The sequence below is a fragment of the Bufo gargarizans genome, chromosome 3 (assembly GCF_014858855.1).
Source record: "Bufo gargarizans isolate SCDJY-AF-19 chromosome 3, ASM1485885v1, whole genome shotgun sequence".
Taxonomy (NCBI): Eukaryota; Metazoa; Chordata; class Amphibia; order Anura; family Bufonidae; genus Bufo; species Bufo gargarizans.
In genome coordinates, this window is record NC_058082.1 from 442,384,152 (window position 1) to 442,456,240 (window position 72,089).

The window sequence follows — 72,089 nt, forward strand, 5'->3', positions numbered from 1 at the left end:
ATAGAATTTTAGAACTTTTTACAAATTTATTAAAAAAAGGAAAAACTAAATTTTTGCATGGAGATATGCATTCAGACCCTTTGCTATGACAATTGAAATTTAGATCTGGGGGCTTCCTATTTCTCGTGATCATCTTTGAGATGTTTCAACACCTTGATTGGAGTCCATCTGTGGTAAATTCAGTTGACTGGACATGATTTGGAAATACACACTCCTGTCTATATAAGGTCTTGCAGCTGACAATTCATATCAGAACAAAAACAAAGACATGAGGAGGAAAGAACTGCCTGTAGAGCTCAGAGATAAGAGTGCCACAGATCTGGAGAAGGGTACAAAAAACTCTTCTGCATTAAAAGTTTCCAAGAGCACAGTGGTTTCCATAATTCTTAAATAGAAGAAGTTTAGAACAACCAGGACTCTTGCTAGAGCTGGCCACCTTGCCTAAATAATGGATTAGGGGAGAAGGGCCTTGGTAAGAGAGGTGACCAAGAACCCAATAGTCACTGTGGCTAAAGATCAACTCTGGCTAAAGATCCTGTGTGTATATGGCAGAGACTTCTAGAAGGTCAACCATCACTGCAGCACTCCACCAATCTGGACTTTATTTAGAGTAGTGATGAGCGGGAGGTGCCATATTCGATTTTGCGATATTTCGCGAATATTCGATTGAATATTCGTGTTATATTAGTCGAAATCGAATATTCGTAATTGTTCCAATGATCGCGAATAATATGCGATTTAATTAATCGCGTATTGCGATTTTTTCTTTGATAGTATAAGGCAACGTTCCTATGACTAATTGACTATGGCTAGGCTAATATGTGTATTTTACGAAATTTCGTAATATTGCTCTAACTTCGTCTTTTAGAATATTACGAATATTCTAAAAGACGAAGTTAGAGCAATATTACGAAATTTCGTAAAATACACATATAGATTGTAATTTAGCTAATATAGTGCTATAATCCTTTTTTTTCTCAAATTTTTTTTGCCTCTTCTGAACTTAAGTTTTGTCAAATATGTACACTATTAAAAAAATTACTATAGCAGTATATTAGCTAAATTACAATCTAAATGTGTATTTTACAAATATTCTTAATGTTGCTCTAACTTCATCTTTTAGAATATTCGTAATATTGCTCTAACTTCGTCTTTTAGAATATTCGTTATATTGCTCTAACTTCGTCTTTTAGAATATTACGAATATTCTAAAAGACGAAGTTAGAGCAATATTAAGAATATACGTAAAAAGTTGAAATCGCAATGCGATTATTATAACCCAAAGTAATCGCATGGCGATTTCAACTTAGCACTGCTATATTCCATATTAGGCTAGAATTAACAAATATGGAATATAGCAGTGTTAAGTTGAAATCGCAATTCGATTATTATAACTTGAATTAATCGAAGTGCGATTTCAACGCAATTCTCAAATCCGACAGTACATTCTAGTTTATGGAGACGTTCCCATGGTGATGGGGACGCTCCATGAGCACGGAAGTCGGCAGAAGCGGCAACGGGCACTGACTGGAGCAGCCAGGAAGCCAGGAATCCAAAGGACAGGTAAGAACAACTTTAGGGAAGTGGGAAAGAAAAAAATATAACAATAAAAAAAAACAAAAAAAAACTGAATATTCGATTTCGCGAATATATAGAACTATATTCTAAATATTTGCGAAATCTCAAAATTGCAATATTCGAGAAAAAAATTAGCAATTCGAATATTCGCGATCAACACTAATTTAGAGTAGCCAGAAAGACACGTGAAAGCTCACCTGGAGATTTAAATAAAGCACGTAAAGGACCTCAGACTGTGAGAAACAAAATTCTCTGGTCTGATAATGAAACAAAAATTTACCTTTTGTTTCTCAATTCTAAGTAACATGTCTAGAGGAAACCAGGCACTGCTCATCATCTAACATCAATAATGGCTGGACTTGGAGCAAGAAGTCCTGATTACTTGAAAGTAAAGTCTAGTTAAATATTAATATTAAAGTAGGCATATGAAGTGTCTAGATCTCACCAAATTGGGTGCTAAAGTAAGTTTCCAGTAAGACATGTGCAGCCCAAGCAGCTAGCTATACAGTAGAGGATCATTCCTCTATTATTCCACCTGGCTGGTGTGTCTGCAAGTGCTGCAATGAAACTCCACTGCAGATACCAGGTTTCTTTGTGTAGTATGGTATTCAGCATATAAAACTCATAGTGCCCGACCAGTTTAGCTTTGCAGCTTTCTCAAGGGCATTAACAAAAAATACCTCCCCACTTGTATTTAAAAGGTTACACCCCATCCGAGGTCTGATATCATCAAAGTCCAAAACATTTTTTTTTTAAACATAAATATAAAATTATTTTAATCCAACTCCACATTTAGACCATTAGGAACCAATGTATTTAATAGGAAAAGAAATTGAGTTTCTTTTTGGGATATTCTTTTTATAATTTCCCCTCCTCTCCAGTGAAGCTCACACTACATTATCCCCCTGGCCCTATGGCCCTCCAGATTCTTGTTGTGTTTCTCAGCGAAAGGACCTGGTATCTGCGGTGGAGCTTCATTGCAGCACTTGCAGACAAACCAGCTAGGAGGAATAATAATCGAAGAATCCCGTATTGTATAGCTGGCTGTTTGGATTGCACATGGCTTACTGGAAACGTACTACAACAGCCGATTTGGTGAGATCTGGATAATTAAAATGCCTTTTTTAATATCAATATTTAAATAGACTTCACCTGTCAGGTATTCAGGACTTCTTGCTCCAAGTCCAGCTATTATTGATGCTTGTTGTTTCTTGGTCCATCTCACAAGGACTTACTGGGACTTGTTTAAGATCACCTTTTATGGTTCTACACGTACTAATTTTGCTCTACTGCTCATCACCTGCCTAATACCATCTCTACAGTGAAGCATGGTGGTGGCAGCATCATGCTATGGGGGTGTTTTTAAGTGGCTGGGAGCCTGGGACAGGGACACTGGTTAGGGTCAAGGGAAGGCTGAGTGGTTCAATGTACAGAGATAATCTTAACAAAAACCTGATCCAAAGTGCTCTGGACCTGAGATTGATCCAAAGGTTTTCCTTCCAACAAAACAATGACACTAAGCACATAGACAAAACATCACAGGAGTGGCTTAGGGACAACTCTGTGAATGTCCTTGAGTGGTCCAGATAGAGCCCTGATGAACCCATTTAAATATCTCTGTAGAGTCCTGAAATGGCTGTCCTCCAACGGTCCCCATTCAATCAGACAGAGATTGAGAGGATCTGCAAAAAAGACACAAAATCCCCAAATTAAGATGTACAAACCTTGTGGCATCTTACCCAAAAAAGACTGGAGGTTGTATTCGCTGATAAAGGTGCTTTAACTAAGTACTGAGTAAAGGGTCTGAATACTTATGTCAATGTAAGAGTTTAGTTTTTCCTTTTCAATAAATTAGAAAAGATTTTAATCGTTTTGTTTTCACTTTGTCATTATGAGATATTGATTGCAGAGTTATAGGGATTTTTTTTTTACATTTTAGCACAAGGCCGCAACATAACAAAATGTGATAAAACGTAAAAGGCTCTCAAGATTTTCTGAATGCCCTGCATACTGCATACAGTAAAGGGTTCAAGTATACAGTATGATACAAAAATAAGAAAAATCCTAAGCATGAGCTCAAAGCAACTCTCTGGTCCAGGGTGTGAATCTGCTGATAGAGGGCCCCCTATGTGTCACAAAGTGACCAAACCACTGCTGACAGGATACTTAATTTTTGGTTACACCCAGATATTTCATGCAGATGTTTTTTCAGAACAACAAAGTCTCATTGTTGCTCATGTTGGACAATTAGGCTCATCTTCTGGTGCATGTTCTATGAGGGGAGTCTTCAGATCTCATAAGGCTCCATGGCAGAACTTAGTATGCTGCCTCACCCAGTTTCCCAGTTTATATACAGTCATGGCCCAAAGTATTGAGACTCACACAAATTTTGGTTTTCATGAAGTTTGCAGCTTTCAGGGTTTTTTTGTGGCAATTTGCATTAACTTTAGATTGATATGAACAGTGATCTGACAAATTACAATTTATTGCACAGTCATTCCTTTGCATAAAAAGGAATGACTGTGCCACAAAATGGCCTGCTATTATCAGGAGAATGTGTTAATGAGGGCAAGGCAGCTGATATCACTCTGTCATGCTGATTGAATTAGAAGACTGGTTGCTTTAAAAGAGAGGAGGTTGCATGAAATATTTGTCTTCTTCTGTTAACTATGGTTACCTTCAAGGAAACACGTGCAGGCATCATTGCTTTTTAAAAGGGCTTCACAGACAAGGACATTGCTACTTGTAAGATGGCACCTAAATCAACCATATATTGAATCGTCAAGAACTTCAAGGAGAAAGGTTTTATTGCTGTGAAGAAGGCTTTAGGAAACTTAAAAAGTCCAGAAAGTGCCAGGACCATCTGTTAAAAAGGATTTAACTATGGGATAAGTTCACCACCAGTTCAGAGCTTGCTCAGGAATGGCAGAAGGCAGGTATGAGTGCAAATAGTAAGGTGAAGGCTTTTGGAGGATGGCCTGGTGTCAATAAGGGCAGCAAAGAAGCCACTTTTCTCCTTCTATTTCACTGGTCCTAGTCGATTTATAGCACTAGAGCTGAAAAAGTACCAGAATGGTGTTTTCCACCATCTATGATTTAAATCTAAACTTGAGGTTTGTTATAAATTCCAATGTGTAGTAATATATTTATGAAAAACACTGAATATTTTATTATTTTATTTTTGGGACTTTCCACCTCTCCCTGAAATGTCATCTGCAGACATAAATATAATAAATATATATGGTAGTTTAAAGTTAATGTTTCACTTGTAATTTTTCTGGCAGTTAAAACCAGATAGTACAGATAATGTAGTAGATATCACCTACAGTCCTATGTAAAACCACAGATAACACAGTAATCTCTCCGAGTATAGACAATGTAGTAGATGTCACCTGCAGTCCTATGTAACACCACATATAACACTCTGATCTCTCTGAGTACAGATAATGTAGTAGATGTTACCTGCAGTCCTATGTAGCACCACAGATAACACAGTGATCTCTCCGAGTACAGATAATGTAGTAGATGTTACCTGCAGTCCTATGTAACACCACAGATAACACAGTGATCTCTCCGAGTACAGAGGTTAGTAGATGTCACCTACAGTCCTATGTAACATCACAGATAACACAGTGATCTCTTTGAGTACAGATAATGTAGTAGATGTCACCTGCAGTCTTATGTAACACCACAGATAACACAGTGATAACTCTCTGAGTACAGGTAATGTAGTAGATGTCACCTGCAGTCCTATGTAGCACAACAGATAACACAGTGATAACTCTCTGAGTACAGGTAGTGTAGTAAATATCACCTGCAGTCTGATGTAACACCACAGATAACAAAATGATCTCTCCGAGTACAGATAATGTAGTAGATGTCACCTGCAGTCCTATGTAACACCACAGATAACAAAGTGATCTCTCCGAGTACAGATAATGTAGTAGATGTCACCTGCAGTCCTATGTAACACCACAGATAACACACTGATCTCTCCGAGTACAGATAATGTAGTAGATGTCACCTGCAGTCTGATGTAACACCACAGATAACACAGTGATCTCTCCGAGTACAGATAATGTAGTAGATGTTGCTTGCAGTCCAATGTAACACCACAGATAACAAAGTGATCTCTCTGAGTACAGATAATGTAGTAGATGTTGCCTGCAGTCCTATGTAAAACCACAGATAACACAGTGATAACTCTCTGAGTACAGATAATGTAGTAGATGTCACCTGCAGTCCTATGTAACATCACAGATAACACAGTGATTTCTCAGAGCACAGATAATGTAGTAGATGTCACCTTCAGTCCTATGTAACACCACAGATAAAACAGTGATAACTCTCTGAGTACAGGTAATATAGTAGATGCCACCTGGAGTCCTATGTAGCACAACAGATAACACAGTGATAACTCTCTGAGTACAGGTAATGTAGTAGATGTCACCTGCAGTCCTATGTAACACCACAGATAACACAGTGATAACTCTCTGAGTACACATAATATAGTAGATGTCACCTGAAGTCCTATGTAACACCACAGATAACACAGTGATAACTCTCTGAGTACAGATAATATAGTAGACACATTAACATCTATGGGAGAATTTTCTATCCATGTTCTGTGACCTATGCAGTGGCAATTCCATAAGGAAGGAGTAGATAAGAAGTGACAATCACATTTAATGAATTATGTATCCTACGTTGCCTACATATAGGAGATGTTTGTCATTGCAGTCTTTTCTGTGATGATAATGATATGACTACTGAAAAAAGATATGGATCAAGAAGTGATGTCTATTTATAGGCTTAGTCGCCAGTGCAAAAACTGAAGGAGTTTAGGATTTTTAAAGATATAGATACCAACATGGAAAATTAAAAATAAAATCACTAAAAAAGCTTGATTTAAAGACTAGGTCATTTTCTGATGACATATTCCCTTTATACATAAAGAAAAAAATAATATTGCTGTAGTAATGAAAAGAGCTTACTGGATCCAACTCCAGCACCATCTTATAGGGTCCGGACATGTACCGGTAGATAATACATATAGATTTTCAAGCTTTAAAAGAGACCCAGCCTTATATCAATCTGTTTTTCTGTTTTACCCAAGGGCATACACACCATAGAGACAGATCATGCAGCTGCCATGTGGCCCTTTGAGTAAAGGCCCAGCCATGGTTGGCATGGCGCCATCAGGGCAGGATATCCGTACTGCTGTCTGGGGCACAGCCACAAAAGGGAATATTGCTGTATATGGTCATGACCATGATCCTCAGTTGGCAAGTGTGACCACCTTTGCTCTACAAGTAATTTGGGGTTCTGAAATAATTTTGGTATAGAGCTATGCAGGTGATATGGGTGCCACATATAAGGACGAAAAATAGAATTTGTCCAGGCATGCAGAGGGGGTGGGAAATCATGGAGCTTACATATCCCCCCCCCCCCCCACAACCTCCCTCCCACCCCTGCCACTTTCCATTACCCTGGATTGTTTTGCGATTCTGGGGTCACGGTCACAGGACCCATGTGTTGCACTGCAATTCCATTAATTTGTATGGCTGCAGTGTGATCCTAGGTTGCGCAACAGCTGTCATGCCCAAGATCGCCGTGTAACCCCTCCTATCACATATGAAACTTGCACCAAACAGAACTGTATTGAGCTGCTGTGGAGTAGTGTTGAGCATGAAAATTCAATTCGCGAATATTAATCGCGAATATTGGCACTTTGAGAATTCGTGAATATTTAGAATATAGTGATATATATTCGTAATTTTGAATATTCTATATTTTTTTTCACAGTACACATGATCCCTCCCTGGTTCTTGCTTGTAGGCCAATGAGAAGGCTGCAATGTCTTTGTCCAAGTTTAGCAACATCCCTAGCAACCAATAGGAAAGTTGCCTACCCCTTACTATATAAGAACCTCCCCAGCAGCCATTTTGTGCTGTTTCATGCAGTTTTGAGAGAGAGAGAGAGAGAGAGAGAGAGAGAGAGGAGTGTGCTAATTGTGCTGTGCTGAATTGCTGTTTTATAATACTTCTTATACCTCATATATAATCCAGATATTTAATGGTAGATAGTGTATGGTAGTTAGGGAATAGGTTAGCTGATTAAGTTCAAGTGTAGGGTGCTAGGTACATCAGTTAGTTAGCTCAATCATATATATAATCCAGATAGTTAGTGTGAGATAGTGTAGGTTAGTTAGTTAATAGTGTAGCTGATAGGGTTTAGTGCAGGGTGTAGTGTAGGTTAGATAGAGATATAGTATAGTGTAGCCTTTTGCTGTCTGTTTAGCCTGTGGAAAAAAAAAGTATTTTGCTGTGGTTTAGGTTTTTGTGTGCTAGGATTGTCTGCGTCTTTTGTCTGTGAAAAAACAAACAAAAAAGTATTTTTGTTTTAGTGTTGCAGTTTTAGGTTTTTGTTTGTTAGGGAGGGATTATTGCCTGTGTCTTTTGTCTGTGAAAAAAAAAAAAAAAAAAAAAGGAACCAAAAAAATGTATTTGCTGGTGTTTTAGTGTTACTGTTTTAGGGTTTCGTTTACTAGGTATGGATTATTGTCTGCTTTTTTGTCTGTGGAAAAAAACAAAAAAAATGTCTTTGCCTGTGTTTTAGTGTTACAGTTTTAGGGTTTTGTGTCGATTTTTTATCTTTTTTGCCCCAACCCAATAAAGTTTGCCCAAACTCCCTCATTATTTTCTTTGTATATTTTTTTTCTGTTGTTTAAAAACATTGTGGTCATTTACTCCTTTGGTGAAATAATAAGTGGACATGGTCGTGCCGGCAGCTGTGATCGTGGTAGGGGAGTTGGTTCTGGTGCTGGACCGCTGCAAGCACGGGGCCGCTCCTCTTACGACAGAGGGGCGGGCGCAGGTGGCAGGGGCATCCACCTGACCAATGATTTTTTTGGGCGTGGCAGCCACCCCATTTCATCTCAGGACGCTGAGGCATTGGTGTGATTCGTGACCCAAGCCAGTGGCACAGAGTACTCTGCCCCAGCTCTGAGCAGCAGCTGGTCTCCACCTCCTGCAGGACCAGCCCCCAAGAATCAACCCTGTGTCACAACCAGACAGCTGAGAAGCTCTGACAGAAGCCTTTCAGAACCTCCTCCTTGAGTTTTCTTTGTTTTTGGTTTTCAGTTCCTCATCTCGTTAGCCTCTCTCAGCTGTCATGTAGTTGGACTGATTGCATCCCTTTAAATTCCTCCCCATAATGCATTAGTGTGTGGTTTATACAGCTTCCTGGAGTGTGTGTGCATGCTGATCTATTTCCCAGTTCTTCTACAAGTTAAGTGTTGTACATTCATTTGTGATTTTCTGTCTGCTGGATCCCAGGTGACCCTGACTCCCTCCGTGTCTAGTGTAGGGAGCCGGTGGTCGTGTCCCTTCACTATTGTAGGGTGTTCAGGTGTTATATAGTCGAGGTACGAGGATATGCGATCATCCACCATTGGGATTATCGCATAGGCTGATCAGTAAGGGAGAGAGCCAGGTCTGATGCAGGGGTCTCCCTTTTTGTTCCTTAGTTTTGGATCCAGTGAGTCATATATTCATTTTGCATTGTCTTGTTTCCTGTACACCTTCCGTGACACCCTGATGCTGTTTGACAGTGAGAGGGACATCTTGGGGGTGGTAATGCAGGAGAGTAAGCTAAAGCTTGCTCCGGATGGTCAGGACCTTTTGGAAGGGATGGAGGAGGAGGAGGAAGAGAAGGGGGCACCGCCCGTCAGTACCCCAGTGACATCCCTTCCAACTGGCGCGGGTTGTTTCAGCCACAGAACCCCAACACCTAGTCAGACCCAGGCATCAGCGAGGGGATAGAGGAGCCAGGTCAGGGGCTCCATGTCTGCTGTTTCCCTCAGTCAACCACTGTTCGACCTTGGGTCTGACATAAAAGGCAATGAAGAGGAGGGTGATTTTGAATAGGTGCCACCTCCCTTGTCAGGTGACAGCAGCACTGATGAGGAAAGTAGGTACCCGAGGCAAACGGTGCACCAGGTCACCAGGGAGCCCTATGGCAGGGGGTTTAATTGGTAATGGCAACAGGAGGCGGCAGCAGCAGCAGGTGCCGGCTCCACCTGTGCGCACTGAGCCTGAACAGGTGCAAGCCAGAACCACCCAATCTGAGGTCGGTGCGTAAGTCGCCTGTTTGGGCTTACTTTACCCTGGCAGTAGACAATCTGACAGTTTCTATCTGTCATCTATGCCATGCCAGGGTAAGGAGAGGGGGGTCTGTTGCTCGGCTGGGTACCACTGCCCTTACTTAGCACCTGAGAGTCAACCATTGAAGGGAGTGGGAATAGATGAAGGGTGGTTGTATCAGCGCCAGCAGCAGTGCGCAGGGGACAGCAGCTCCTGCCACTGCCTTGCAGACACCCCAACAATGCATTCCCACTCCACCACTCCCTCTCCTAGAGGTATTGGTATCGGCAGCCAGACCTCTGCCTCCTATGCACCCTCCTCTATCGCCTCCACTGCCGTCCGGCACCAGCCGTCAGTTGCTGACGCATTTGAACGCATCCTATGCTCCCGGGGACCGACGCTTGCGTTCACTCAATGGGCTTCTGGCAAGGGTTATCTCCCAACCCAGATGGCGTGTCCCCAGCTGCCATTTCTTTGCCAGGACAGCCGTCCCTGCCCTAGACCAGCACATTGTGCATAGTGTTGAGCGCAAATATTCGTATCACAAATTTTTATCGCAAATATTTAGAATATAGTGCTATATATATATGTATATGCTATACACATCAGGTGATCATCCCTCCCTTCTTCTAGCTTGTGGGCCAATGAGAAGGCTTTGTCACAGCTTAGCAACATCCCTAGCAACTAATAGAAAAGTTGCCTACCCCTTACTATAATAGGACCTCCCCAGCAGCTATTTTCTAAAATGTATTGCAGTTATGAAAGAGACAGCAGTGTCATTGCGGTGCTATGCGCTTTGTTGTATTACATTAGACAGTTAAAGGGGGTCATCAAATGTGACATGGCAACTTAAAATTATCCCTAGTGAAATCTGATCTCCAAAAACCATATGGTGTTCCTTTCCTTCTGCGCCCTGCCGTGTGCCCGTACAGCAGTTTCTGACCACATATGGGGTGTCTCTGTAAACTACAGGATTAGGGTAATAAATATTGAGTTTTTTTGGCTGTTAACTCTTGCTTTGTTAGCAGAAAAAAATGATTAAAATGAAAAAACTGCCAAAAAAGTGAAATTTTGAAATTTCATCTCCATTTTCCATTAATTCTTGTGGAACATCTAAAGGGTTAACAAAGTATGTAAAATCTGTTTAGAATACCTTGAGTGGTTTAGTTTCTAAAATGGGGCCATTTATGGGTGGTTTCTATTATGTAATGACGTCAGACCAGAACTGGTCCTTAAAAATTGGGTTTTGAAACTTTTCTTAAAATATTTTAAGAATTGCTTCTAAACTTCTAAGCCTTCTAACGTCCCCAAAAAAGAAAATGTAATTTACAAAATGATTCAAACATAAAGTAGATATATGGGAAATGTAAAGTAATAACTATTATTTGAGGTATCATTATCTATTTTAAAGTCAGATAAATGGAAATTTAGAAAATTGCTAATTTTTTGTACATTTGGTATTTTTTTTATAAATAAAAATGAAATATTTTTACTCAAATGTAATGCTCTGCTGGATGACAGTGTAGTTGCTCCCCGTTGCCTGTCAGCCCCTTCCTGGTGAAGTCTGCCACGGGCTGTGTGACACTACCCCCATGTGTAGCCAAGCCTCGCAGCTAAAGGCTTATTCTACAGCATGACCTGCGATCGATGATCTGGCCTGCGCACTGGAGGCAGCCGCTGAGGACCCCGATAGCAGCCGGGAAACATGACTGAGTCATCAACGAGGGGAGGGGAACTGATCCCGGCGGCAAAGCCGGGGACATTTCCACACCCGGGCCGAGGCAAGCTGGTTCCTCACTGACTTCTGTGCTCTGACTGTCAGAGGACCGCTGGGTGCTGCCGATGGCTGGAGCACGGCGTGTGTGTGGCACTGATCATGTATGGGTCGTGCGATCTGCGGTAACTATGCATCTTCACAGACAAAAGAAGGATGACAGAGCCGCTGCTAAACCACGCCAATCCTGCTGCTCTGTGGCCTAGAGGAATCAGCACACGGCAGGCTGCATTACAGCAGTGTTCTTCCAGCAGTGTTGTGCCTGATATGGAAACTGAGAGCAGACTGGTGCAGGCAGTGTGTGTAGCTAATGTTGTACTAATTTATTGTGGGCTGTACAAACGTAAAATACAATCGATAAACTATTTTTTCAAATAAAAATATTGCATTTTGTATGCATGGGAACACAGTCCTGCTGCTAACAAAGAACCTGCTGCTGCTTTCAGCGGTGTCTAAGTTTGTTTTGGTTGTTGCCCACGTCTGGTGGGGGCCCATTCCTGGGAACACATTCCTGCTGCAAACAAAGAACCTGCTGCTGCTTTCAGAGGTGTCTAAGTTTATTTTGGTTGTTGCCCAGGTCTGGTGGGGGCCCATTCCTGGGAACACATTCCTGCTACAAACAAAGAACCAGCTGCTGTCAGAGGTGTCTAAGTTTATTTTTGTTCTTACCAGGTCTGGGGGCAGGGGGCATTCCTGGGAACACATTCCTGCTGCAAACAAAGAACTGCTGCTGTATGTTTCTGCTGAGTTAGGCCGAGCTATGTGTAGGCCTTAGACTCGACCATTACCATGTGCCTGCTGCTGACTGTCCTGATCATGTAGAGTTGTGTGATGGCCTTATACTCCACCATTGTCGTTATGTGCTACTGCTGCCTGTCCTCATCTTGATGAGTTATGTGTCGGCCTTGTCCTACAGCATTACCATTTCCCTGATGCTGTCTGTTCTGTTCCTGCTGAGTAAGGGCCAGGCTTAGATTATAGTGTTACCATTTCCCTGCTGCTGTCTGTTCTGTTTCTGCTGAGTTAGGCCCAGCTATGTGTACTCCTGACACGACAGTGTTAGCATTTTCCAGCTGCTGCTATCTGTCCTGATATTACATAGTTAGGCCCAGCTATGTGTATGCCATATACTACAGCTTTACAATTTACCAGCTGCCGCTGTCTGTCCTGATATTGCTGCATTAGGCCCAGCTATGTGTATGCCCTATACTACAGCATTACAATTTACCTGCTGCAGTCTGACCTGTTCCTGCTGAGTTTGGTCCAGCTAGGTGTAGGCCTTATACTATACCGTTAACAATTATATGCTGCTGCTTTTTGTCCTGATCCTGCTAAGGACTACCAGCATGGACCACTTATTTGCCCTTGGACTTTATCAACTATTGAGTATTAGAATTCTCTTAAACTGTTTTGCATGCTTAATTTTGTTGTCACGGCCTATGGTGTATGCTGTGACACTGTTGCCACACTTGCGGTTCCCCGAGGCAACGTGTTTCTGTGAGAGCATGTGGTGGCAGTGTCTCGGCCTTCTGGGTGATTGCTGCGACATGGTTGCCATGCATGCTGTTGCCGGTAGTAACGTGTGGTTTGCTATGCTTGTGTGTGCACTTCCCCTTTAAGTGTGTCTGTGGCAGGTAAGTGTGTTTTTGGTTTCGCTTACCTGCCATCTCCATATGCTGGGAGGAACAGGTCCTCTCTCCCCTGCTCCTAAGTGAGGGATTTACAGGGCGACTCAGGATATTAGGTATCCAGGGTATGAGCCGCCCCACCATCGGGGTCCGCTCATACGGTGAGGAGTCAGGGAGAGGATTAGGGATGTTGTAGGAGGTGACCTGCTCCCTTATTACTACTTTTTGGCCTGGCTGATCCCCTTTACCCTTTGACACTGCACGGTGGGGCTTTCCCTCACTCCCCACCATGACAGTATGACCACAAAGGCTCCTTGCTTGGAGCCTTCGGAAGAGGGCCCAGCATGTGTTGCCTGCCATTTTCTGGTGCACATGCTTATCCTCCGGAGGGAGGGGGAAAGGTGAGACGCTATTAACAGTGCGGTTCCCTGTGACAGTTGGTTACAGTTGGTGTGAACCGTCACTAGTGTTTGCGTCTCTCCTCGTCCATTTCTCAGTGGTTCAGGTGCTTGTGTTGTGTGCTGGATGCTTTCCTTAGGTGTACTGGCTGTGGGCTGGTTGGGGATGCATGCTGGCAGCGATCTGGTGTGAACCGTGTCTGAGGTGGACGCAGTGTTCAGTGCGGTTTCTCTGGGCTGTTTGGTGGCTGGTGCACTGGTTCCTGTCTGTTGCTCCGGGGGCTGGCGGCAGTCTTGGAGAGACAGCCTGGCTCTGACGCTGAATCTTCTTACTTCCCCTTGTCCATGTCTCAGTGGTTTTGTCACTTGTGTTGTGTGCTGGCTGCATTCCTGTGGTGTACTGGCTGTGTGCTGGTTGGGAATGCTTACTTGCAGCGACCTTGTGTGAACTGGGTCTGAGGTGGACTCAGTGTTCAGTGCGGTCTCTCCGAGCTGTATTGTGGTTTCTAGGTGGTTCCGGGGGCTGGCAGAAGTCTTTTAGAGACTTGCTTGCACTGATCCTGTGACTTTCCCCACCCCACCGACCTTTTTTTTGGGGTGTTCTGTTTAGTCTATGGTGTACGCTGTGACACTGTTGCCACACTTGCACATGCATGTGAGCATGTGGTGGCAGTGTCTTGGCCTTCTAGGTGATTGCCGTGACATGGTTGCCACGCATGCTGTTGCCGGTGGTAACGTGTGGTTTGTTATGCTTGTGTGTGCACTGCCCCTTTAAGTGGCTCCCTTCCTCTGTCTGGTGTTGGAAGGGTTAAATCCCTTCCTAGTGTTTTGTGAACACTGGGTTTATGTGTGTGTGGGTTTGGCTGCTTGGGCTATTTAGCCTCTGCTGGATGCCTGAAGCTCATAGTTCCTCCAGCCTTGGTGTATGCTGGTGGTTCTCTGTTCCTGGCTTTTACCATCTGTCCAGTGAGGGCCACCCTTGTGGTTATACTGTCACGGCGGGGAGTGGGGGAAACCCCCCACCGTGCGGTGTCAAAGGGTAAAGGGGATCAGCCTGGCCAAAAAAGAGTAATAAGGGAGCAGGTCACCTCCTACAACATCCCTAATCATCTCCCTGACTCCTCACCGTATGAGTGGACCCCGATGGTGGGACTGCTTATGCGGTGAGGAGTCAGGGAGAGGATTAGGGATGTTGTAGGAGGCGACCTGCTCCCTTATTACTCCTTTTTGGCCAAGCTAATCCCCTTTGCCCCCCACACCCTCCGTGACATTTGTGCTCTGTTCATCATAGATTGTTAATATTTATATATATATATATATATATATATATGTTAAGATTCATTTGAATAAAATATAATCATGCAGTGTTACGTTTAATTCACCAAAAACCTTTTTTTATTTTTTATTTTATTTCATATGTTATAATTTTGCTTTACTGGTTCTTACTAAAATTAGGTGGGGACCGCATGTGGGCTTCACTTGTCAAAAGGTCTTGTGCAGTTAACATTGTACAGGACTGATTGAGGACCCTAATTAAATTGTATTATTTTCTTGTTTGCTTTAATCAGGATATAGGTTCGAACATGGTGTTTGTCCTGAACAGGATGCCTGACTTCCATGTTGACCTCTCCACGTGGTTGGGTGTGACTGGCGTTATACTCATCGGTTATTGCCACATGTATATATCTATATATACATTTTTATTTGATGTTACTTCTTGACAACTATGTAATGACAATGTACACATGCGATTTTTTATAGAATCAAAGCTTTTCACTTTACAATATAAAATGTGGTATATATAATATTCTTGCAGCCATGTCACCATTTTGGGAGCTATTTTTATCATTTCCAAGGTTTGCTATCATGTGACCGCATAGACTGGATGCGTTTGTGGCTCAGCTTGCGTTCACTTTCTGGTGGGAACACGTGATCTGTCATCATTTGAACGGGCGACTCAGGATATTAGGTATCATTTGTCTTGGACACTCGTGCCCTGTGTGTGTTCCTCCTTCCAGTGCGATCACATTATTGCATCACATTTTTCTTTATGTAATGCGGCAGCAATGCGCCAACATGTGCAGTTAACCAAAGGGGACGCTATATTGGATCCATGCTGGTTCTTGGCCCCCTCCGTTATGTTTTTAATTAGTATACCTGATATTTTAGTGCCAAATTGCAAAATTAATAGTTTTCATTAAATAATAACCTGAGTTAGTATTTTTACTTGGCACCATTTACTTTTGTCACTGCTTGAGAAAGGACCTTTGTGGGACCCATTTTGTGGACTGCAAAGTCACTTTTGGTTGAATAAACGCACATTTTCTTGAGGCTGTGCCGTGGCATGTGTGTGTGTGTGTGTATATATATATATATATATATATATATAAAATTTAATTTTTTTAAATTTCTTGTTGGCTTTACAATCTGAAAAATGCTTTAAAATAAATTGTCAAAGTAATATATTGAAATTTGTATGCATGGGAACACATTCCTGCCAACAAAGAACATGCTGCTGTCAGAGGTGTATAAGTTTAATTTTGGTGTTGTTCCGGTCAGGTAGGGTCCCATTCGTGGGAACATATTCATACTACAAAAAAAGCACCGAGTCCTCTCTGTTCTGACTGAGTTTGGCCCAGCTATGTGTAGGGCCTTATACTACACCCTTACCATTTACCTGCTGCTGTCTGTCCTGATGTGTTTGGCTGAGCTATGTGTAGGCCTTTTACTACACCATTACCATTTACCTGCTTATGTTTGTCCTGGTGAGTGTGGTGGAGTTATGTGCAGGCCTTATCCTACGATGTTACCATTTACCTGATGCTGCTGCCTGTCCTGATCCTGATAAGTTTTACCCAGGACTAAAGGGTCCTTACTGCAACCTTATCGGTTTAAATTACATGAAAACATAAGGAAAACAATATTAATTTACAAACAGGCCGCTAAGGCAACTTTTTCAACACTTCATGGAGGTCTGACATTTCCTTCATTTTTTTTTTTCGTGCAGCACCCCCATCTTGCGCAGCTGTCTCCGCATGTCCTGCAGCTGCCTCCGCATGTTCTGCATGCTTTCATCTTGTTGGGCTTTTTTTGCAATTGAATAAGTACTGTTAGGATTGAAAAAAAATTGAAAATTAAGTGCAATTCAGATTAAGATGCAAGGATACGGAATGATATCGCTGTGTGAACATATTTACCCTCCTGGCTGGGGCTGTTGACAACCTCCTGCTCTTCATCAGGAGCCGGGTGTGTGTAATTTGGCTTCTGGGAGGGACCAGACTCTGCAACCTCCACCTCCACACCCACTTAAGGTGGTGTTGTTGGTGCCTCAGGCTCTTGCTGTAAGGGTCCGGCCTGGTCTCACTCCCCCTCCTCGCTGGACACCACCACCACCTCCATCTTGTCTGTCGACGACCTGCGACGAACTGAGGGAAGTAGAACCCCTGTAATCAAACAATATTTAGAATTTAAACAATCAACTCAGAACTCATAACATAATAATAATGACCGGGCCATTTTTCACCATTCTGGCCAGGCCATTTTTAGCAAATTTGACTTGTGTCACTTTATGTGGTAGTAACTTTAAAACGCTTTTACTTATACAGGCCATTCTGATATTGTTTATTTCATGACAGTGGTAAAATTCTCAAAATGTAATTTTTTCTATATATAAAAAAAAAAAATTTTTTTTACACAGTTTTTACACAGTTTTTACTTTCTTTTTTTTACGGTGTTCACCTTAGGGGTTAGGTCATGTGATATTTTGTTACAGCAGGTTATTACTGATGTGGCAATACCTAATATGTATACTTTTTGGGGGGATTTTAGTATTACATAAAGATAGCATTTTGGAACTAAAAAAAATTATGTTTTAGTGTCTCCATATTTGTTTTATTCTTTGTGCGATTGTCTTAGGTAGGGGCTCATGTTTTGTGTGATGAGGTGAGATTGCTACTATTTTGGGGGTCATACACCTTTTTGATCGCTTGGTGCTGCACTTTTAGTGATGTAATGTGCCCCAAAAAAATTAACGGTGTTCCCTGAGGTTAGGTCATGTTATATTTTTATAGAGCCGTTCGATACGGACGCGTCGATACATAATATGTCACTTTTTTTTTTATTCATTAACTTTATTTTGGGAAAAGGACGCTTTATTTTTCTAATTGAAAATATATATATATTTTGGGAAAACCTTTCATTTTTTTTACTTTTTTTTTCAGTTTATTTTTCGTCCCCCTCTGGGACTTCAACTTTTGGGGGTCTGATCCCCTTTACAATGCATTACAATACTTCTTGATTTTTAATGCATTGGCTGTACGTGTGTTACCAGTGTAATACAGGGGGCTGGATCTCACAGGCCCTCCCGGAAGGCAGCCATGATGCCTAAGGAAGGCATCGGGCTACCTTCCGTGCCATCAGGTCCCCATCACAGCAGCACATGTTTGAAGCTCGCACGTGCCGTGGTCAGCGGCCGTGCAGGGGTTAATTCGCCGGCATCTGTGATTTCACCAATGCCGGCGCATACAGCAGTGGTCCAACTATCAGTGACTGCAAGACCCCTGCCGCCGATCGGGCGGGCACAGCTCCTGCACCCTCTCGATCACCATGCACTGGGAATTAAGTCACGTCCAGATCTGACGTAAATGTACGTCATCGGGCGTTAAGGAGTAAAGTGTGTGATGTATCTAATGTAATGATGTTCGGGGCCTTTTACTGGAATACAGAATGATGATTGCAGTTTATGTATATATATATATATTTCTATGTGTGTAAAATGCACAAAATCAGCTGGTTACATCATATTTGTACCTCGCTGTGTGTATAAATATATACACTCACCTAAAGAATTATTAGGAACACCATACTAATACGGTGTTGGACCCCCTTTTGCCTTCAGAACTGCCTTAATTCTACATGGCATTGATTCAACAAGGTGCTGATAGCATTCTTTAGAAATGTTGGCCCATATTGATAGGATAGCATCTTGCAGTTGATGGAGATTTGAGGGATGCACAATCAGGGCACGAAGCTCCCGTTCCACCACATCCCAAAGATGCTCTATTGGGTTGAGATCTGGTGACTGTGGGGGCCATTTTAGTACAGTGAACTCATTGTCATGTTCAAGAAACCAATTTGAAATGATTCGAGCTTTGTTACATGGTGCATTATATCCTGCTGGAAGTAGCCATCAGAGGATGGGTACATGGTGGTCATGAAGGGATGGACATGGTCAGAAACAATGCTCAGGTAGCCTGTGGCATTTAAACGATGGCCAATTGGCACTAAGGGGCCTAAAGTGTGCCCAGAAAACATCCCCCACACCATTACACCACCACCACCAGCCTGCACAGTGGTAACAAGGCATGATGGATACATGTTTTCATTCTGTTTTTGCCAAATTCGGACTCTACCATTTGAATCTCTCAACAGAAATCGAGACTCATCAGACCAGGCAACATTTTTCAGTCTTCAACAGACCAATTTTGGTAAGCTCGTGCAAATTGTAGCCTCTTTTTCCTATTTGTAGTGGAGATGAGTGGTACCCGGTGGGGTCTTCTGCTGTTGTAACCCATATGCCTCAAGGTTGTGCGTGTTGTGGCTTCACAAATGCTTTGCTGCATGCCTCGGTTGTAACGAGTGGTTATTTCCGTCAATGTTGCTCTTCTATCAGCTTGAATCAGTCGGCCCATTCTCCTCTGACCTCTAGCATCCACAAGGCATTTTCGCCCACAGGACTGCTGCATACTGGATGTTTTTCCCTTTTCACACCCTTCTTTGTAAACCCTAGAAATGGTTGTGCGTGAAAATCCCAGTAACTGAGCAGATTGTGAAATACTCAGACCAGCCCGTCTGGCACCAACAACCATGCCATGCTCAAAATTTCTTAAATCACCTTTCTTTCCGATTCTGACATTCAGTGTGGAGTTCAGGAGATTTTCTTGACCAGGACCACAACCCTACATGCATTGAAGCAACTGCCATGTGATTGGTTGACTAGATAATCGCATTAATGAGAAATAGAACAGGTGTTCCTAAAAATTCTTTAGGTGAGTGTATACACTCATGGCGAGGTAGAGATGTATGTATGATGTAACCGGCTGATTTGCTACATTTCACACCAGTTAATAAGTAATCATTTGTAAAGGGATGAAATACTTATTTTTATAACTGTATATATACATTACAGAGTGTTGAAGAGAGATACAAAAGTAATGTTAGTATTGTACCTGGGCATTTTCTGTCACGGATCTCTCTGATCCAGTCCGAGTTCCGCTGCTTCAAATTGGACACCGAGGGTGATTGCCCTTAAATTTCCTTTTCAGCTCGGAACGGATCTTACTCACAATGGCTTGCTTCTCTGCGTGGACCCGGGTGCGGTCGTAGCACCGCTCCACCATGAGCTGCAGGATAAAGACGCAAGCATATAATCCCAATTTGTTTAAATACAAGTATTGAAAATAATGTCCTCAACAAAACATCAAAAAGTATTTAAGTCTTTGAACGGATATATTAGATTTAATGTTACCGTTATAAGATCGGATTGTATTGCGATTGTATGTGTGTGGGGTCTGAGCAATCGGATATTGGCCAGCTGAGCAGAGATGTACCTGTCTAGTGAAGTGACTGTACGGTATGGGGTGTAAAGCTGGTTCGCCTCCCCGTGGTGCACCCTGGGTAATGCTAAATGAACTAGCAAATACTGGCAGTAAGACAAAGAAAGCTTCTCCTGAGTCCTGACCAAAAGGAGACAAACGCTAATCTATAGACTGTTTTTGTGTGTGTGTGTGTGTGTGGTATAAAGTGTGCGGCAGGAAAATGGATGTGCAATGTGCATGTGAGAGATATTTCTCTGCTGTCCATACATACATGCTACTGACATAGTTCTGTCATGTCACAACAATACTTAGCGCACCAATCAGTAATATCTATTGAGACCTGTTAAAAAGTGAAGTTATATGTATTGAGAGAAAAAAATTCGGATCATAAGCCTGGATGAGAACAGAAAAGTCCTAGGAAAGCATGGAAAGGGGGTGTTGTTTGCACTAGGAGTGTGTCACCAAGGGGCCCGGCCTTGGTGGAGTGAAGACCATAGATATAGGTGGCCACTAAGCTAGTTGGTGGACACCAAGCTACTTAGCTTAGCTGGCTCCAGCTAGAACAGGCAATGTGTTGGGTGGGTGCCCGTTCCCCATGCTCCACTCTGGGATTTAAGAATATGCCCATGTCCAGGGATATTATTTAATCCTGTTGCTGGGCTTGGTGGGGCTCTTAGTCTGAGGAAGGAGCAGGCTGTGCTAAAGGCTGTGGGAGCCGGGACCCTTTGACCCTGTGTGGGGTAAGCACTGCTGTATTTTGGGGAGCTGGGTGGCAGACCCGGATCCTGCTAGAGAGGGACTATACTGTTTAGTTAGTGGCCAGACGGCTGAGGATTTGTTTTGAATTATGTTTTGGTTGCTGTTTGTGCATGAAGACTGCCAAATAAATGCACTGTTTGGACACTAAAGCCTTTGGGCCAGATTTATCATTACTCTGACAGCTCACTCCACTTTTACATATGGCTAAAGTCAGTTTTAGCTAAGTCAGATTTATGATCGGCCCTTTAAGACTGTAATAAATGTGGTTTGACGGTAGCAGTTTATCCGTCAGTAACCAGCTTTACAAAAGTTGCACATCTTCACGAAAAAGTCGCTTGTTTTTATGAAAAAGTCGCATGTTCTATTAAAAAGTCTCATAAGATAAGCATGGTCCTCACTGGAGTGAAATTGCGACTTTTTTGCGACTTTTTAAATAGTCCCAATAGTAAATCTGTCTAGAGATTCATTTACATGAGAAAACACGCCCACTTTCAGAAAACTGGCGAGCATAGTGCAGAGCAGAAAAAAGTCGCAAATTTGTGCGCAGTTTTAGCGTTTGGGACTTTTTGGGGACTTTTTCACTCCATTATTCTGACCTGAGCTAATGATAAATCTGGCCCTTTGTCTGGAAGAAGTCTGTGAGAATAAAAAAAAGATCCCTTACAGCATATAAAGCGATTGTACTGATATGCATGTGAAAAGTAATCAAACACACTGGTGTAATGTCAAATTACTTACAGTGATCATTAGTTCTTCCTCACTGTCGTGAAAATTGCTTCCCACCATCTTTTCCTATCTTCTCAAACTTCTGGTATTTTGAAAACAGTTCAGGAATTAGACCATGCCCCTTGCACATGCGCATTTACGCAAATTTTATGGTACGAAGATAGCGAATTCGCGAATTAGCAAATATATTGCAAAATCAAATATTGCCCCTGCCATTCATCACTACTGTGAAACTACAACTCCCAGCATGCACACATACTGTCCTTGTAACTCCCACAGAAGTGAGAGGAGGTGTTGTAGCTGAGTAACAGCTAGAGTGCTGGAGGTTGCTGATCCCTGTTGTATGCCGTCATACTGATCATGGGCATCTGAACTTCAGGTCCCCCACCAATCATCACAGTGAAAGGAGCTCCACGTTCCTGCAAGTCATGCACCTTGTTTTTTAGTTTACAAATGTTACCTGTAGTCCCATATAACACCACAGATAACACAGTGATCTCTCAGAGCACAGATAATGTAGTAGATGTCACCTGTAGTCCTATGTAACACAATAGATAACACAGTGATCTCTCAGAGCACAGATAATGTAGTAGATGTCACCTGCAGCCCTATGTAACACCACAGATAACACAGTGATCTCTCCGAGTACAGATAATTTAGTAGATGTCACCTGCAGTCCTATGTAACACTACAGATAACACAGTAATAACTCTCCGAGTACAGATAATGTAGTAGATGTCACCTGCAGTTCTATGTAACTCTGAGTACATATAGTAGACGTTATCTGTAGTCCTATGTCCTTATATAATATTTGGGGAGGAAGTGACATTATGCGTTCCACCTTGGAACGCACGCCGACAAATTGAATGTGGAACATGTGGACCCAAGTTGAGGTATTTATCTCCATCTGAATTTACTTTTTGGTCATTTACAGGGTATAAATAGGTTTGTAGTCAGGAGCAGGGCATCCCCTGAGGAAGCTTAAGGCGAAACGTACGTCAGGATTGAAGCTACACTGGTTGGTATCATTACTTATCCCCCTGCAGGGCTATCTTTATATATTGCACTACTTATTGTTATATGGATTTATCTTGAGAAGTTGTATCTTACCTATTTATTCGTATCTACCTAATTACCTCCACTATATGATTGCATTAAGCATTTACGGTAACTTGCTTAGTGTATCTTCTTTTTTCTGTAAATGTATGCCGCTGTTATATGATTGATTTAATATTATGTTATATATATTAATAAAGTTGATGACTATTTTGGAATTTGATTGTGTTATAGTTGTTTTTTTAATCGGGGTGCTGTAGTCCTATGTAACACCACAGATAACACAGTAATAACTCTCTGAGTACAGATGGTAAATGTTGCCTGTAGTCCTATGTAACACCACAGTGATAACTCTCTGAGTACTGGGGCGATCAGCTCAAATGGCAACTCCAGAAATAGTCTAAGTAACAGGTTTTTTTATGGTCCAAAAACAGTATAAACAGCAAACTCTCTGTTGAAGCAACTCCACCAAGCTGTACACTCAGTCTAACACACTTCCAGATGAGGAACCACACCCCCAGCTCTCCTGGGCTTCCTGGCTAATATAGGCCAGTCAACACCTGGCCTGGATATGTGGGAGTAGTCATCCCACCCTGCTCTTTGACTATTCCAATGAAAATGCGGCACGGATGAGCTGCTGCCAACTAGCTAAACTATCACGGGTGATGCTAGGGATGCTCGTCCCTGCCTGCCATTGGCTGCCCCCCTAACACTGGATGTTTTGCAACGCCCCCGGGGAGAAGCATCAGCGGCAGTGCAGGGACCAGGAGTGGCGCAGGGAGCGGGGAGTCAGGTAAGTATATTCATTGTGAGGGGCGCGGCATATATCAATTTATAGTCTTCTCCACATTGTGTAAACAAGACTCCTTGTTGGTGTTTCACATTCACAAAGCTTGTTACCAAGGTCCAGAATTGCGCCACCAACGGCATAGAAGGGGTTAATCTGCCATCTTGGATTTGCACCATGTGAGCCGAAGCAAATGGATATGGAAAATAAAATATTCCAAGCCCTGGTGGTCTAGGGCAGTGGATAAAGTAATGCAACTGTCCTTTGTAGTCTAGTGTAATGAAAGGGTTAATATGTTTTTTGGTGGTCTAGGGTAATGGAGGAGTTAATAGAATAGATTTCCCCTTTCCCCTAGGGCAGTTGAGGGTTTTACTTAAAGGGTTTGTCTCATCATGGACAATGGGAGCATATCGCTAGGATATGCCCCCATTGTCTTATAGGTGCGAGTCCCACCGCTGGGACCCGCACCTATATCGAGAACGGAGCCCTGCAAGGTGGTGTCTGGAGGTCTCTGGTCCAGCCACCACCATGCCGGCACCCCATAGAAGTGAATAGGAGCATACCGTGCATGTGCGGCCCCTGCTCCTCTTCATTTCTATGGGGCCGACGGAAATAGCCGAGCCAGGGCTTGGCTATTTTCACCGGCCCCATAGAAAGTAAATGGAGGGCGGCTGCGCATGCCTTCACTTGCGGGGCTCCATTCTCAATATAGGTGCGGGTCCCACCGGCACTGCTGGGACCTAGTGATATGCCCCCATTGTCTATGATGAGACAACCCCTTTAATTACCCAGGTTCTAGGGATGTGTGCTGTTGTGTCCTGTCACTGACAAAAAGCTTTTCATATTCAGCATCCACTGCTGCTGTACATTGATTCTGAAATGCTATCTAAAAAAAAAAAAATTGGGGGGGGGGGGGGGGTTTGGGGTGATCTGATGCTATTAGACCCTCATGTCTCTAGACCATTATATATCAATGTCAGTCTGTAAAATATGGCATACATTTGGGTTTCTGGGAAATATTTTCAAACTACGGTAGATTTCCTTCAAAAAAGAAAAAAAGAACACTGATTCCAAGAGAAGTCAAATATTTTCCTAGAAACTCAGAGCAGCGTTGGCTGGACTACAATACTCCTCATGCATGTTAGGTGATCTCCCTAATTAGAAAGAGCACCCCCTAGACTACCAAAAGGCCAAAAGAATCCAAATTTTGGGGGGAAATTCGGGACAAATTCTGAATTGGTAGAATCAAATTATTCATCTCTAATTTAAACCATTTAAAAAACCATACAATGAGCATTAATAAATTCTAATAGCCTCACTTGGGGTTATGGAAACAATTCTTATTCATACTTGATAGCACTTTATCTTAGTTTTGTACGTAATACCCTTGCAACAAAAGAACGCGTTATAAGCTAATCACCTTAACGAAAGATCCATTCATGCTGTTTTTTGTTTGTATTGAGACTGTTGTGTTTTGTACTATCCTTCCCATGGTTTTTGCTTGTACAAGCAATACATTCATTTATGTGCTTTAGCTTTTATTAGAATAGACATGCCACTTTAAATCATATCTGTACATAATCAACTGGTTATAAGAAGCACATTAAGTCATTACGTTATGAATTCAAAGGCTCAGATTAAAATAAATTGCTTTATCATTGTTTCTGACACAAATACACATTGCTACATTGGTGATAAATGGTTCTGTTTTCCCTCAGTGGTAAACACATTGAAAGCACTGATTACATTTTCTCTAATGCAGAAGACTTCCAGAGGCCTACAATAACAAGTCTATGCAGAAATTGTTTGTACGTATTATTCTAGGTTTATAAGCTTAATTGGCAGAGATTTTAGAGACATAACAAGATTAAGAACAACAGACTCAAAAAATTTAGGGCCATAAGAAATATGTTAATTTACAGTTTTTGGTAATGAGTGGTCATCGAATCTGAGCTGCATTATTCACATTTCAATACATTACAACGTAACATAGCATACCCAGAGAAAATGCCATATTTATATGCATATTGTTATGGCGGTGGTCTGTGCCCACCATTGCTCCTCTCTGGCTAGCAGCCACTTTGCTCACCCACTCTATAGCTTCAGGGCTTTGATGGTCTGGTGCTGCCAGCATTTTCTTCTCCCTGCCCAGCAATCCTGGCTGGTGAAGTAGCGATGCTCCTTCCAAGCAGGCTAAGGCCTGATTCCTGCTGGTAATGCCTCTGTATGCTTGTAGGGCAAGAATGTTCACCCTAATTATCCTGAGCCAATGGCTGCTTGCCCTTGGGTACTTTGGGCACTGTGGGAAGGTGCCTGAGCAATGGGTTTTAGAATGCTAGTTTCTTGCAAAGGTGCACCATTTGTTCATTTGCCTGTCCATGTACTGGCTTCTGCCTGACATTTGGTATTGACCCTTAGCTGTCCGACCTGACGTCTGCTTGCCTGTCCTGTCCCTGACTATTTTGCCTGATCCTTCTGTGCAGAAACAGAAACTACTTAAACAGTTTACAGCCTGGTGGTTTCCCTACAGTGGAGTCCAGATCCCTGTACAGGGGTTAAAGAGTGAATACCTGGGAAACTACTTACATAACCCCCTTACAGGGGGGCTCTCTGGTCTAACATTGTGTTCTGTCCTCATACACGTTCACACAGTGTGCAGTCTGACATTCAGCATAAACCATTCCTGTCTTCCAAATAAGAGGACTGTTCTTTGTTGTCTAACTTGTTCATTGGCAAAACAGGAGTATTTGATCAATTGATCGATTGGTAAAACTATAAGAATACAAATAACATGAATAAGTATATAGCATAGCATGTACTGTAAAATTTGCAAAACACTGAAGCATATGGTTAAATGGCTGCCTAACATAGGACTTGATGTCTATAACAACTTCCCTGAGTAACAATGATAACTAGCTGAACAGCTCTGTATAATATAATATCCCTGGAACAAAGATAGCTCTCTCACCAGATATGATTTCACAAGGATGGTGGAGTTTAAGAAGGAGATATGCAGAAGAACAGCTCTGCTGATGTGCCCTGGTGACTCCAGGCTTCTCTTTCCCAGGATGCTTTTCACTCCTAAAATGCTTTGCACCACCCACAATGCAGCAGTCTTTGTAACATAGTAACAAAGTATATAAGGCCAAAAAAAGACATTTGTCCATCCAGTTCGGCCTGTTATCCTGCAAGTTGATCCAGAGGAAGGCAAAAGATACCCTGTTAGGTAGAAGCCAATTTCCCCTACTTAAGGAGGAAAAGATTCCATTTTTTTGTGAACTCACCATCACCACCTCCTCAGGCAGAGAGATCCATAGTCTCACTGCGATTACCGTAAAGAATCCTCTTCTATGTTTGTGTACAAACCTTCTTTCCTCCAGACGCAGAGGATGTCCCCTCGTCACAGTCACAGTCCTGGAGATAAATAGACGATGGGAGAGATCTATGTACTGACCCCTGATATATTTATACATAGTAATTAAATCTCCCCTCAGTCTTTTTTCTAAAGCGAATAACCCTAATTTTTATAATCTATGAGGGTACTGTAGTTCTCTCATTCCAGTTATTACTTTAGTTGCCCTCCTCTGAACCCTCTCCAGCTCTGCTATGTCTGCCTTGTTCACAGGAGACCAGAACTGTACACAGTACTCCATTTGTGGTCTGACCAGTGATTTGTAAAGTGGTAGGATTTTGTTCTCATCACGGGCATCTATGCCCCTTCTGATGCAACCCATTATTTTATTGGCCTTGACAGCAGCTGCCTGACACTGGTTTTTACAGGTTAGTTTGCTGTTCACTAAAATTCCTAGGTCCTTTTCCATGTCAGTGTTACCCAGTGTTTTACCATTTAGTATGTATGGGTGACTTGCATTATTCCTACCCATGTGCATAACCTTACATTTGTCAGTGTTAAACCACATCTGTCAATTCTATGCCCAAGTCTCCAATCTATCCAGATCCATCTGTAGCAGTATACTGTCCTCTCCCGTGTCAATTACTTTACAGTGTTTAGTGCCATCTGCAAAAATTTATATTTTACTGTGCAAGCCTTCTACAAGATCATTAATAAATATATTGAAGAGAATAGGGCCCAGTACCCCTGAGCTACTCCACTAGTGATAGTGACCCAATCTGAGTAAGTACTGTTAATAACCACCCTCTGTTTTCTATCAGTTACTTACCCTCATACAGACAATTGTCTCTAAGACCAAGCATTCTCATTTAATATACTAACATTTTATGTGGTACAGTGTCAAATGCTTTGGAGAAGTCCAGATATACGACATCCATTGATTCGCCGCTGTCAAGTCTAGAACTTACCTCCTCATAGAAACTGATTAAATTTGTTTGACATGACCGATCCCTCATGAAGCCATGCTGATATGGCGTTATTTGCTTATTTTCATTGAGGTGCTCCAAGATAGCATCTCTTAAAAATCCTTCAAACAGTTTACCCACAACAGATGTTAAACTTACCGGCCTATAGTTTCTGGGCTCTGTTTTTGGACCCTTTTTGAATATTGGCACCACATTTGCTATGCGCCAATCCTATGGGACATTCCCTGTCAGTATAGAGTCTGCAAATATCAGAAATAAGGTTCTGGCTATGACATTACTTAATTCCTTTAGGATACGGGGGTGTATGCCATCCGGTCCTGGCGATTTGTCTATTTTAATCTTTTTAGGTCGCTGATGTACTTCTTCCTGGGTCAGACAGGACACTTTAAATGGGGAATTTACTTTTACATTCTGCATGTCATCTGACAGTTTATTTTCCTCAGTGAATACATTGGAGAAAAAAATATTTAACAGCTTTGCTTTCTCCTCATTGCTCTCTGCGACTCTTCCCTCATTACTCTGTAGAGGACCGACACCTTTAGATTTATACTTGTTACCATTTATATAACTGAAGAACATTTTAGGGTTAGTTTTGTTCTCTTTGGCAATTAATCTCTCGGTCTCTAGTTTGGCTGCTTTTGTTTGTTTTTTTACATATTCAATTTTTTCCTTAAAGTTTTCCAGTGCTTCCTCACCACTCTCCTGTTTTAGTGCTTTAAATGCTTTCTTTTTGTCATTTATTGCTTTCTTTACAGTTCTATTTATCCACATTGGTTTCTTCTTGTTCCTTAACCTTTTATTCCCATAAGGTATGTACCTCTCACAATGAGATTTTAGGGTGCTTTTAAAAATATCAAATTTTGTGGCTGTATTTTTTATTGTTGAGGACTTTGTCCCAGTTAGTTAGGCCTATGGCCTCTCTTAGTTGGCTAAATTTAGCTTTTTTGAAGTTTGATATTTTTGTTCTTCCCTGAAGAAACACTCTTTTGAATGATAATAGGAAGGTTATTACTTTATGGCCACTATTTCCCAGGTGTCCCCTGACCTGCACATCTGCTGTTCTGTCAGGTCTATTGGTTAATACTAAGTCTAGTATGGCAATCCTTCTAGTCGGGTCCTGAACCAGTTGTGAAAGGTAATTTATTTAGTTATTGCCAAGAACCTGTTTCCTTTATGAGATATACAAGTTTCAGTTTCCCAGTCTATATCTGGGTAGTTGAAGTCCCACATAATAACAACCTCATTATGATTTGCCGCCTCGTCTATCTCGTTTAGTAGTAGATTTTCTGTGGACTCTGGTATATTAGGTGGTTTATAGTAAACTCCTATTAGTAATTTATTATTGTTTTTAGCACCATGTATCTCTACCCACAGTGACTCGACATGTTCATGTCCCTCACTTATATCTTCCCGGAGTGTGGGCTTTAGACAGGACTTTACATAAAGGCAGACCCCTCCTCTCCTCCAGTTTTGACGATCCTTTCTAAACAGACTGTAACCTTGTACATTAACTGCCCAGTCATAGCTATCATCCAGCCATGTCTCAGTTATTCCCACTATGTCATAGGCCTTCTCACACATCACTAATTCCAGTTCCCCAGTTTTATTAGTCAGGTTTCTGGCATTAGTATAAATACATTTAAGAGGTTTATGTATATTTTTTACCCTACACCTTTCCTTCTGAACTGTTCGAGTCCCTCCTTCCATTGTTCCCCCAGTTCTATTACCTTGCCCCAGGTCTCTAACAGGAAAAACAAAGTGTAATACAATTGAACACCGCTAGATGGTGCTATAACCACATTAATCACTACAGAAATACCAAAACTCTTACAGACATGATCTGTAATGAATCTCCCTAGCCCTGCTGGGCAGAACACTTTGAAAAGCCCCATCTCAAGTGACACAACGGATTCACATCCGCTCCATGTTACATCTATCTATCTAACTATATCTATCCAATGTCATAGAATGAGGTAGCACTCCAAATCAGTGAAGATGGTGGACCATTTATTCACCCCACTTGCAAGGTTTGAGAAAGGCCTCATTGTGTTGGGCTGAAATGTTGCGAATGGGGTGAATAAATGGTCCACCATCTTCACTGTTTTGGAGTGCTGCTTCATTCTATGACATTGGATCAATGTGGACTCAATAACCTACAGCCTGGAGGGATTGCACCTGTGAGTTCACACTGACTAGTGCTGCTGCTTCTTTATCTACACATATGTATATATATATATCTATAGTCTTAAAGAGTTTACACTTTGGATAGGTCATTAATATTAAATCAACGAGGGTCTGAGTCCTAGCGCTCCTGATAAGCTCATAGAAGGAGCCATGGTGTGCCCCAGAACTACCACAAATTGCCACACTGTCTAGAACCTGGGAGATGTACTGCAAGCTCTGTATCTTTCACCTGAATTGGACTGAGCTTGCACTATATTCCCAGCCACTAATATTGATGACTTATTCTAAAGATAGGTCATCAATATTTAAAAGGCATTTATCAGCAGTATCAACCCTTTTATATCATTGCTATAATGCCTGGTATGGCTGCCTAAAATGTAATTGTCTTTGAAATATGTGTATTAGCACTTAACTACTCAAAGAGGGGGTCCTAGCAACTTAGTGCACCTTAGCTCCTGTGCTCAGCTTCTCTGGACACTCCAACTCCACCCGACTGATGGAGCCAGGCATCCAGGTAGAAGAAAGAGTGTCCAGAAGCTGAGCAGAGGAGCTAAGGTGCACCAAGTGGCTAGGTCCACCCTCTATGCACTTAAGGCCTAATTGGCAACATTTATGTATCCTAAATATAGAAACGGATCAGGGGAAGAAAAGTCTGATTTTAATTAACAGGGTTAGCCCTATGACTGGATTAATATGGTTGATCCAGCTGACATGTTCTTTAAGTCCCGGAAGACTATTTTAAAGGGAGTCTGTCACAGGAACCTCACTGTTAAACCAAGTACAATGCAATGATACCTTTTACTTAGTGATTCATTGCCACATTCTGGAGAAAAACTACTTTTAATCAATATTTAAATGAGCAGTTTAAGTGCACTGAGGGTGTTTCCAAGCTTTTGTGTTCCTTGCTCCTCCTGCTTCCTTTGTCAGCCCCTACCTCTCCTTCTTGATTGACAGGGCCAGGTTCCTGCATGGTCTTGCCTGACCCTGTTAATCAAGAAAGAGAGGGAGAGCTTGCACAGGAAACTCCTACACAGTAAAAAAAAAAATCCCCCTACAGTGCCCCCTACACAGAAGTGATGTACTCTTAGTGCCTCTTCACAAATTAAGGATGCCCCTTCACACTGTGTTCTGTGTTCCTCTCACAGTAAGAATTCCCCTTCAGTGCCCTCCACACAGTAGTGAAGCCCCCTTCATGTTCCCCACAATAGTGATGCCCCCTTAGTGTCCCCTCAAAATAGTTGCCCTCCAAACTGATATATAGTGATTCTAGTGATGACACAATTTTTAAAATAATAAAAATAAAAACTTTGCCCTGTTCACACAAAGAACGGAGAACATACCGGTAATTAATCGCACAGGCCAGGAATCCTATTGCTTGTGCAGTCTGCGGCTGTATCGCACCTCCGTAGAAGTCACAAAAGAAATGGAAGAGCAGAATGCTGACGGCTCTCGGTTTCACCATTGTATTCAATTATATCTATGTTCTGAGGAAGCCGATACAGTTGAAATTGGCACATGCTGCAGGCTTCCTGGGAAATCCAGGACTGTGTAGCTGGATCTGAGAGAGTTCTTTCGTTTTGGTCAATCATCAGTTTTCGTGGTAGTTTTCTCTGTACACCTCAATATACTTTTATTGTAAATAGTGTTAAAAAAAAGCAAAAACAAATGAGATTATTTTAAAAACTACATGAAAAAAATGCAGTAAAATAAATAAATAAATATGCTTACAATTTTAGGAAGCTTGCAGGTGTTTCTTTAGTCAGTTCTGATGAGGTTTTTAATAAAAATAAATAAAAAACAACAACTCGCAGCATCATAGGGGTCTATCATGGTGCTAATTTGGGTCACTAGGCAAATGGTATGGGTGAGATTTGCATAATAGGGGCTCTAAAACTGGCCTCAGTGTTGTTGTTGAATTGTGAAGGCTTGAGTGTGAGACTTTACATGGACAGCACAATGACAGATTCTTTCACACTAGCGTCGCTGGATTCCGGCAGGCAGTTCCGGATCTGGCAATCTGTATGCAAACGGATACCATTTGTATACAGATCGGATGCGGATCCGTCTCACAAATGTATTGCAATACCAGATCCGTCTCTCCGGAAAAACGTATCCGGTATTTATCTTTTTCAAATTTTTAAAGATCTGCGCATGCGCAGACTGCAAAACCAGATCCATTTTTCCGGAACACTTAGGGCCGGATCCGGCATTAATGCGTTTCAATATAAAATAATGCCGGCAAGTGTTCTGGGATTTTCTCCGCCCGAAAACCGTACGTGACTGAACTGAAGACATCCTGATGCATCCTGAACGGATTGCTCTCCATTAAGAATGCATTAGGATAAAACCGATTAGTTATTTTCTGGTATTGAGCCCCTAGGACGGAACTCTAAGCTGGAAAAGAAAAACGCTAGTGTGAAAGTACCCTTAGACTGTAGACGACACAGGTACTCTGCTGCTAAAGACTTTCAGTTTATTAGACAGATCCAGCTTTCTTGGTAGATTTGTATTTTGGCAGCACTATGCCATTGCAATTAAATACAAAATGTTGTTCTTTTTTAGTCAGCACAAGGAGCTAAAACTCCTATTTAGATAGGGATCCCATTCTTATTTTACTGCTGCTGATAGGGAAATATGTTATCTGCTAGTATAATAGGAGATTTATAGATATGGGATAACAGACTGACAGCTCTATTGTTCTCTTAATATGCCTAGACAGAGGTGTAGCTAAAGGCTCATGGGCCCCGATGCAAGAGTTTAGCTTGGGCCCTCCTTCCCTCAGTGCTTTGTGGCCAGAAGCAGGGGAGCACATCGCCTTCATGCTGCCTGAGGGAAAAAAAATAATCCCTTCCCTACAGCCAGAGAAGTAACTTGAAGATTCTGGGCCACAGTGCAAAATCTAAGACCGAGCCCTCCCAGCATGTACTTTCCAGAATACCAGTGTCTTCTTATATGGCACAAGGGTCTTTGGGCCCCCTCAGGCTCGGTAGTGACTGCTACCCCTGAACCCCTTATAGCTGTGCCCCTGTGCCTTGATAAAGATGCACATGGAAGAACATTGCACATATCAATGTCATGTGTGATGCTCCAACGGAGTCACTACAGGTGGGCTCTCTGGTCACAGTGAATGGTCTGACTTTTGGTGCCAGCACACGCTGCGGATTTTGTTGCAGAAATTTCCACAACTGAAAATCATTTCCATTCATTTAAATGGATCAGCAAGCACATGCATTTCTGAAGGCTCTATTCAGGTGAATAGAACTGAATTTCAGTTGCGAAAAATGTCTGCAACGACAGCGTGTGACTGCACCCAAAGTAAGACCATTCACTGTCGCCAAAAAAAACACCTATAGTGACTCAGTAGGAGCAGCGTGTGAAGGCACACAAAGTAAGACCATTCACTGTCGCCAAAAAAAACACCTATAGTGACTCAGTAGGAGCAGCGTGTGAAGGCACCCAAAGTAAGACCATTCACTGTGGCCAGAGAACCCACCTATAGTGACTCAGTAGGAGCAGCGTGTGACGGCACCCAAAGTAAGACCATTCACTGTGGCCAGAGAACCCACCTATAGTGACTCAGTAGGAGCAGCGTGTGACGGCACCCAAAGTAAGACCATTCACTGTGGCCAGAGAACCCACCTATAGTGACTCAGTAGGAGCAGCGTGTGAAGGCACACAAAGTAAGACCATTCACTGTCGCCAAAAAAAACACCTATAGTGACTCAGTAGGAGCAGCGTGTGAAGGCACCCAAAGTAAGACCATTCACTGTGGCCAGAGAACCCACCTATAGTGACTCAGTAGGAGCAGCGTGTGACGGCACCCAAAGTAAGACCATTCACTGTGGCCAGAGAACCCACCTATAGTGACTCAGTAGGAGCAGCGTGTGAAGGCACCCAAAGTAAGACCATTCACTGTGGCCAGAGAACCCACCTATAGTGACTCAGTAGGAGCAGCGTGTGACGGCACCCAAAGGAAGAACAATTAACTGTGGCCACAGAACCCATCCATAGCGTCTCAGTAGGAGCAGCAGGCACCCTTAGGCTACATTCACTCAACAGTGACAAATGGCACAGAGCTGTCTATCAGGCTATTCACGTGGGCATTTAGCAGCCATCAAAGCCAGGAGTGCACCTAAAAACAGTCACACTGGTGAAAAATAACATTTCAGGGGTTAAAAAAATAATAGCACTTCATCGACATGCACGGGTTGGGAAACTCGCACACTTGTCATCACTCTGAGAGCGTCAGTTCCTTCTGCCTACAGTGAGCAATCCCCACGTTTGCAAGTGGTTGAGGTGAGTATTTTTTTCAGCAGAAAAAAAGCTGCCCATTATTTAATGATGAAGGCCACTGTAGAGACATTATTACTACTGGGGCCCACTATGGGGGACATTATGACTACTGTGGCCCACTATGGGGGACATATTACGGCTGAGGGCCATCATGGGGGACATTATTAGTTTTGGGGGGCACTATGGGGCACATTATTACTGCTAGAGGCCACTACGGGGGTCAGTATTTATGCTGGGGGCCACAATGAGGGACATTATTAACGTAGAGGGCCACTATGGGGGACATTATGTATACTGCAAGGGTTAGGATTTTAATTTAAAAAAAGCCAATAAAAATCAGCCATTTTTAATGGCCGCTTTTAATGGACGTTAAAAACAGATGCAAAATGACTGTTAAAATTGGCCAAATGGCCAAAAAATGGTTGAAAAAATGGCCATGAAACTGACAGTGTGTCATGTGAATGTAGCCTCAGGTTGGCAAGCGAAAGCAAAGTTAAAACAAAGGAGGAAGTTAAGTGACTTCAAAAAATGGTGTCCCTTTAACTGTATCACTAGAGCCCTGAAACAAGAAAGCAGAACTCCAACCCTGGTGAAAATATACAGAAAATCAATTATTGCAGTATTTCGGAACAATTCAAATTATATAATATCATCTCTATTTGTACTTTTTTGTGTTTTCTATTTTTATAACCACTGCCGTTTTTCTATTAGCGTTCCTAGCCTTTAGCTAGACTATTTAAAATTAATTTTATCTTCTTAAAATATACTGGTCTTAAAAAACTTGGGAAAAACTGAAATAAAATATTGCTGGTCCAGTGTCCTCTAACCCACAGATATTCTTCTGAGCTCTTTTCTAATCTGGGGAAGGAATTGAAACAATCTTTACGTTTATTAAACTAATCCTCCAGCCCTTTGTTTTGCTTACATGATACGCTTTCCATATGGCATTATCTATAAATCATATACAGTTTATTTTCTTACAACCTGTCCTTAAAGCTACATAGTCATTTGGCTCTTTTCAGACCGCAAAATGCTAATATTTATAAAATGCCTATTATTAACCCATTCTTAGCTGTAGACATAGATTTGTCACTTCGTGTTCACTATACTGTAATAGCTTTTTAATGAAAGGAGTTTTTCTGCTCTAGGGTTTTGGGTCAACTTAAAGAGGACCTGTCGCCTCTCCTGACAAAAATTATTTTATTCCACATGAAATGGCAAATCTGGATATCTTTTGTTATGACTGTATGCTGTGCTATTCCTCTATTATTACCTGCTAGAAGTTTATGAATAAGCGCAAATATGGGTGTTACTAGTCAGACACTGGCAGCATTGATTGGACAGTGCCGGATTATGCAGGACATGGCCCTGGTAGGTTACACCCTGTTGGATCCTTATTCATAAACTTCTAGCAGGAATAGCAGAGGAATGGAATAACATACAGTTATAAAAATAGATGCTCCAGAATTGTTATTACATTGCAAGTAGTTGCTAAAAAAGGTGAAAATCACAAACACTAACAGCTTACATAACTTTTTATTACACAATTGATTACTACCGTATTTTTTATTAAAGTGCCTTTTATTCCATGGTACTGTACATATGAAAAGGGCCTTATTGATGTCCACTTCTGGTGTATTATTATCACACCTTATTTAAGACAGATTTATTAAAAGAATAATGCACTGTGCCTAGCTTGGCTGTTTTGGTTTCGACAATTCGAAAAGAGGACATGACTTAAAGGGAACCTGTCACCACGAAAATGCAATATAAGTGACAGGTGGCATGTTACAGAGCAGGAAGAGCTGAGCAGATTGATATATAGTTTTATCTAAAAATATTCAGTAAAACTTGTAATTTATTCATTTAATATACTGCTCGTTCTTTGAAGTCCAGGAGGCGGTCCTATCAGTGATTGACAGCCTGCCCTCTATGACTGTGCACACATAGGTAGCTGTCAATCACTGATAAAACTATATACTAATCTTCTCAGCTCCTCCTGCTCTATAATATGCTGCCTGTAGCTTACATTGCATTTACATGGAGACAGGTTCCCTTCAAGAAACAAAGTGACCCAAACTTGCACCCAAATTTTGGTGCAAAGTGTGCCAACCAGTAGTTGGTGTAAAGCTAGCCTAGTCATGCACCAAATTTATCATCCAGTCTGAACCACTATGATAAATATGGCACATCTATAGACTGTTTGGGTTTACACTGTCTGCAGTTTAGACAGAGGTAATAAATCTGCCCAGCGAGTTTTCCCATCAAAAACTGGTCAGTTTCTACTGCACCTATTCATTTTAATGGAGAATGGCTGGGTCACCTGCATTTCACCAGTGATGGGAATTAAAAAACAAACAAAAAAAATGGGTTGAAACTGTTGAACTTGGCTCTTGTATGAATAATTAGCCAGCAAGAAAATGTCACGGAAGGTGACTCCGGACACTCAGAGCCCACCTTCTCAGGATGGGACCTATGGAAAGCCCTGATGAGACGAGTGGCCTTAATGTCCGTCACTGGGACCCACATCCTCTCCTCAGGACCATAACCCTCCCAATGAACGAGGTACTGGAGAGAACCGCGGACAACACGAGAATCCACAATCCTAGAGACTTGAAATTCAAGATTACCATCAACCATAATCGGAGGAGGAGGCAAAGGCGAGGGTACAATGGGTTGAACATAAGATTTCAATAAGGATCCAAAACATTATGGATCTTCCAAGTCTGAGGAAGATCAAGACGGTAGGCAACAGGATTGATGACAGACAGGATTTTGTAAGGCCCAAAAAACTTAGGACCCAACTTCCAGGAGGGAACCTTCAATTTGATATTCTTGGTAGACAACCACACCAGATCACCAACATTCAGGTCCGGACCAGGCACACGTCTCTTATCTGCCACACGCTTATATCTCTCACTCATGCTCTTTAGATTATCCTGAATCTTTTGCCAAATCGATGACAAAGATGAGGAGAATCTGTCCTCATCAGGTAAACCAGAAGAACCCTCTCCCGAGAATGTCCCAAACTGCGGATGAAACCCATATGCACCAAAAAATGGTGACTTATCAGAGGACTCCTGACAATGGTTATTTAAAGCAAACTCAGCAAGGGACAAAAAAGAACACCAATCCTCCTGATTCTCTGCCATAAAACAGCGCAGATATGTCTCCAGGTTCTGATTGACGCGCTCTGTCTGGCCATTCGACTGCGGGTGGAAAGCAGAAGAGAATGACAACCGAACCCCCAAGCGAGAACAGAAAGCCTTCCAGAATCTGGAAACAAACTGCGTGCCCCTATCAGAGACTATGTCTGAAGGAATACCATGCAATTTGACAATGTGATCAATAAATGCCTGCGCCAGCGTCTTAGCATTGGGCAAACCAGGAAAAGGGATGAAATGCACCATTTTGATAAAACGGTCCACCACCACCAGAATCACAGTCTTCCCTGAGGAACGAGGCAGGTCCATTATGAAGTCCATGGACAGATGTGTCCAAGGATGGGAAGGAATGGGTAAGGGAAGGAGAGGACCTGATGGCCGTGAATGAGGGACTTTGGCACGAGCGCAAGTCTCGCAAGCAGCCACAAAACCCTCAACCGACTTACGAAGCGCAGGCCACCAGAATCTCTGAGCGATGAGATCCACTGTGGCTCTTGCCCCCGGGTGCCCAGCAAGGACAGTATCGTGGTGTTCCTTAAAAATCTTGTGTCTTAAAGCGAGAGGCACAAACAACCTCCCAGGAGGACAAAGATCAGGAGCCTCTGACTGTGCTACCTGCACCTCTGCCTCCAATTCAGGAAAAAGAGCAGAGACCACCACACCTTTAGCCAAAATGGGACCCGGGTCTTCAAAATTCCCACCTCCCGGGAAACAACGTGACAGGGCATCTGCCTTCACATTCTTAACCCCAGGGCGGAACCTGACAACAAAATTAAACCTTGAAAAGAACAAAGACCATCTGGCCTGTCTCGGGTTCAGACGCTTGGCTAACTCCAAGTAGGCCAGATTTTTATGGTCAGTAAACACGTTAATAGGGTGTCTGGCTCCCTCTAGCCAATGGCGCCATTCCTCAAAAGCCAATTTGATGGCCAACAACTCCCTATCTCCCACATCGTAATTTCTCTCTGCGGAGGAGAGTTTCTTCGAGAAAAAGGCACACGGTCGCCATTTGGCAGGAGAGGAACCCTGAGACAAGACCGCACCCACACCCACCTCAGAAGCATCAACCTCAACTATGAAGGGTAGAGAAATATCATGTTGTACCGAGATGGGAGCGGAAGCAAAACTCTCCTTGATATTAGAAAAGGCCTTACGCGCCTCTACTGACCAGGACAAAAAATCTACCCCCTTTCTGGTCATATCAGTGAGTGGTTTAACAACAGAGGAATAATTCAAAATAAACTTCCTGTAATAATTGGCAAAGCCCAAAAAACGCATCAGCGCCTTCTGATTCTCAGGAAGCTCCCACTCAAGCACAGCGCGGACCTTTTCGGGGTCCATGCGAAAACCAGAAGCGGAAAGAAGAAACCCCAGAAATTAAATTTCTGGAACCGCAAACATTTTTCCAATTTCGCAAATAATTTATTCTCCCGCAGGATGAGCAAGACCTGACGTAAGTGTTCCTTATGAGTTTTGAAATCAGGAGAAAAAATCAAAATGTCATCCAAATACACTAATACAAATTTCCCCATTAAATGATAAAAAAATGCTGTTCACGAAATGCTGAAAAACGGCTGGGGCATTCATCAAACCAAAAGGCATAACCAAATTCTCAAAATGGCCCTCAGGGGTATTGAAGACCGTCTTCCATTCGTCTCCTTCTCTGACCCTGACCAGGTTGTATGCCCCTCTTAGATCTAATTTGGAAAAGACTTTAGCCCCAACAATCTGGTTAAACAGGTCTGGGATCAGAAGAAGCGGATAAGGGTCACGAATAGTGATACTGTTCAGCTCCCTGAAATCCAGACAAGGTCTTAAAGAACCATCTTTTTTCTTAACAAAGAAAAAAACAGCGGCAACAGGTGACTTCGAGGGTCGTATGTGTCCTTTTCTCAGACTCTCAGAGATATAAGCACGCATAGCGACCCTTTCAGGTTGGGAAAGATTGTATAAACGAGATTTAGGCAGCTTGGCGCCTGGGATGAGATTAATAGGGCAATCGTACTCCCTGTGTGGGGCAAATCCTGAACTCCACTCTCAGAAAAGACATCCGAAAATTCAGAGAGAAAAGGTGGTACAGTCTTAGTAGAAACCTCAGAAACAGATGTCATGAGGCAATTCTCTCTGCAAAAGTCACTCCAACCATTTATTTGCCTCGCTTGCCAATCAATGGTGGGGTTATGTTTAGTGAGCCAGGGTAGCCCCAACACAAGAGGAGTAGGTAATCCGCTAAGGACGAAACATGACACATCCTCAACATGAGCATCACTCACAATTAAACGGATATTGTGAACTATGCCCTTTAATGATTTCTGAGAAAGTGGAGCGGAATCAATAGCAAAAACAGGAATATCCTTTCCCAAAGTGCATACCTGGAAACCATGAGTTATCGCAAATTGATTATCAATGAGATTGACAGCTGCTCCACTATCTACAAAAATCTCACAAAAAATGTTCTTGCTCTCTAGCGCCACCCTGGCAGGCAGGACAAAACGGGAACTACAAGCAAACGGAAAACCTTCAATCTCCGCCTCAACCCTACCAATAGTAACAGATGGAACATTTTTAAAAGATTTTTTCCTTTTTGTTTCTTTATTACTCCCAAAAAACTGCCTGAATCTCCTAGAGGGACAAACATTTGCCAAATGATTTATACCTCCACAACAAAAACAAACTTTCCCATGCGGGCTGAATTTTCTATTGTCAGAGGCAATCAACCCCAGCTGCATGGGCACCTACTCAGAAGGGACTGACAGCGACTGAGACCCCTGCGCACAGAATGAGACCGCTGCACTGTCCTGGGATTGAGTATGACAGGAAGGAGCGCTCTCTCCTCTCTCTCTAAGATGCCTGTCAATACGAACGGCCTGAGACATAGCAGAGTCCAAGGAGATAGGCCTCTCATGAAAGGCAAATGCATCTTTCAATCCCTCTGAAAGACCATGGCAAAATTGACTTCGGAGTGCAGCATCATTCCAGTATCAGCTGCCCATCTCCGAAATTCTGAGCAGTATATCTCTGCGGATTGTTTACCTTGGCATAAGAGACGTAGTCTAGACTCAGCCAAAGGAATACGATCTGGATCATCATAAATCTGACCCAGGGCTAAAAATAATTCATCCACTGAACAGAGGGGCCGTGCCCCCACCGGCAGCGAAAAGGCCCACGACTGAGCGTTACCCCTGAGCAGCGATATAATGATCCCCACCCTCCATTCCTCATCACCAGAGGAATGGGGAAGAAGGCGAAAATGGAGTTTGCAAGCCTCTCTAAAACGCACAAAATACTCACTACCCCCGGAGAACGTATCCGGGAGCGAGATCTTAGGCTCAGAACAAACTCCATGAACGCAAGCTGAACCGGTCACTAGAAACTGAGAAAGAGTCTTACGGAGATCAGCTACCTCCAATGAAAGACCCTGAAAGTGTTCAGTCAAAAGTGAAACCGGATCCATGCTTGAGACGGTTTTGGCGGCTTATAATGTCACGGAAGGTGTACAGGAAACAAGACAATACAAAATGAAGATACGACTCACTGGATCCAAAACTAAGGAACAAAAGGGAGACCCCTGCATAAGACCTGGCACTCTCCCTGACTGCTCAGCCTATGCGAAGATACCTATGGTAGATGATTGCATATCCTCGTACCTTGACTGTATAACACCTGAACACCCTATAATAGTGAGGGGACACGACCACCGGCTCCCTACACTAGACACGGAAGGAGTCAGGGTCACCTGGGATCCAGCAAACATAAAATCACAAATGAATGTAACACTTATCTTGTAGAAGACTGGGAAATAGGATCAGCATGCACACACACACTCCAGGAAGTTGTATAAGCCGCACACTAATGCATTATGGGGAGGAATTTAAAGGGATGCAATCAGTCCAACTACAAGACAGCTGAGAGAGGCTAACGAGATGAGGAACTGAAAACCAACACAAAGAAAGCTCAAGGAGGAGGTTCTGAAAGGCATCTGTCAGAGCTTCTCAGATGTCTGGTTGTGACAGAAAAACATCACATTCATTAGATTGTTAACCGATGTTTTAATACTTTCAGATTTTTAGCCAAAGCCAAGAAAGGGAAGATCGATTGTGAAGGAAGCATGTCTGTCTTTTGTATACATGCCTTTTTCGCTGGAAAAGGAAGCACCAAAAACTGCACGTATATCTGGCCAGTCTTATGTGAATAAAATGTTAACCCCTTACCAACATCCTCTGTAAATGTACGGCGGATATCGTGTTTTAAGATGGCACCAGGTTTCTACATGGCATACTTCCGAAGAAAAAGTCTGGGATTGGCAACAATGTTGATCACTGACTTTTAACCCCTCAGATGCTATGGTAAATTATGATCATGACATCTAAGAGTCTTTTCTTAGTAACTCTGTGCTCCAGGGGCCTGAACGGCACCCCTGTGCTGAGATTAGGGAAGCCATTGTGATCCTGTGGCAGGCACAGGCCATTTGAAGGATCCAAGGTCTGCCACAGCTATATTTATATTAACATAGCAACACTGCGAATCAGAACGTTGCATTTTACTGTACCCTAGGGTGACTTGAAAGAATATAAAAAAAATAAACAATATAACATGCTATTAACCCCTTATACTTTATTAAAAATAAAAATAAACAAAATAATGATCATAGGCATCAACACATCCAAAAGGCTCAAACTATTAAAATCTAAACATATTTAACTGGTACAGTGAATGCTAGTGAATGGAAAAAAGATTAAATTGGCCAATGTGCCATAGCTTCACCTCTACAAAATAATTGATTGAAAAGTGATACGCACCACCTAATGACATACACACCCCAAAATGGCATCAATAAAACTGAAGATCACCCTGCAAAAAAAGAGCCTTCACATAACTCCTATGTAAATATAAAAAAGTTACAGGGGTCAGAATATATAAAATAAATCTTTTCCAAGGTTTTTATTTTTTAAGTGTTAAAACACAAGAAAAACTATAAAATGTGGTATCACTGTAATCGTACAGACCCGGGGGTAACATGTCAGTTTTACTGCATAGGGGGACCCATAAAAATGAAACTCACTGTGGTGGAATTGTGTTTTTTTTTTTCCAGCTTTCTGCTACATTATTAATGCAATATTAAATGGCATTAGAAAGTACGACTTGTCCTGAAACAAACCAGCCCCATATGTCTATGTGAATAGAAAAGTAAAAAAGTTATGGCTCTGGGAAGGCAGACGGGAAACAAAAAAAAACTGAAAATTGCTCTATCAGGAAAGTAACTGGCCCATCTGAGACATTTATGGCATATCACTAGGATATGTCATAAATGTCTGAGGGACCAGTCCCACCTCGGACACACTCTTATCTCTAGAATGGGAATCTTCTTATGGCTTGATTTCAAAAATGGCTTTCTTGTTGTCACTCTCCCATAAAGGCCAGATATGTGGAGTACACGACTAATAGTTGTCCGGTGGACAGATTCTCCCACCTAAACTGTGAATCTCTGTAGCTCCTCCAGAGTAAACCTGGGCCTCTTGGTTGCTTCTCTAATTAGTGCTCTCCTTGCTTGGTAGGTACTGTCAGTTTAGGTGGATGGCCATGTCTTGGTAGGTTTGCAGTTGTGCCATAATCCTTCCCTTTTCCAATGATAGACTGAACAGTGCTCCGTGAGATGTTCAGAGCTTGGGATATTTTTTTTTACCTAACCCTGCTTTACACTTGTCCACACATATATTCCTGACCTGTCTGTTGTGGTCCTTGGTTTTCATAATGCTGTTTTCATAACAGCTGTAGTTATACTTAGAATAAATTACACACAAGTGGACTCTATTTACTAATTAGGTCACTTCTAAAGGTAACTGGTCACGCTGGTTTTATTTAAGGGTATTAAAGTACAGGGGGCTTTATAGAAATGCATGGCTTACCTGTGCATCGCTGGAGGGTGAGTCTAATCTTATTAAAGATGGCAGCCCGCATGTGTTCCCTGGCGAACACTGCGAACTGGCCATCACTGGCAGTGATGCCTGTAAATACAGAATATCATCACTACCGCAATGTAAACCATACGTGTTAATACTGCAGAATATGACAAACTGTGCAGAAATTTTCAGTCATGAGTCCAACCCCCTTTGCAGGTCATAACCTTTAACAAAGCCCAAGCAAAGGTGCTAGAGGAGCAACTTGAACAAAGGGCACAAATGGAGGGTCATAACTGAAACAGAGGCATTAGGATCACCTGAGGCAGGGTAATAGTGGGGATCTGGGAGCAGGGGTAACTGGAGAAGAGGCAATATTAGTGTTGCATTTAGAGTGGGGGCATCTGGAGCTGGGGCATTTATGGGGGTGCACCTAAAGCAGAGGCATTAGGGTCACCTGAGGCAGGGTAATAGTGGTGATCCTGGAGCAGAGTGATTAGGGGGGCAACTGGAGAAGAGGCAATATTAGGGGTGCATTTAGAGTGGGGGCATCTGGAGCTGGGGCATTTATGGGGGTGCACCTAAAGCAGAGGCATTAGGGTCGCCTGAGGCAGGGTAATAGTGGTGATTCTGGAGCAGAGGTATTAGGGGGGCAACTGGAGAAGAGGCAATATTAGGGGTGCATTTAGAGTGGGGGCATCTGGAGCTGTGGCACTATTGCGGGTGCACCTAAAGCAGAGGCATTGGGGGGACCTAGGGCATGCACATGCACAGATCTGAGTCTACTATAAACAAACCCCCTATTTCCTCCTTACAGTCTCCTACAGCTCACTACTGTCAAACCGGAGAAATCAGCCCAGCACTGCAGAGGAGTCTTTCTCTCCAGCAACCACAGTTTTCTGACAGCAGGGAGGGCAGGAGGATGGCCAGACATGTTCTCTCCTCCTTCACTGCCAGCAGCCCGGGAAGCTTAGAAGATTCTGTGGGGGTGCAGGGCTTCATGTACAATTTACACCAATAGGAGGCTGCGTGTGATACTGCCACCTAGTGGCTACAATAATTATCTCTCCTGAGAAACAAGAGTAATAATTACTCCTCCGTCTTATCTCCGGGTGCAGGAGACTGGTGGCCTACCGAGGAATCCCCCGCTTCCCTGGTGGGCCAGTCCGAGCCTGTTTGACACTGTACTAATGCAGCATACAGACAGGTTGTCTTTGTCAGTCAACTTCTTTACTGTGGACAAGGGTGGGGGGCATTATTGTGCAGTACAGAAATAATAGCTGATAGAATTGAAGACGTATAGGAAAATGATTGGTTTATACTGTAGCTGCATATCCCTCCATCCTATATTTGTGAGTAATCAGCACAGCAGTTTCATTTTTTTTACGCTAAATTTGTGAAACTATGTTTCATAATTGACAAAGTAGAAAGGTACAGATCACTTTAACGATCTACAAATAAAATGGTTTTAACCACAACCGCAGCTGTATGCACTTTCACATCTGAATGTAATACAGCTTAAGTGGATTCTTCAACTAGTTATAACTTCTGGAATGTTTACTGGCCACCAAACACTTGAAACTGTTTTTCTACTGGCAAAAAACACAACCCAAAAAGATGTAAACTTGGATATCATCGAGTAGGGACACGCAGACAAGTCATATGAGCATCCAGCGTATACCTGGCCCGTTATATAGCAATCACATCTACTAGACGTTTGACTTCAGGGACATATTCACGTGAAATATGTCCTATCTGACTTTTTCTATTACACTGAATTGTAACTAAATGTACTTACCATACTCCCCTGGGTGCACCTGGGGAGATTGTATCACCATCTTGTACAAGATTTATTGACCTATGTACAGTCGTCTCCAAGTTTCATATTAGTGTTACTTCTGCACCTGGTAACTTTATTTCATTCAATATTTTGTAATAATTTCTAGAAATCTTATATTAAGGCCTCTTGCACACGAACGTGTCCGTTCAGTTTTTTTTGCGGACCGTATGCGGAACCATTCATTTCAATTGGTCAGCAAAAAAAAAGCAAGACACTCCGTGTGGATTCCGTTTCTGTATTTCCGCATATCCGTACCGCTAAAAGATAGAACTTGTCCTAGTCCGCATAACGGACAAGGATAGTACTGTTCTATTAGGGGCCAGCTGTTCCGCAAAATATGGAATGCACACGGACGTCATATGTATTTTTTGTGGATCCGTTTTTTTTGCAGACCGCTAAATACATACGGTCATGTGCATGACGCCTTATAAACATCATTGTCAAAGTGATTTTTTTAAGAGCATCTGTCAGCCCTATTGATCAACCCTGTCACCATGATCAACCCTATTAAACTGGGAATACTGCCTGGTAGGGTTGATCAGAGGGACTAAAATGAGCCCTTTCTCTCTGCAATTGGTAGCTATGAAAAGAGCATAGCACACCGTGAGAGCATGCTGTCTCCATAAATCGGGAGTAGCAGAAGAAGAACAACTTGTTTTGCTATGCAATGTACTTAGTTCCTATTCACTGCAATGAGAGATTTGGAAACAGCAAAGCTCTGGCCTTCTCGGCTGTCTCCGTAAGCCGGGCCACCTCGGGTAGGTGCTTACTCCCATCTTACGGTGAGATGGAACAACCCAGCCATTGTCTGAAGCAGAGAGAAGATACCAGGACCACAGAGAGGAGAAGCGTGGGGGAGGGGGAGCCAAAATGTAGCTTCGCTTGTGTTGGCAAAAATCCTTGCACCGGCCCTGACATCAGGGATCAGCAACGTTCGGCACTCTAGCTGTGTTGAATGCATACTCGACTGCTCTTGGAACTCCCATAGAAATGAATGAAGCATGCTGGGAGTTGTAGTTTCACAACAGCTGGAGTGCTGGAGGTTGCTGACCCCTGATGTACATTATTTCAAGTGAAGGAGGAAAAAAGCAGTGCCCTGGTGCTGCTTATCTTCACTGGACACAATTGCTACTTAGTCAGCAAGGTGGAAAAAATTCTTAAGTCCATCAATTTCAACCCATTATTTTGCATTATTAGTACGGAAGCAAAATAAACCCATGAAGCAGTAACCAACAATATCCCAAAAAATAAATCCCTGGGTCAGTCATTCATTTAAGGTTCTGTTCACTTTTATGCCAGAGGTTCAATTAAAAGTTCTGTAACATTTGACCGGAATAAACTAGGGCACTATGCATTGAAATGGAAAGAGCCGGACTGGGACTCTATGACAGAAACCTGACGGATTCATGTATATGTCAGAGGGGTCTGTCCAGTGCCGTTGGTGTCCATCATATAATTATTTTTGTTTTTCTGCTCCTATGATGGAGCTGAAAATGGAAATTTCAATGGAAATGTGAACAGATCCATAGCAATTTAATCCAGAAAAAATTAATAATGTAAAATACAAGTAAGGTTATGGCCCAATGGTGCGGTGGCGTCTAATATTCTCATGATTTTGCTGTAATATCGTGTAGTAATTGGCTACTGTGGTTGGACATGGCTTGGCCACGTGAGGCAGCTGCGTTATTCCTTATGTGGTACAGTATCCCGTAAGTTGTAGCTTGAAAGTCATATGTGGTTCTTGAGCCCACAGCATATGGTGCCTCATCTGGTAGCAGTTATAAATAATGTAGTGCCCTAATGGGATATCACAATACTACTGAACTTGTCGCTAGAGTCAGAACTCTATCACTTGGATTGAATACCAGTGTAAGAGCCATATAACGGTCAGTATATTAGACTTTTTCCATTTTAAAGTTATACTTTGGTTCAAGAAAAAAAAAAATCCATTAACTAGGGAACGAACAAAACCCTTATCTGGTGCCCTACTTTTCATCTTTTTATTTGCAGATGCACCAATTAGCGGGCTCCTCTTCTGTCATCCAAGATGGTTGTACTGCTGATCAGACTTTGGTAGCCCATGACACTTCCTGCTGCATGAACGGTGCTGTCCAATCCAAGAGCATGTTAGGACAAGTGTCTTGGGGGCTCTCAATGCAAAGTGAGTATCAGAGAAGTGGTGCGGCCAGTGCTGGACTGAGACTGAAATTCAGCCCTGACATTTTAAAACAGACAGGCCCACGCATGTGGTGAATGTGAAATATGTTTGCACCCCTAAACCCCAATGCTAATGATATATTTGGATGGACATTACATTCACCACTACTAAACATCCAGGAGAATACAGGACCACAAATCTATTCATACTTATTACTTCCAGTTATGTCTTCTCTAATATATATGTTCTTTTGCCTTATCTTCTCCATTGGGAGCAGACCATAATGATGACATTTTTCAGCCGTGTCTCATCTCTGCAGAGTTTACCACACAGACATTTTAGTTTCCCAACATTCTTCTCCTCCTGTTGTCCTAACAGTGCTATCCTGCTGCTACCCCCAATACCGTGGCCACTGTGCTCCCTAATGCCCCTAAATACTATACTGCAAAAATAATAGTACCCCCCACACACTAATAGCGATCCCAAAAGTCGAACAAATTATAATTATTTCCCGGAGAGCCCTCATTAGTAATAGTTTGGCAACTAGTTTTGGAGCCAGAGGTTGGGTACCCAGTCACCCCCCCCCCCCCACCCAGTTCTGACATTTGCCAGAATTGCCTAATGGGCAGTCCGACCCTGAGAGTGATCATCTGGGATGGCAGAAGCCATTAATAGACCTGAAACTAAAAAAATGAAAAAGAGGCAACCAGGTAAGTGTTTGTTTCTCAACAAACGGCGCAGCGAAATTTGCGCGTTCTCGATTCACCGAACATGCAAACATATGCAGATATTCGCGTCCGCCATATTCTTTTACATTGTGAAGAACTTTGACCCATGACACATGGATCATCAGGTGGTACAGGACAGCCAATTCAGATGTTTCAGCACATGGACATACCCCCTACCTTATAAATAAACCTGATCTGGCCACCATTTTACATTCAGTCTTTTGTCAGTGTAGAGAAAGATGGTGTGTGGGGCAGGGACAGACTGTTAGGGACAAAAACTCTATCAAATAGGTCCACAAAGTCCTCTTAAGGACTGGTATAGGTGTGCTATTGATAGGTGTGCAGTATAGAGGGGTGTAATACACTCATACTTTCTAACATAGAAAGCATATTATAGTGGATTTGTATTGTTTGCGGTTCTGCAGCGATACTGCAGCTACACAGAGTGACAAACGCAATTAGAAAAAATAATTATAACTGGTGTGATATACCAGTCGCCCCCCCAAAAAACTGATTGAAGCGGGGTGTCATATACCAATATACTTTCTTTACAGTGTATTTGGGTACAGCAGCTTTTGTTTGCTGTTTTGCTGCATTCCCTCTGCTACACACAGTGACAAACGGTACTGGAAAAAATTATTATAACTGGCGTGATATACCAGTCACCCCCCAAAATGACTGATTGAAACGGGGTGTTATATACCAATATACTTTCTTTATAGTGCATTTGGGTACTGTATAGTGCATCTGCGCATGCGCGTACACGAAAATTATATTGCCGATATTTCGCATTGAAAATGATAATGAATGGAGATCTCAAATTCGAATAATACATCTGTCATGTCACTGTCCATGTTGTGGGACTATTTGTGCACTTCTAGTAATTATTTCTTGGCTGCAAATATCAGCTGAAGGTTTTTCAGGTTCGCCTGCCATTAAAATGAATGGGACCCGCCACGAACTTGCGGTTCCCATTAGCCGGGCCCCTGCTGTATGTGTCGGCATCGGTTAAAACACTGATGCTGGAACATTGATCCTCGCTGACCGCGGAATGTGTGCTATAGTAAGGCAGACCAAGCGGCTGCCTTAGGGCGCAGAGACGCCGAGCCAAAGGGGGGTAGAAAAATGAAACTTTTTAAAAAAAATAAATCACTTGCGCCGCCGGAAGCCTGCCCGGGTTCTGAAAGCTGTGTTGTGTGCTGCGTGTGCCGTGCGGCCCCGGCCCTAACTCACAGAGCAGCACACAGCAACACGGGGTCAGGGGGTGTGTGACTGGTGCCACGGTAGCATGGCATGCAGGGGGAGAAATGTGACATGGGGGGTGATTTGACGGAGGGGGAGAAATCTGGCATGGAATGGGAGAAATGGAACATGGAGGGGGAGAAATGGAACATGGAGGGGGAGAAATGTGACATGGAGGGGGAGAAATGTGACAAGGAGGGCTGATGTGACAGAGGGGATTATGTAAAAAGGAGGGGGAGAAATGTGACATGGAGGGGGAGAAATGTAACATAGAAGGGGAGAAATGTGACATGGAGGGCTGATGTGACATGCGGGGGAGAAATGTGACATTGGGGGATTGACTTGAAAAGGGCTGATGTGAAGAGGGGTGATGTGAAAAGGGAGCTGTGGACATGAAGTTGGAGAATTTCACCATATGTTTATTTTATCGCAATCATATATCAAAATTGTAATATATACCTCCCTAATCGCTATTGCACATTTTCCCCAAATCGTGCAGCCCTAGTATATATGGGGGCACTGTATATATTTGGGCACTGTATGTGGGCTGGGGCACTGTATATATGGGGCACTGTATATATTGAGCACTATATGGGGGCATAGGCACTATATGGGGGCGCTGTATATAGGAGGGCAGCTGCACATGTACTATATGGGGGCACTGTATGGGAGCTGGGGGCACTGTATATATGGGGGCACAGGATGTATAATATATGGGGGGCACATAATATAATATATGGTGACACAGATCTGCTAAATATGAATTTGCTTCAGTTCCGTTCAGGCTCGGCTGGGAACTGCACTGCAGACTGAGGAGCAACAGAGGAGAGAGGCGCGTGTGGGTCAGTGGTGCATGGTGAGTCACTGTCCAGCCTATATTTGTATTGGGGCACAGTGAGGCAGAGCTTCACTAATTTGAATCTAGGAGCCAGTAAAATAAGTTAGTGGCCAGGATGCTACATGTCACGAAACTTGAGGTTATGAGGTCAATGTGAGGTTATATGACATCCTATGATCATTTTTTTTACAGTTTATCCATCTCTCCATGTGTCACAGTTATTAGTGTCTCTTCAAAATATATTTTGGTTCTATCTGTTCCTAGAAAAGCTGGATGGCAACCAGTGTCAATAAAGCTGGAGAATCTGGGAGAAGAGCGGAGGCAGCGTGACTACAAGCACTGCGGCCCCACCTAGGGGACTACTTACCGTGTGGTGAGCAGCAGCTATTAAAGTTGTTTTTAACAACTTTCGACATCCAGAGAAGCTTATGGGCGCAGCGCACAAATGATCTAAAAGGTACTGAAAAGGGCCGATAGCACGTAGGGGACCTTACAGGTTCCCTTTAAAAACGGGCTGAAGAGATCACAGTCACCAGTACCAAATATTTGGTGCCTGGCATTTGTTGTGGCCTGCAGTGAGGTGTGCCACAACAATAGACAGTACAGTACACGCTACCATTCAGTACTGTATATTGCTATGGGCACCTCTAGGATGGTAGCATGTAACAGTAGTACCATACTAGAGGTACCCATAGCAATATATAGTATTCTACCCTGATATAGGCACCTCTAGCAATATATTACCATCCTATATGTACCTGTAGCAATATACTACCGTCGTAGATGTACCTGTAGCAATATACTACCGTCGTAGATGTACCTGTAGCAATATACCACTGTACTTTATGTACCTGTAGCAATATACCACTGTCCTATATATACCTGTAGCAATATACTACCGTCGTAGATGTACCTGTAGCAATATACCACTGTACTATATGTACCTGTAGCAATATACCACTGTCCTTCCTATATATGTACCTGTAGCAATATACTACCATAGTAGATGTATTTGTAGCAATATACTACCGTCGTAGATGTACCTGTAGCAATATACCACTGTCCTATATGTACCTGTAGCATTATACTACCATCGTAGATGTATTTGTAGCAATATACTACTGTCCTATAAAGTAGGGAGAACAAGTATTTGATACACTGCCAATTTTTCAGGTTTTCCTACTTACAAAGCATATATAGGTCTGTCATTTTTATCATAGGTACATCTAACGGTGTCTGATGTGGCAGTCACAGATGCACAGTATATGATATATGGTGACAGGATATAATATACGAAGCACAGTATATAACATATGGGAGAACAGTATATACAGTAATTCAAACGTGGGAGCATAGTGTATAATTAATTCAATACAAAACAATATAAAGCTGTGGCACTCACCATATGTTGACAAATATTTTCTTTCTTTATTATGCAAAGGTTACATACCGTGGGGGGGTCATTACGAACTACACAGGGGCAATATAAGACGGCTGTTTTGTGCTACAACACGATTCTTCTGGCCTCTTTTGCTATATAATTAGTTTATTTATGGGGCACATTATGTTTAGAATTTTAGGATTATGGTGTCTATCATAAAGAATATCTGGGGTGGCAGGGTTTTAGGAGCTATGGTATGTGCCGGTATTGCATTCAGAAGGTGCAGTATGTGGCATTATTATATTCAGAGGGTACAGTGTGAAGCTGGAAGAAGTCATGGTGGTCTGGACCAGATGAAGAAGAAAAATAAAGACTACAGAGAAGATATGACTGGTAAGTTACTGATATCATTTTGGATTCTGCCTGACTATGCAGTGCTGTAGTCACACTTCTGTAGTTATTATTACTAAAACTCCAACTCCTAGCATACCCTTACCACAGCTTATATCATACTGTGAGCTGTAGTTTCACATGTTCAAAACTTCTTTAGCGCTTTCCCCTTACTTGGCAATTGGTGTATTTGATTATTATAGTATATATAATTTTCTGCAACACGCTACACAGCGACAGCGAGTGTTAGTAAGGAGCCTGTTTAAAGAAATTTCAGAAAAAGGCGAGCGGAAAAAGAAAAAGCTGGGAAGCAGATGTCTGGAGATTTAAAGAAGTACCTGACCTCTCACAAAACCATAAAGGAAGATTCTCCTGCATCAGAACCAGTTTCAAATGTGGAAGATGATCCAGTTCAAATGTGTACATACTACATTGGCGTACAGTAGAGGTGAGCTAGAGCTGTCAGCCGCCACAAAACAATCTGGAAGTGCCCCTCCCGAGACCAGGCTCTGGATCCGCCACAGTTCCAACATGAAGGGCAAACACCATGGTGTTCAGAAGAGGATCCTTGATTTAAACTTGGTTGCCTTTCATGTTCCCTGCAGCGCTTACATTTTAAATCTTGTAGTGAATGATGCAGTCATGTCATGCAGGGATGGAGCAACCTTCTTTTCTGTTGTGCAGAAAATATATGTTTTTTCTCAGGATCCACACTTTGTTGGAATGTCTTGAAGAAGCACATTCTTTATAGGTCTCTGTCTCTAATGTATTAAAACTAATCCCACTATATTGCCAGAAACAGTCAAAAATAGAAGTGCTGAGCCGTATATCCCATCTATTTCTGCACATGCACAGCCTCTGCAATATAGTATTCTATACCAGATAACCAGATCCCATTGATACATCCTACGTTTTGATAATTGGGCTGACTTACTTCTATTTCTCCTAGTGACAGCTACTGAACCTATGAGACGGCATGTACGTCCCTCCCACAGCGAATATACCAGTCACATCATCCTGGGTGTATTCTCCTCCCCAATCTTATAAACAAATCAAGTGAACGCCGGTCATGTGATCGGAGGCACATGACCGCCCCCTGTGGATTCTACAGGCACGCCCCACCGTACGTCACAATAGAGAATCACGTGACTGTGCTAACACACGCCCCGTACACGTCACTCGGAGGCATGACGCCTCAGATAAACACCGCTCACCACATACCCGGCAACCAGCTGACGACCCGTCCCGCCCACAAAACATGACCATTGTCTAGCTCTGATTTGGAAGGAGGTCACTGCATCCCAGCGACACCCATCCCGCCCACAAAACATGATCATTAGCTAACTCTGATTTGGAAGGATGTCACTGAATCTCAGCGACACCTCCTTCCCGCCCCCATCCCTCCCTCACAAGACGAGCATTGGCTAACTCCCTTTTGGAGGGAGGTCACGGTATCCCAGCAACACCCCACTCTTTCCCGCCCCTGAACCCGCCCTGTCCCCGCCCCCTGTGTCTCTGCACATCGCGCCCAAACAAAGTTTATATAAGAAACAATGACATAACATATGTTCACTTGTAAAAGTTTTATTGTCCTGATGAAGGGGGCAGTTCGCCCCTGAAACGCGTTGAGCTTTTGAATAAAAGATTACCTTCTATTGTAACGTTCTAGCACAGAGTCCTTTTCTGCATCAGCGCCGCTTGAAAATGAATTCCTCTCTCAACCAAACCTTGAAGAAGCACATTGGGAGACTTACAGTGAAACCTTTGTCTGACACCAGATGGTCTTCCAGAATAGATGCTGTTCGACCATTTAGGTTCCAGGTTGGAGAAATCTATGATGCCTTGTCTGATATTTCATGGGATAGCTCATAGACAGCAATGGCACAATCTGATGCGAAATCCCTTGCAAAAGAACTAAACAACTTCAAATGTTTGTGTTTCATTGTAATGTGGTACAATATTCTAAATAGAATTAACTTTGTCAGCAAGCTGCTTCAAAGTAAAGTATGTAGCTTCCAGATATAATTGATATGTTGGAATCTACAACAACTTTTTTGAAGGATTATCGTTTAGATCAAGGATTTGAAGATTTTTCTAGAAGAGGCTAGAGAGCTAGCCACAGAAATGGAGATTGAGCCTATGTTTCCTGCGTTAGTGCGGCAAATAAAGAAAAAGAGGTTGTTTTCTTATGAAGTGCAAGATGATCCAATTGATAATCCTGCAAAAAATGTAAAGTTGAGTGCTTTTTTAGCATTTTGGATGTTTGCATTAATTCTCTTGATGAGAGATTTGAGCAAATTAAGCACGTTCAGTTTCTTTACGATATCCAGAAACTTAAAAAAGTACCATATGAAACACCTTTTAGATTTGCAAACTGTATTGACTGATAAAAACTCAGAAGATACTGATCTGGATGGAGCACAGCTATGTGAAGAGCTCACCATATTGGCTCCTATCTTGAAATCGACAATGACCCCTACACAGATTTTAGCATATGCAATTAAAAATTACTTTGCTCCAAATGTCTCCATAGCACTGCGGATATTATTAACATTGCCAATATCTGTCGCATCTGGTGAATGAAGCCTTTCAAAGCTCAAATTAATAAAAAACTATCTACGTTCAACAATGTCACAAGAGAGATTGGTGGGACATTTAATGATTTCTATTGAAAACCGTATTGCACAGGACATAGATTTTCAGACTTTGCTTTATGATTTTGTGAGCGCAAAAGCAAGAAAAGTTAAATTTTTATAGAGCTCACTTTGAATGTGTGTATTATCTAACACTTTAGTTGAATTGCACTCAGTTGACTCACAGGAAACTTAAGTTCTTATGTTATAGTTTGAAAATATGTTTATAATGTGAAAGGAAAAATGGGATTATTGTGTTGGTTTGAAACCTCACTGATCCTTATTGCACTTCTTTTTGACCAATGTTTTGCCTTGAACGGGTTGTTTTAGTGTAGCACGGTTTGTGTGTAGTGTTTGTGTTTACTCTGTTTTAAGACAAGTATGTTTGCACTATTTCCTGCACTTTTACTCATTGTTGAAAACTTTGTTTTATAGATTTATAACTTATTTTGTTAAACTGTTAATAAAACACACTTAACAAAAACCACGATTTAGTTAGTTTTTTATATAAAAGAAAAATAAGTTAAAGAAACACATGCACAGGAGGTGGGTGCGGTAGGTAGACTTCAGGGTTTTGCGAGGCAGGCATTCAGGCGATTGGAGTGGGGTCAGGGTGGGATGCTGGTGTTAGGGGGAGTTCTGGTGGGGGTGGGGGAGGCGCCAAAACGTAGCTTCGCTTGTGTTGGCAAAAATCCTTGCACTGGCCCTGCTCCCTCCCCTTCCCCATCGGGTTCCCACGCTACTTTAACGGGGACCTAATGGCAGGGAAGGCAGCTCGATGCCTTCCACAGGCATTGGGGCTGCCTTTCATGTTAGCCTGTGAGATCCAGCACCCTGAATCTCACAGGCAGGTTTTACACTGGTAATACACTTACAGCCAATGCATTACAATACAGAAGTATTGTAATGCATTGTGCAGGGGATCAAACCCCCAAAAGTTGTGGGGGAAAAAAAGCTTTCTTTTCCCATAATTAATTAATATTATTATTTTTTAAATAGGAAAAAAAGAAAAGTATACATATTAGGTATTGTCGTGTGTCGGTATTGTCGGTATCACATGATCCACCCTGTCAGGTGAAAGCAGTAAAAAAAAAAAAAAAAAAAAAAACTGTGCCAAAACAGCCATTTTTGTTCACCTTCTTCATCCCGCAAAAAATAAGACCCTACCTAAGAAAATAAAATGGCTCTCAGAAAATGGAAACACAAAAACAAAATTTAATTCTGTTCAAAAATGCATTTACATGCATAAAAAATATATATATAGACATATTAGGTATTGTCACGTCCGTAACAATCTGGTCTATAAAAATATCACATGAGATTCTACCGCCATTTTTTTTCACCTTGCCTCACAAAAAGTATAATACCAAGCAATCAAAATAGTCTTACGTACCCCAAGATGGTACCAATAAAACTGCTATTTCATCCCACAAAAAATGAGACCCTACCTAAGAAAATCACCAGAAAAATAAAAAAATATGGCTGTCACAAAAAAATGGCTACACAAAAATGAGATTTAATTCCGTTCAAAAATTAATTTACTGTGTAAAACTTAACAAAAATAAAAATAATAGACATATTAGGTATTGCCGCGTACATAAAAATCTGCTCTATAAAAATATCACATTATATGTCCCCTCAGGTGAATACTGTAAAAAATAAAATATTAAATGACTATGCCAAAACAGCCTTTTTTCACCTTGCCTCACAAAAAGTGTAATACCAAGCGATCAAAAAGTCTTATGTACCCTAAAATGGTACCAATAAAAAGGTCACCTCATCCCACAAAAAAATCAGCCCCCACATAAGACAATCACTCAAAAAATAAAAACCAATCCATCAAAATCTGCGCTGCAAAAGCCATATGGCGCTCCTTCCATTCTGGAAGTCCTGCCATGTGCCCCCACAGCAGTTTACCACCACATATGGGGTGTTGCCGTATTCAGGAGAAAATGGGTAACACATTTTGGGTGCTTTTTTCCAGTTACCCCTTGTGAAAATGAAACATTTGGGGCTAAAGCAACATTTTATTGGAAGAAATGAAACATTATTTCATTTCAGTATTTTCATAATTCCGTAAAACACTTAAGGGTCAAAGTGCTCAGTACCCCCTAATATATTTTTTGAAGGGGGTAGTTTCCAAAATGGGGTCGCTTTTTGAGGGTTTTTACTGTAGGGGCACATCAGGGTCTCTTCAAATATAAAATGGTGCCCAAAAATCATTCTAGCAAAATCTGTCTCCAAAATCCATATTGCGCTCCTTTCCTTCTGACCACTGCCACGTGCCCATAGAGCAGTTTACCACCACATATGGGGTATTTCTGTAAACTGCTGTTGATCCTTGCTGTGTTGCAAGAAAATTTGACTAACGTGAAAAATCTGCATAAAAAATGAAATTTTGAAATTTCGCCTCCATTTTCCTTTAATTCTTGTGGAACACCTAAAGGGTTAACAAAGTTTGTAACATCAATTTTGAATAATATGTCATTTCTAAAATGGGGTCATTTATGGGTGGTTTCCATTACGTAAGCCCCTCAAAACCACTTTGAATTGGTGCTTAAAAAATGGTTTGGGAAATTTTGTTGAAAATTTGAAAAATGGCTTCTAAACTTCTAAGCTTTCTAACATCCTAAAAAATTAAATTACATTTACGAAATGATGCCAACATAAAACAGACTGATGACTATTTTATGGTTGGGGAATGATGACTGCTAACTATTTTATGGTTTTACTATCTGTCTTAAAAGTAGAGAAATTCTAATTTAGAAAATTGTGGGAAAAATATATTGACAAAAATTTAGCACTGTCGTGAAGTGCAATGTGTCACGAGTCTCAAAATGACCTGGATTAATAAAAGTGTTCCAAAGTTATTACCACTATTATTTGCAAAAAATAGCCTGGGCAGAAAGGTGAAAACTTGCCCAGGGTAGAAAGGGTTAATATCACTTGAGTATGATTTATATGTACACTATATTATCATGCCTCTATCGTATTACCCATATTCTCTCAGTAATATTAGCTATCTTACGCCCAAATATAAATGAGTAAGACATAATATTCATATCATTGCACTAATCTTTGAGCGATTTTCATTTTTGAATGGTCTCATATGTCAGTAAAGGAGAGAAATATTAGAGAATATTAGACAAATCAGATTGCATGGATTTGCGGTTTGGATGACTACTGTTTTGTAGATGAGCCTTACCATGTGCATTTGATTTTCTTTCCTCTGTGCATTCCAACAAATGTTCAGCAGCATAGCTTACAGTAGACAGCTTGCAGAATGCCATTTTGGTGATCCATCGAGGGTCAAATGTGTATTAATGTGGATTTAATCCCCAAAAGCCTTTTGCTTAGCCCTTAGACATTGCCTAATGATTGGAATAATGTAGCATTTTACTTGTCTCACTGAAAGATGTGACTATTCAATGAGATTTAGCTCAGGCTAGCTATTAATGGATATTGTTTCAGTGATGTCATGTGTGATACTTGGTGAGAATTTAAATGGAGGTACATTTATTTGTTATCTGTAACCTGTAAAGAATGTTATAATGTTTTAAACTGTTATTGCCCATCCACTGCAACAAAATTGTATGCAATTGTAGGTCTGGTGAACCTACAGAAATAAATTGAGTTTGCATATGGAGTTTGCACATGCATTTGGATTCAGATGCAACACAAATTTTTACAAAACTTGGGATGAATCCAATTATTTTATATTAGTAAAGAGCTTTTAATCGTGTGTATAGTCTCAAAAAGTCTAGACAAAAGTAGGTGCGTAATTGCCAGAAATACTCACCAAAATTGGACGTTTCAGTCATGAGACCTTCATCAGCAGTCTTAAAGAGGTATTCCCATCTGAGTCAATGGGGGCATATTGCTAGGATATTTCCCCATTGTCTGACGAGTGCAGGGACCAGCAGAGACCCGCACCTATATCGAGAACGGAGCGGGGGAATTGGTGGCTGGAGGATCCCGCGAGGTTCACCCTCCAGGACTTTGCCGGCTGAGTTTATGAGATAGGTGCGGGTCCCAGAGGTGGCACTCACACCTGTCAGATAATGGGGGCATATCCTAGCGATATGCTCCCATTGTCTCAGATGGGAATACCCCTTTAAGCAGAAAGGCAACTGGAGTTGTGGAGCGCGGACATCCACAGTATGAGTATTTCTGGCAATTACACATCTTCTTTTATCCAGACTTTTTGTGACTATATGCACCAATGAAAGTTTTTACTAATATAAACTTACAAGTACTATGGTACTATCTACACTGAACAAAAATATATACACAACAATTTCAGTTTTGTTCCCATTTTGCATGAGCTGATCTGAAACATTGTCTACATACAGAAAAGACCCATTACTCTCAAATATTGTTCACAAATCAGTCTAAATCTGTGTAAGTGAGCATTTCTTCTTTGCCGAGATAATCCATCCCACCTCACAGGTGTGGCATATCAAGGTGCTGATTAGACAGCATGAATTTTGCACAGGTGTGCTTTAGACTGACAACAATAAAAGACCACTCTGAAATGTGCACAGTTTTGCCTTACTGGGGGGTGGTGGTAGGGGCTCAGAAAGCCAGTGAGTATCTGGTGTGGCCACCATCTGCCTCACGCAGTGCAATACATCCCCGTTGCATAGAGTTGATCAGGTTGTTGATTGTGACCTGTGGAACGTTGGTCAACTCCTCTTCAATAGCTGTGCGAAGTTGCAGAATATTGGCAGAAACTGGAACACGCTGTCGTATACACCGATCCAGAGCATCCCAAACATGCTCAATGGGTGACATGTCTAGTGAGTATGCTGGCCATGCAAGAACTGGGATGGTTTCAGCTTCCAGGAATTGTGTACAGATCCTTACAATATGGGGCCGTGCATTATCATGATGCAACATGAGGTGATGGTCGTGGATGAATGGCACAACAATGGGACTCAGGATCTCGTTGCGGTATCTCTGTGCATTCAAAATGCCATCAATAAAATGCACCTGTGTTCGTTGTCCATAACATACGCCTACCCATACCATAACCCCACCACCACCATGGGCCACTCGATCCACAACATTGATGTCAGCAACCGCTCACCCAAACGACACCACACACGCTGTCTGCCATCTGCCCTGAACAGTGAAAACCAGGACTCATCCGTGAACAGAACACCTCTCCAACGTGCCAGACGCCATTAAATCTGAGCATTTGCCCACTCAAGTTGGTTACGATGACGAACTGAATTCAGGTCCAGACCCCGATGAGGATGACGAGCATGCAGATAAGCTTCCCTGAGACGGTTTCTGACAGTTTGTTCAGAAATTTTTTGGTAATGCAAACCGATTGTTGCTGCAGCTCATGTTACATATGATCTGCGGTTGTGAGGCCGGTTAGATGTACTGCCAAATTCTCTGAAACGCCTTTGGAGACGGCTTATGGTAGAGAAATGAACATTCATTGCACGGGATACAGCTTTGGTAGACATTCCTGCAGTCAGCATGCCAATTGCACGCTCCCTCAAATGTTGGGACATCTGTGGCATTGTGCTGTGTTGTCAAACTGCACGTTTCAGAGTGTCCTTTTATTGTGGGCAGTCTAAGGCACACCTGTGCAATATTAATGCTGTCTAATCATCACCTTGATGAGCCACACCTGTGAGGTGGGATGGATTATCTCGGCAAAGGAGAAGTGTTCACTAACACAGATTTAGACAGATTTGTGAACAATATTTGAGAGTAATGGGTCTTTTGTGTATGTAGAAAATGTTTCAGATCTTTGAGTTCAGTTCATGCAAAATGGGAGCAAAACCAAAAGTGTTGCGCTTATATTTTTGTTCAGTGTATATGACATTGTGAATGTTCACCTACATCTGGAACCTTACATTCTAAACGGAGTGCAGGTGTCAACATATTGGTATACAAAATAGGATCTGATCCTGTCTGTGGCTCAGAATGTATAGTATGTATGCAGACTTTATTGTATTTTTAAAGGGTTCTACCCATCTCAGACATGGCATCTCACTATCCCACCTCTGGGACCTGCACCTATCTCCAGAATGGATCCGCTGAAGTAAGGAAGAGTGCACCGTGCATGCCTTGGTGTCCTGTCCTGGTGATCCCCTGTTTTTCCCCCTTTAACAAGGATCTGGTCTTCACTGTAGGAGACCAACCAGGCCGCTACTTTTTGGAATAGTCCTGGTGTAGACAGCAGAGTATTAGAATCGGTAACAGGTTCAGCAAACTGGGTATTGAAGACCTTCCTGGTAGAGGAGCCTTAAATACCTAAGGACAGCAGGCATAGGCTCGGGAAGAATTTGGACATGCATGCTGGCCCTTTAAGAGGCCAAGAGTGAGCGTGTGTGCGCCCTATAGAATAGCCTAACACAGGGAAGACAGCCTGCCAAATATACACTAGGAATGTCAGCGGCCGGGAATGCCGCAAGCAGGAGAAGACAAATGGGAGCAGAGGACACCAGGATGTGTAGCGCTGCATCATTGCCTTCAGGAAAGAGTGGAGTGATGGTGGGCAGGGACACCAGGGAATCACTGATGTTTTGTAATTTTTTAGTTCTACAAAAGAATGAGGCAACCTAAGGCCTCACAACACAGCAAACCTTTGTACACAGAGCCTTTACAGAGACATAAAGCTCATAGAGTCATAGGTACCCCATGTGCTGCCATAGGGTACTTTATATGGCATCATGTTACACAATGCTTCTAGGGCAAAATAACTCTATACTATGGAATCTGATGGACCATGCCATGCTTTGTTTTCTGCTAAATTCTGCATGAATCTGGCATTAAACCTTATATTTTGTTTAAATGAGCAATTTAAACTGGTATTCTAAAGACTGTTCACTGTTTTGGTTGAACAGTATTTGATCCCATAAGATATTGTTACCATATATCATAATGTTCCATATTGGTACTTGTTTTGTTTGGTTTCATCTGCTCATACCTCAACCTAATCCTAAAGAAATTTTCCTTCAAGCAGCTTATTTCAAATATTATTCTTTTTTTTTGGTAAAGCAAATGTCTCATGGTTTGTGGTGGAACATACCTCAGATGAACTTATCTGTCAACATTTTTGTCTTTTGACAGATTGTCTATGGAAGAGCCCATCATTTAATCCATGTGATCCAGATGATATTATAATGGACCGTAGAAATAATTTGGAATTAAAATGTACACAAGCATGTTCTAAATATAGTAAAATACGCCTGGGATCAAATGGGGTCTAAAGCTTATGGTGGCTTAAGAACATGGGCAGACTGGGTGGGCTAAGCTGTTTGTCTTTGGCGTCCGGTAGGGCCATTGCTCATTTTCCACACAGCGCGCAGCTCAATCAGTGTGACATCTATCACAGACCTGGTCAGTCTTACTTAAATATTACAGCTCAGCGTATTAGCTGTCTCTTCATGGGTTGCGTGTTGTCAGAGATGACCGTAAGAGTCCATGAAGGAAGTGTTTTCCCTTATTGTACATTAAACCCAAAAGAATAAACACAACTTTGTGTGGAAATGTGAAAAGCTGTGTTTTTCCTGCTGTTCAGCCAATAAATCTAATTTTTAAACTGCAGTCCATTGCCAAAACATCAATGTTTTAATCCATTTGTATATAGTTTATTTCTCTGAAAGCAAAACAAATGAATGGCTGTAAGGTTAATGAGTTATATGGAATTTGTAAGAAGCTTCTCATGCAATCTCATAGGATCGTGTTAGTGATGTTTGTTACTCTGAGCTATAGCATTGCTATACAGGGATAGCAGTAACAACCAGACCCCTATTCTTAGGATGCCCAAAGGCTCCTAGTTCTGTACACCAGCACAGTAGACAGGTGGAATTGTGGCAGAAGGACATATGCTACGTGCACAGTCACATAACCAGATTGTACAGCATTATCTCATTATACAAATTAAAATTTGATTTACATAATACATCATTTGTTAGCTGTGTGTGGATAGGATAAAAAGGTTGTCCCACATTCTTCCAAGCAAACAGAATATAAAAGTAAGTTCAGTCCAATCTCCTACTATGAAGGACCCTTTGTTTCCTTTCTGAACTGCAGAGTAGGATGAGCATGCGCTGGTCTTCTCCAAAGACCCCAGTGGTGGCATCAGTACTAGAACATGCTCTTTAGACTGATTCTGAACCGACCCCATTAACTGTGAATTATACAGAACACACTTCAAATGGCTCACCACCTTAGCCCCACCATATCTTCCAGCAGCTTCAAATCTTCCAGTGCATAGAAGCTGTTGACCAGCAGCAACCATATATAAAGTAAACGATTTCATTTAATGTTTGTGTGGGTCATTAAAAGATATCAACAGTATCCCCCATAACAGTGACCTCTATAGCACCCCACCCCTTTAACAGTTAACTCCACAGTCCCCCACCCCTTAACACTGACCCCACCACAGTGCCCCGCCACTTTAAAATGGGACCTCCACAGCAGCCCATTCCCTTAACTTTGACATTCACAGCAGCCACCCCTTTAACCACCTCAGCCCCCCTAGCTTAAACACCCTTACCCTGGGTTCACACCTGGGCGTTCTGAAAGGAGCGCTCTGTATGCGCGATTGTACCAGCGTTTACAATCGCGCATACAGAGACAAGCGAACGCCCATTGTCACGCGTTCCCGAAAGTCTATGTATGGGAACGCGCGACAAAACGCCCACAAAGAAGCTCAAGAACTTTTTTGAGCGTAGGGCGTTTTTCAGCGCGTTCAAACGCGCTGTAAAACGCTCAAGTGTGAACCAGGGCCATAGGGAAGCATTGGTTTTCATGTGTTGAGCGTTTTACAGCGCGTTTGAACGTGCTGTAAAACGCTCAGGTGTGAACCCAGGGTTAATGACCAGACCACTTTTTACAATTCTGCACTACACTACTTTCACCGTTTATTGCTCGGTCATGCAACTTACCACCCAAATGAATTTTACCTCCTTTTCTTCTCACTAATAGAGCTTTCATTTGGTGGTATTTTATTGCTGCTGACATTTTTACTTTTTTTTGTTATTAATCAAAATTTAACAAAATGTTTGCAAAACAATGACATTTTTCACTTTTCAGTTGTAATTTTTTTTTTTTTTAAACGAATGGAATGTGGGCCCCTTTGCGCACCTAGGCTGCAAAAAAGTGTGACACATCTGGTATCGCCGTACTCAGGAGAAGTTGGGTAATGTGTTTTGGGGTGTCATTTTACATATACCCATGCTGGGTGAGAGAAATAGCTCGGCAAAAGACAACTTTTCCCATTTTGTTATACAAAGTTGGCATTTGACCAAGATATTTATCTCACCCAGCATGGGTATATGTAAAATGACACCTCAAAACACATTCCCCAACTTCTCCTGAGTATGGCGATACCACATGTGTGACACTTTTTTGCAGCCTAGATGCGCAAAGGTGCCCAAATTCCTTTTAGGAGGGCATTTTTAGACATTTGGATCCCAGACTTCTTCTCACGCTTTAGGGCCCCTAAAAAGCCAGGGCAGTATAAATACCCCACTTGTGACCCCATTTTGGAAAGAAGACACCCCAAGGTATTCAATGAAGGGCATGGCGAGGTCATCAGAAAAAAAAAAATTGGCACAGGTTAGCGGAAATTGATTTTTTATTTTTTATCTCACAAAGTCTCACTTTCCGCTAACTTGGGACAAAAATTTCAATCTTTCATGGACTCAATATGCCCCTCAGCGAATACCTTGGGGTGTCTTCTTTCCAAAATGGGGTCATTTGTGGGGTGTTTGTACTGCCCTGGCATTTGAGGGTCTCCGCAATCATTACATGTATGGGCAGCATTAGGAGTTTCTGCTATTCTCCTTATATTGAGCATACAGGTAATGAGATTTTTTTTTCCGTTCAGCCTCTGGGCTGAAAGAAAAAATGAACGGCACAGATTTCTTCATTCGCATCGATCAATGTGGATGAAAAAAATCTCTGCCCAAAAAAAAAAGGAGGAGAAAGGCGTCTGCCAGGACATAGGAGCTCCGCCCAACATCCATACCCACTTAGCTCGTATGCCCTGGCAAACCCGATTTCTCCATTCACATCAATCGATGTGGATGAATAAATAATTGCCGGGATTTTATTTATTTTTTATATACAAAGTATTTGCCAAAGCATATGAACACCGCCGCCTCCTCAGCTCATATGCCTCGGCAAACATATCTGTTACTGCAGAGGAGAAATCTCGTCTTGCAGCGCCGCATACACCGACTTGTGTGTAATCTGACAGCAGCGCAATGCTTCTGTCAGAATGCACATCAGTGCTGCAGCTAGTCGATCGGTTGGTCCACCTGGAAGGTAAAAAAAAAAAAAAAAAACAGGCCGCAACGCAATAAATTTTATTAACTTTATAATAACATTTGAACAGAACATATAAACTTTATTTAACTTTTTGAACTGAACGTTAACTTTTTTGCTTACTGGTAATTTTTTTATTTTTTTTTCAGTAGTCACAGTTGGGGAATATTCACACTGCATTGGCCTGTACGCTGATGATGTTATTTTGACACTCGCTAACCCTTTAATCTCGTTACCAGCCGTACTAGAAATATTGGATCAGTATTCAGCCATATCATATTATAAGTTAAATGTTAGTAAAACCAATGTACTCCCAATTAATGTGCCAGCAAGCTTGCAACAAGATCTGAGTGACAAGTATCCTTTCAACTGGGCATCTGAATCAATAAACATATTTGGGAGTAGAGCTGACCAGCTCTTTGCCCGGCATGGTCTCGCTTAACCTTAAAAAATTAAGGTCCAAATTGCAAAAAGACTACTCTAAGTATAGCAGAGTGTTACTTTCATGGATAGCTAAAATTAACATAGTGAAGATGTTGATGCTCCCAAAGGTCTTTTACATATTCAGATGCATCCCGCTGAAATTTCCTAGGTCCTGCAAAAAACAGCTGCAAAATGATATGCTTGGTTTCATATGGGGAGGTACTCATCCTAGGATTAGTAAACATATGTTATTTCCATCTCTCCGTAAGGGGGGTCTAGGGGTACCTGACATTTACAGTTATTATCTGGCCAATCTATTAGATCAGTCTATGGAATAGTGGTCCCCATCCTCGCCTCATAAATGGCTAACAATTGAAGAGGTTTATGTCAAAAGGAGATCCTTGAAGTCGCTGCTGGCAGCCTATTTGCTAAAACCTTTTGTTTTTTCTATGCCTCGAGATACGATGCAAGCTTCCATATTTGCATGGGCACATGCATTCAAAAATAAAACACCCTTCCCTATGGAGAAAAAGCAATTTCCCATCTCAGCTATAGAGTACCATATCCCCACACTTAAACTTACAGGTTGGCTGAATTGTGGGATAGATACATTGGGGAACCTATTTGAGCAATCTATCCTACGTCCCTTTGAATCTCTGCACTCTATCTTTAACTTACCTAACTCCTTATTTACCAGTATCTGCAGATTCGTCATTTTCTCTCATCCTTCACTTTAGATAAAGCAGTGAACGAGAGTGACCCATTCAGCAAAATTCTTAATGTGAGTGCTCACCCTCATTCCAGCCTCTCTTTTTGGTATCCTCTCATGTTGTCATGAGGTGGGGAAGGTAAAAAGCCCTTCATGTCCAGGTGGGAGGCTGAAATGGGAAAGGAATTTACACTAGACGAATGGACAGATGCTTTATACTGGTCCATGAAATCCTCAAAATGCATAAATCATGCAGAACAAAATAGGAAGATCTAATTGAGGTGGTATCTCACCCCAAACAGATTAGCTCATACCATCCCGGATTATTCACCATTATGTTGGAGGGGGTGTGGACAGGTTGGCTCTCCGTATCATATGTGGTGGAGCTGCCCGGCTTTAACTAATTTCTGGGCTTCAGTGTTAAAAATATTAGAAGAGGTGACGGGGATTAGGGGAATACTGAACCCGGAGCTGGCGATTCTCGGCATTGGCCTAGCGGACATCCCTAACGACAGTAGGAGCATAGTAGCTCATATCCTCTCAGCAGCTAAAAAAGTGATTGCCCACCAATGGAAAGGTCTACAGTCCCCTTCAATTAGCAAAGTCATTAGTATGGTCAACTATCATATGCAATGCGAATTCACCTTCGCCCCCTCTATGAAAAACAGAATATCAACACATAACTTATGGTTACTTTGGTTGTCCAGCACATACGCGGTTCCACTTCCCTATCACTTGCTAGAGATCTTTGATATAAATACACTGATTACACGTGACCGCGATATATTAACTTACTACACCGAGTAAGGTGCGCTCGGTTTAATGTTTCATATTCACTGCACATGTTACATACTCGGATTGTCTACTCTATTATTTATTTATTATTATTTGTCTTTTTACTTTATTTTGCTTTGTGTCGTTATGGGGTATTGAGTGAAGAAAGATGGGGGAAAAACTTGATTTAAAAAAAGAAATTTAGCACAAAAGCTACAAAACAACAAAATGTAAAAAAAAGAGTCTGAAAACTTTCGGAATGGACTGTATTCAGGTAATATCTAACTACAACTGTGTGCATGGGGCCTTAGGTTGTATACTATGTGCAGAAACACTATAAATACACAGGTATTGCAGGCCATCTATTTTTAGATAGCTGTCAGCTGAATGCTCACAGAGCCAACAGCTTTCTCTTCTGACCTCCCCATACACATGTGTGCTTTATTTGGCTGAGCATGCATGTGTTCTCATTTGGTGGCTTATCTCCCCAAGAACATAAGGATTTGGCATGTTGAAATACAACTGCTTGATCAATTTTTCCCCTGAGAAACACTGTCCACAAAGCAGAGACATAGCTAGACTTTCTGTCACTTGGGCAAAGGTTTAGTTTGTAGCCTTAGCTTTTTATCTAAATACCCTGGCCAAAGTATATTGGCTTGGTACCTCTCCTGGCAACCAGTTCATAAGGCACATGTCCCAGTTGCCACCCCCAGCTACATCCCCACTCGGGAGAGTCATAAGAATACCATATACTGTATATGGTCTCACTGAAATTAGCATGCTTGGTCAACATTACCTTTGTGTGTATGACCAGATTAAAGATTTTGTGCCAGGTTTTGAAAGTATACTCTATCCACAGGATAGGTGAAAAGGATCTGATCGGTGGGGTCACACACTGGGGTCTTACTGCTGCATTCACACAGGGAGAAACTTGTGATCATGGTATTCCAAATGATCAGACCCCCTACCAATTAGACTCTTATCCCCTCTCCTGTGGATAGGGTTATGGATTTAAAACTTGGCACATACAGACGTGGACAAAATTGTTGGTACCCTTTGGTCAATGAAAGAAAAAGTCACAATGGTCACAGAAATAACTTTAATCTGACAAAAGTAATAATAAATTAAAATTCTATAAATGTTAACCAATGAAAGTCAGACATTGTTTTTCAACCATGCTTCAACAGAATTATGTAAAAAAATAAACTCATGAAACAGGCATGGACAAAAATGATGGTACCCCTAGAAAACACAGAACATAATGTGACCAAAGGGACATGTTAATTCAAGGTGTGTCCACTAATTAGCATCACAGGTGTCTACAACCTTGTAATCAGCCATTGGGCCTATATATATGGCTCCAGGTAATCACTGTGTTGTTTGGTGATATGGTGTGTACCACACTCGACATGGACCAGAGGAAGCAAAGGAAAGAGCTGTCTCAAGAGATCAGAAAGAAAATTATAGACAAGCATGTTAAAGGTAAAGGCTATAAGACCATCTCCAAGCAACTAGATGTTCCTGTGAGTACAGTTGCACATATTATTCATAAGTTTAAGATCCATGGGACTGTAGCCAACCTCCCTGGACGTGGCCGCAGGAGGAAAATTGATGACAAATCTAAGAGACGGATAATCCGAATGGTAACAAAAGAGCCTAGAAAGACTTCTAAAGAGATTCAAGGTGAACTTCATGCTCAAGGAACATCAGTGTCAGATCGCACCATCCGTCGTTGTTTGAGCCAAAGTGGACTACATGGGAGACGACCAAGGAGGACACCATTGTTGAAAACGAATCATAAAAAAGCAAGACTGGAATATGCCAAACTACATGTTGACAAGCCACAAAGCTTCTGGGAGAATGTCCTGTGGACAGATGAGACAAAAATCGAAGTTTTTGCCAAGGCACATCAGCTGTATGTTCACAGACGAAAAAATGAAGCATATCAAGAAAAGAACACTGTCCCTACTGTGAAACATGGAGGAGGCTCTGTTATGTTCTGGGGCTGCTTTGCTGCGTCTGGCACAGGGTGTCTTGAATCTGTGCAGGGTACAATGAAATCTCAAGACTATCAAGGAATTCTAGAGAGAAATGTACTAGCCAGTGTCAGAAAGCTTGGTCTCAGTCGCAGGTCATGGGTCTTGCAACAGGACAATGACCCAAAACACACCGCTAAAAACACCCAAGAATGGCTAAGAGGAAAAAATTGGACTATTCTAAAGTGGCCTTCTATGAGCCCTGACCTCAATCCTATTGAGCATCTTTGGAAGGAGCTGAAACATGCAGTCTGGAAAAGGCACCCTTCAAACCGGACACAACTGGAGCAGTTTGCTCATGAGGAGTGGGCCAAAATACCTGCTGAGAGGTGCAGATGTCTCATTGACAGTTACAGGAAGCGTTTGATTGCAGTGATTGCCTCAAAAGGTTGCGCAACAAAATATTAAGTTAGGGGTACCATCATTTTTGTCCATGCCTGTTTCATGAGTTTATTTTTTTACATAATTCTGTTGAAGCATGGTTGAAAAACAATGTCTGACTTTCATTGGTTAACATTTATAGAATTTTAATTTATTATTACTTTTGTCAGATTAAAGTTATTTCTGTGACCATTGTGACTTTTTCTTTCATTGACCAAAGGGTACCAACAATTTTGTCCACGTCTGTATCTTTTAAGCAGAGGCACAGATAGAAGTTCACCACAGGGTGGACAAAAACCACAACTGTTACCTGAGTGAGCCTCCAACCCAGACACAACATGACTACAACCAAAACCCCTAAATAGTGACTGAGTACTACCACCATACTGTTACTAAATAAAACACTATACAAAGATCAATATTACCACCATTCAGTGACCATACTGTGGTAGGTGATAGTTTTACACAGGCGCTCTGCAGAACATAGTAAGTTATTACAGTGCACTTATAGGCAATGACTTACAGTTGGTTTGTCTGATTGGAATCATTCTCTTATTCCAACTTCTCAATTTGACCCAAACAACCATGATGACGTCTTCCATCCATGACTTGTGTCTACAGAGATTGCAACAGAGACATTTTTGGTTCCTCACTTCTCCAGCATCCACCCTACCTATCCCAAACCTGCACAAACTCCCCATTCTCCTGATATCCTCAAATCTGTGCCTATTGGTACCCTATCTGCCCCTACTACTGTATGTGCTGCATGGCAAGGTACCCCAAAAAATTGTACTTCAGATATAATCGTGTCATAACTATAATTAACCACACGAAAACAGTGCGACATAGACAGCACGCCTGAAAACAATTATCCTCAAAAATTATAGTGCCAGATATTTGGTGCCCCATATTGTGCCTCAGATGGTTATAATAAACCAAATTGTGATGGTGCTATCTTTTGTGCTCCCCACAAAATGCTCACCGATGTTCCACTTACATTGTATTTATCTGTCAATGAATGTAAGACATTCTTCCATTGTACCTGTCCAAAAAATAAAACATTATCAATATAGAAGTAAAATTTGATGACCTTTTGTTGACATTCAAGCGACGAGTACACATGTGCCTCCTGCCACCAAACTAAAAAAAGATTGGTATAAGAGGGTGCGCTCCCTGTACCCTTTACAGATCAATGCAGGTATGGTATTTGAAGCACGGTTTATAAAGTATATATACTGTTACACTGTGGCAGTCTGACATGGTAAGAATTAAGAAAGAAGATTAAGAAGCACTCTGCACATGTCTTTCTCTACACATAAGGATATTGGGGATGTTGGAGAAAATGATCAGCATGGTGATCTTTGACCAGTTTAAGCTCATCAATATTGGGAAGGATTGACATTATGTAATACCCCAGAATAAGGTACTTGCAAAGTTGTTTTTTGTTATTTAATATTATTTAATGTTTTTGATATGTTGGATTGTGTCTGCAAAGTTCTCTTTGGATAAGTCAGGGTTAACAATTCTGATAAAACAATCTCTATTCTACAGTACTGCAGAGAGAGAAAGAAAGAACTAGAAGGTCCAGAATCTGCAAGGTTGAGCGCTGGAGTCAGTCAGTAAGGTATTTGCTCTTTCAGGCTGTTATAGACTTTTCAGGCTGGTGAAGCCCTTCCACACATCGATATGGTTTGGCCAGCTGTATCTTAATCATCTAATCCTCAGCTGGGAATTACAGACAAGTTTGCAAGAACTTAGATTCTGCAGAGAGAGACTTTGGAAACTTTGAAGATATGGATAAAGAGACAGAGTACTACAAACCCCATCATTGTTCATATCCATACATTGCTACTGGGGAAAATTGGCATGGTGATTTGTTTTTAACTGTGTTTTGAAACCATCGAATGTACTGCAAGTCCCATTCTGCACTTTAGTAAAGAGCGACTTGCCTGTTTTCTACAACTGGCACCATTCACAGGCCACAGCACCTACATCTCCTGCTTTTCACCCCTACTAAACTCATAACACCAAGGGCACCCCAACTCTTAACACCACGCAACAAACAAAAACTTTTCGGCTGCTACTGGGCAAAAACCATTTGTCCTATACTAAATCGAGTGTGCGGATTACAAATCCGAAGTCAGAATTGTTGTAACACATCATGAAATTTTACTATGCATAAGTATGCCTAAATGAATTAAGCGCTTAGAAAGCATTAAATAATTTTGAACAGCACGAGTTTTACTCCAACAATTATCTGATCTACATCAAAGTTTGTGTAGTAAACAGTGTATGAAAATGTAATGGAATAACAAAATTTCAAAAAGTCTCATTTTTCAGTTTAAAAGTCTTACTTGAGCAAGGCCCAGTACTGTTAAAAGTGCTTCAGGCATCTGCTTTTGTGTTTGTGAACGGTCATATTTCTCCGTTGCAAAAACCAGCAGTAGTCCCCCATTATGTTGGGATTCCAGCTGCCTTGATACCTGTTCTCCATTGTAGAAATATCTTTATGGAACCACTCTCCATGTTCGTCACTTATGTGTCCAATATTGGGTGGGAAAAAGTCAAGATGGGAATGTAAGAAGTGCACTTTCAATGACATCCAGCAGCCAAGTTGTTCATATGCGGTAAGCATGTTGTCTACTAATTCAGCATAGTTTGCAGCTCGTCTGTTCCCAAGGAAGTTCTGCACTACTAGCACAAATGCATCCCAAGCTGCAAGACGCATTCGCTTTGTGAGATTCTTGCGCTGATCATAAGTATTTGCCACATATGTAGCAGAAATTGTCTGGATCGTTAACACATTTACGTTTATCCATCTTAAGTTTCAAAACTGATAGCACTATAACAGATCACTTTATCAAAATCTGTCCAGCTTGCCTTATATACTTACTGCTGACATCAGCCTGAGTGCTTCCGGACAGGTCTGGACATG